This window comes from Rhipicephalus sanguineus, chromosome 3 (genome assembly GCF_013339695.2).
Source record: "Rhipicephalus sanguineus isolate Rsan-2018 chromosome 3, BIME_Rsan_1.4, whole genome shotgun sequence".
Classification (NCBI taxonomy): domain Eukaryota; kingdom Metazoa; phylum Arthropoda; class Arachnida; order Ixodida; family Ixodidae; genus Rhipicephalus; species Rhipicephalus sanguineus.
Window position 1 is genome coordinate 85,492,499 of NC_051178.1, and position 72,089 is coordinate 85,564,587.

Below are 72,089 nucleotides of genomic sequence, written 5' to 3' on the forward strand. Positions count from 1 at the left end.
ACCGTTTTTGCAGATAGCGAAGGCTTTAGTTATCTCCCTTATGCGAGAATCCGTGTGTCTAAGAATGGTGGTCGTGCTGCAGAATTCTGGGGTGCGGCAAATTCTGGGTGCCAGATGCGGCTATTCAACATAGAGGAGGACGACTTATGTAGTACGGCCGGGAGAAGACTATTGTCTTTCGACGACATTTGCAGCGACACACGCAATACGCGGCCATTTTTTTCTTTATTACTTTACTCTTTTTCTTCCTTTCTTATCTTTCTATCCCTCTTATCCTTTCCCCAGTGCAGGGTAGGAAACCGAAAAACTTTCTTCTGGTTAACCTCCCTGCCTTTCACTTAACCTTTCTCTCCCTTTCTGTTTTTAGACGTTCGAACTTTAAATGGCGGAAAAGGCTATTGTGCAACAAAATTACGCTTTGCTTACCCACAAATGGCGTGATTATGACTCCTCCTAGAAATAAAATAGAATGAGTCGACGACATCGATTTATCCTGCCGAAAGTATACAGATCAGAAGGTAATGTTACTGAGGGAGAGAGAGAGAATTTTTTTAGAGAAAGGCAGAGAGGTCGGCCTGAGCTACAGTTTGCTCTAGCCTGCTACTCTACACTGGGGGATGCACGTCTTTAGATTTGCCCCAGCGTAACGGAACCATATTCTCATCTCCCTACCTTACCACCGTCATTCATCACTCTTTCGCTCCCCTGTCCCTAATGTTACAACAATTCCCACTTTGCTATGCTGAGCTACGGATATCTACTTTTAAACTTTTATTTGGGGCACCGAAACTAGTGTGGAGCCGCAGGGATATTTATTGTCCAGGATTATATTTGGGAATTTAAAAATTTGATGCCCAATGATTGCCGCGCTAAGCTCTACATATTATCTCTTCCGAATATACTCCACGAAAACTTAGTTTTCAAGGTTCGAGTAGTACGTTATATGATGTATATTTGTTTGCTAACGTTGTCTCACTTAATGCTTTTTTTTTTTCACTACAGTATTAGCAGCTTTTTTTCCTGTCTTTACTTCTTTATTTCTCGTATTTCTCTTGCGCTAACTGCGGCCACATGATTCTTATTGTTCGATGATTATACCAGTTGTTCTTTTTATCACACGCACCCACTATGGTATGTGGCCTACGAGCCGGGAGGTAGTATACTGAATTACTAATCCCAGTACTAAATATCTAATGCAAATATATGAGTAATACATAAAATATAATTACAAAGACGTCTAATACTATACTATCTCATAGCAACTGTTCAGCCTTCCATAGACATGAGGAACAGTCAAGAAAAACAACTAACACAAAGGGCGACGTGTTCAATACCTTAAAACGCATATTATTATTTTAATGTATACTTCTGGAGGACGGAGGGAAAGTACCCCTTTTATAGCCAATCCACGCACGTACCGACAAAAACAAGGGTTCGGAAACACAGCGCTGAACACATATTTCAGTTTTTTTTTATTGTGCTAAAGAGCAGACTATATCCCTTGCATGCGCAAAGAGGAGGGAGAACTGACGAAAACAAAACCAATAAGACCAGGATGCATGGAAGAACGAAAACGCTGCTGTTATACCACACGTACATTTTGTAACTCACAAACGAAAGGAGACACTCGGGAAAGAAGAAATCGCCGTTGTATGCTATGAGCCAAAAAAGGCATATTCACTGTGTGCGCAGGTCAACAGCAGAATTACGTGAAGTGGCTCTGTGCAACAAAAAAAAAATTACGGTTGGTGCATGAGATGACTAATCTATAATATACCACGTGGGATTAGCCGGGTGGCGCCTGCACTGGACTCTAATGAAGTTGTATGCACTCACTCACTCATCACGTGACCAAGGATACTTAAGACAAACAGGTGTGTGAATGGCTGGATAAGAGAGCACGTAGCATCTCGGAATGGAACCCCTCTGGACATTTGGCTTTTCATCATCGCCATTGTCATTGAACCATAGATCGTTATGATAGAAATGTTGAGAAAAAACAAAGACAATATAACGCGCGAAATTTTAGAAGCCATGGCGATTGACCGGATAGCGGGCAATCATCCATCTTTCAACCGTCAGTATCAGTAACAGAAACAGAAGAATGAACATGCGCAGTAACAATCGACGAAGAAAAAAAAATGTTAATGAGCGAGCATTGAATTGGCTGTCCACTGCTATAAAACCTCAGAAACTATCAATAGACTTCCTAGTCCAGCGGTGTGTCGTCTTTCTTCCTGTGTCCTCATCAGTGCTCATGGCTGGAAACCCTCAATGCATCTAAGTGTTTTGCTAAACGTGGTTAAGCTCTTCTGTGAAATCATATTTCCTGTTCTCTTGAGATGACAGCAGGGGCGCCCCCATTTGGTTTCACTAATATAGCGACTGTCTCAAGTTCGCACTCACGTCCTCCCGTCTCGTGTCTCAAGTTAACGGAATTTAACGTTTCAACCCCCCCCACCCTCCGTCAATTACCGGATGCACCCGCGCACATGTCGCCGATGACCCAATTATAGCAGTTATGCCAGTTTCGACTTAAGCTGTTCTTGCTGGGTTCACAAATTTTTATTTACCTCAAGATTTCACAAACACAAGAATACGAGCTTTCATGTGCATTTCGCATGAATTAATTAATGGTTGCCCGCATGTAAATTGGAAATATGCTTTAGGAATTTACTGCCACATACCAGAGTGAAATTTTTTATAAAGAGGTCTGGCTTTGGGCCATAACTGAAGGAAACCTGAAAACATTCGTCGTTTTAAACAACCCATGTCCACAAATTTGGAAATTACGGTAAATGTTCATAACATGTACTTCGAGCCTCCTTTATTTCACTTTAGTAGCAGGAACGTCCGCGTGGCAATTTGCGATTATCGGTGTGATACAACGATTGTATCTTGTTCATTATTCAAACTCAACAATTCCATAAACCACCAAATTACTTAATCAAGGTCATTTTCCTAATGGCAGACATTCCTAACGTGAGCATAATTAGTCAGGTATTATTCAGCCTTCAAAATTGCTGTATATCTAAATAATGCAAACAATTGGTTTTCGTTTCAACCTGCCGTATTTTTTGTTTGGTAGTTTTAATGTAACTGCGAGCTTCCTAGCCAGTCCCTCGTAGTGGGTAGGCGCCATTTACCGAGGAGGAAGCAAGCAATCGAGTGAGGATTCGCGGTGGTCACTACAGTAAAACCTCGTTGATACGAATCTCGCGGGGTTACCAAAAATATTCGTATCATCCGAAATTCGTATCACCAGAAAACATGGAAAATTAGCATGCGACAATAGAAAGTTGGCATACGTTTTGATTTAGTCCAAGATCAAGAAGGGAGCCGACGGATGGATACACGTTATAGATTTCAAAACAGGAGAAAGTGCCTCAGATCAGGCTGGCCGACGTTTCGATAGGGGACCTATCTTTGTCAAAGGCGCCTTGTCATCCCTGGCGTGTTAGTTTTAAGGGGTTAGTGATGACGTCATGTCCAGCGGCGGCGCGTCTGTTGCTGTTGGTAATTTCTGCCTGGAAAGAGAGAAACTCGAAAGCAGAGGAGTAAAGCCCTTGCCACATTTCAAGAGAGTTTGCAAACACGTTCGGGTCTGCCATGTCAGAGTTAAAGGTAGTTGCAAAGAAAGAAAAAAAAAGAAAAAAAAAAGGGGGGGCGGGTACAACCAAGCGAGAGGGCGAGTGCAGCCATCACAAAGAGCTGCAGAAGGTGGTGAGGAAGGAAACTACAGGCGGGGAGAAAAACCGGGCGGCTTACGTTTAAATGTCCGCCAAGGAGCTGCAGAAGGTGGTGGGGAAGGCAGCTACAGACGCCAAAAAAGAAAAAGAAAAAGGTACTCGGGCGGCGTACGTTTAAAATGCCGCCTGCCTACTTTAAGTGATATTGAAAGGGTTGCCTGAAAAGCAAGCTCCTGCTTAATGGGTGAAGTAATTGGCTGGCATATGCATCCAGTGTCGTCGGTGGCTTCCAAAAATTGGGCGCCCGTCAACTAAAAGGGGAAAAAAGAAGAAAAAAAAAGTTGAAAGGAACGAGGGGCGGCCGGGGGGGAACAATCGGAATAAGACTCGTAGAACTTCCTGAGAAAGCGAGGGCTGTGACAATGCTGGCCAGAAGCGGCCTTTGGAGCGCGGAAAGGGGGAAGGAAACCGTGGTTCGGATTCACTAGAAAATGAAAACATCTTAAGAGAATAATATCTACACGTATGTGCACATTTATACATGCAAGGTTAAGAGATATTAAAAAAGAATATTGATAGTGTATTATGGGAGCTGGTCGGGATTTTATTTTGCGAATAGGTTAAGGTTTTTGAAAGCTGAGCGTACTTCATGTCTCTTAATATTATAGGAATCATGCTATGGCTTTTAACGATTCCAAATTACCACGAGCTAGATTTTTTCCTGATGTGTGTAGGGATTGAAATTTGTGTATCAAATACGATTCCATGTATTTCCTCTCACGTGGTGACCGGAAGTTTGTTTGTAGAATGTAAAGTTTGGCTTGATCGAAATTGTGGTCTTGTTAATTGAAGTGGCTGGCTACTGCTTTTGGTAAGTTGTGCTTTGTGTCTGCGCGGTGGCCGTTCAGTCTTACATGAATTGGTTGTCCAGTTTCGCCTATGTACTGTTTTTACAGGTGGCACACTCAATGCAGTAGATCAGGTTGTTTGAGGTGCACGTGGAGTTCGATGTTACCTCGTGAAGGTAATCGGATGCTGTGCTTTTTACGTTGGTGGCTGGCTGTATATGTTTGCACATGGAACATCTGGGACGCCCACAGGGTCCAAATGTTGGTGTAGTTTTTGTTCCGAGTTTTGCATGTACGAGCATATCTTTAAAATTGGCGTTGCGTCTGTAGGCAACCTTAGGCGGTTCGGGGAAGATTTTTTTAAGTTTCTGGTTGGTTGTTAGAATCGGATAGTATTTTGCGAGGATGTTGTTTATGTTCGGAAGTGCGTTGGAAAATTTTGTAGTGAGAAGAGGTGTTGTTGTTGTTGTGGTTTTAGGGCGTGGTTTGAGTGTCTCAGTGCGATCTAGTTTTAGTGCGTCCGTGTAAGCCTTAAGAAGGAACGCGTTTGGATGGCTTCTGTTTGCTAGTGTTTCTTTTAGGGTAGTAAGTCTGTTTACGTAATCCTGATCCTCTACACATATGCGACGTAACCTTGTTGCTTGGCTCCTGAAAATGCCCTGTTTACAATGTTTTGGGTGATGGCTAGTATAATCTAGGTATTGTTGTTTGTCAAATGGTTTCTTATACAGCGTAGTCTTTAATATACCATTCTCAAGATATATGGTTGTGTCAAGAAAGTTGATGCTCTCAGCTGAGGTCTCGGACGTGAACTTTATCGTTGGATGAAAGGAGTTTAGGAATGATGTAAATTTAGCTAGATTGTCCCTGCCGTGACCCCATATTATAAGTATGTCATCAATGTACCGAAGGTATGTGTGGGGTTTCTCTGCGCAGCGAGCCAGGAAGTCTGTTTCCAGAATTCCCATGAATATGTTTGCATAAGTGGGTGCGAATGGGGTGCCCATGCTTGTTCCTTGTATTTGAAGGTAGTAATTTTCTTCAAATTCAAAATAATTGTGTGATAGTACTAGTTCGAGTAATGAGAAATATACTTCAGTAGAATGCTGTACATTATGTTGATTTAAAGTTTGCTTTATTGAGGTTAGGCCCTCTGGGATCGGGATATTCGTGTATAAAGCGGTAACGTCTAGTGTGACGAGGATGGCGTTTTGTGGTAGTGTGCCTTTGCTATTAATCTCTTCTATTATTCGCAGTAGGTGTGGGGTGTCCTGTACAAATGACGGGAATGTCTTCGGAATGTCCCCGAGAAAGTGGTTAAGGAATTCGGAGAGGCTCTCGGTTGGGGTGTTGTTATTTGATACTATTGGGCGCCCTGGAATATTGGCAGTGTATAATTCAGTGGATGGTACTTTGTGAATTTTGGGGAGGAGGTAAAACCGCCCTGCTGCTTTGTTGTTTGGTTTCAGAAACTTGAATTCTGATGGAGTTATTAATTCATCAGCAAGGAGGGATCTAAGTGTGTTAGTGACTGTGAGTGTGTATTGTTCTGTTGGATCGCTGTCTAGTTTGCGGTAGTGTTCTGTGTTATTGAGTTGTCTGTAAGCCTCGTGCTTGTACTTCTGTGTTGGCCAAATGACTATGCTTCCTCCCTTATCGGCTTCCTTGATGATAATGTCTTCGCGCGACTTGAGGTTAGAGATGATGCGACTCTCCGAATAAGTCATGTTCCTAGGCTTTTTAGATGATTTCGACTGATTAATGATTTCTGTAGTGATAGCTTTAAGATATAAGTCGAGTTCAATTGCCTGTTCTGGTTCGGGAGTCCAAGTAGACTGAGCCCTGAGCGTTGTAGTATCTGTTTCTGCTCCATCGTTATCTGCAAAAAAGTGTCTAATGCGCATTCTTCGTGAAAATTCTGTGAGGTCTCTGTGGAGCTCGAATTCATCTGTTGTGTTGTTGGTTGGACAAAAGTTTAGGCCCTTGCTAAGGACCCTTGTTTCCTCTAGGCTTAATGTACTTGAAATGTCTACAACCTTGGACTGCTCTATTTGTGTGATGTTAGCTGTACTTTGTATTTCTCTGTTTGTACTGTCAGTTGTTAGCGGGACTAGGGTGGTTGTTCGGGAGGGTGTTCCTTGATTGGAAATCATTTTCTTATTCTGCTTTTGCCTCAATTTTTTATTCTCTTTTTTTTATATTGTTCTAGGTCCCTTTTTTCTTCGGTTGTTAGAATTATGTTCTCGAGGTTTTGGGAAAATTCTTCAATTTGCTCTATGCAGTGGCTCTTGAGTATATTTAAGAGAGAAAATGAAGCGTTGTCTAGTGCTGTTTGCCAGTTATCTTGATATTGGGTGGAGAGAGTACCTAACGCGGGTGTCGCTTTCAGTTTTAGTCCTTTGGGAATTGTGTTATTCTTTATGCAGTGCTTGTACGTGTTGAGGTGGCAGGTGTAGTTGGTGAGTTTTTGGGTTAGTTTTCTAGCTTGTAAAAATTCAATGCGGCGTGTCTGGGGAGTAGTGATTTCAAGGGTTTGTCACTTGTTTGTCTTAGTGCGGGTGGATCGGCGTGTGTCCGCGCGTTCCGGTTTCGGAGCTGTTTGAACTTCTGGTTCGTTAGATTCGACGACTGTTGCGGCCTGGGTGTCCGTGTGTGGAGGTATGAGAGTGGGCGTCTGCGTGACAACTTCGGTTGCGGATTTTGTTTCGTCGGTCTCGGTTGTGTCGGGTTCCTGGTGGTAGTGTGGAGGTGGGCATGTAGTTTGTGTGGAAGGTTCGGCTGTGGGCCTCATGTTGGATGTTGTTTGTGTGTAGGCTTCGGCTGTGGACCTTGCGTTGGGTGTAGTTTGTGTGTAGGCTTCGGCTGTGGTGTATGTTGCCTCCGTTTGGCTCACAGACGAGTGTGTTTTCGGTGGTGAGTTCGTCTTTTGTTCTGTTGTTTGCGTGTGGGATGTTTCTGAGTGGGCTAGTGTGGCTCTAGTGCGTGGCGCTGTAACGGAGACAGGGATGGTGGAAGGGCCTTGTGTGGGCTGGTAAGTGACGTTATGTTGTCCTTTAATTAGATGTTTAATGCGCTGAGCGACTGCTGCAACGCCTCGGTGGTTTAGATGGAGGCCATCCCAGGCCAAGTGTTCGTGTGGTGAATTGTGTATTTCTGTGTGGTGGATGGCGTCTACGTTCTTGTGAAAATGTGGCAAGTTAAGTATCAGTGTGTTTAGTTTGTTTCTTTCCTCAGTGTGCCTCATCAGTGCGGTTGTTTGGTGAATCAGTGGGCGGTGTTTGTTTTGTAGTCGAGGAGCCACAGTTGTCACAGTTATGTGTGTGTTCGGGCGAGCTGTCTGGATTGAAAGTATTACGTCGTTTAGTGATTCGATTGTTTCTGCTGCATTTTGACTGTGGAGGTTGTTAGTTCCAACATTGATAATGAAGTGTGTGGTATCTGTTGGGGCGTCACATACCAGTGTTAAGATGTCGTTTGTCTGTGCGCCGCTCAAATGTCTAATGTATGGTGCTTGTGGGCCTGACGGGAAGTGTTCGTGTAGGTATTTGAATTGGCTGTCGCCTAGAATAGCTACATGCGCCAAGGACAACAAGGGGCACTTACCCTGTTCCGTCATCGTTAGCAGGCATGGAGTCCAAGATCAAGAAGGGAGCCGACGGATGGATACACGTTATAGATTTCAAAGTTTCCTTCCTCACCACCTTCTGCAGCTCTTTGTGATGGCTGCACTCGCCCTCTCGCTTGGTTGTACCCACCCCCTTTTTTTTCTTTTTTTTTCTTTCTTTGCAACTACCTTTAACTCTGACAGGGCAGACCCGAACGTGTTTGCAAACTCTCTTGAAATGTGGCAAGGGATTTACTCCTCTGCTTTCGAGTTTCTCTCTTTCCAGGCAGAAATTACCAACAGCAACAGACGCGCCGCCGCTGGACATGACGTCATCACTAACCCCATAAAACTAACACGCCAGGGATGACAAGGCGCCTTTGACAAAGATAGGTCCCCTATTGAAACGTCGGCCAGCCTGATCTGAGGCACTTTCTCCTGTTTTGAAATCTATAACGTTTTGATTTAGTGTTTCTCAGGGCCGCAGCGACGTCATCAACAGCTCTGAATGATTGCCAGTAAAGTTTGTAGACGTCAGCGATCATACTTGTACCCGTAAATATACGGTGCGTGCGCGCGTGTGTAATGAATGAACCGGATGTGTTGTGACGCTTGACCGCTAGTCACCCCTTCCTAATCGTACTACGCTTTTCTGCATGACACCAGAGTACTGCGGCGAAAGTGACTTAAGAAGCGCTTTGCACACGATAGATAGAGGCCCAGCTCCTTCGCCAAGACCGTCCGCTTCGCCTCTGGGGGTCTCCGTCCACCTTTAATGGGACTTCATGACGGACCCGCAGCTCAAAGTTCAGTCTTGCTTCCTAGAACGTCTGATTGCGCGAACATGGCTTGCATCGACGTAACAGGCACGTGTTAACACAGTACAAAGACGCTGCTGCCTCGAGCACAGGAGCACGCGTCAACGCGTCGGGGGGAAAAAAAAGCGCGACGTCAACGTCATCTGTAATATAAACGCGAAGGCGCCTAAAGGCCTCCAAGATTCGCGCGCACTATCTCGGAGGCAACGATGCACCGTTGATGGTCGCACAGCGGGCATGCCCGCGCGTGACTGCCTTGTCTTCCGGGACAGCGCGTGCACCACATGTTCGTACTTGTGCGCTAGCGTACGTTCGTATCAAACGTCGCGGGGTGCACATCGGTTCGGAACAACCGTACTCCAATACATTGCAGGTTAATGGGCCTTGGCCGGGACTACAGAAAATTTCGTATCACCCCGAAATTCGTACGAGCCGTGATCGTATCACCGAGGTTTTAGTGTAGATAGTCCTGTAATGACCATTGTGCCTTATACAGCTTTTACTACTAAATCCAGACTCCGCAAATATTCCTTAGTTCAAGGTTCCATGAAAACTAAATTACCAGTTCAAGAATATGTTCATCTTTCTTTTGCTTCGGATAAATAATGGTGTCGCACGCGCAATTTGAAGTATATTTTTCAAAATTTCGATACCGTATTCATCCTCCTAATTTTTAAATGCGAGGCATTTCTTAGCGGACCATTGGCACTTTGACCGTTTCTATCTATCTATCTATCTATCTATCTATCTATCTATCTATCTATCTATCTATCTATCTATCTATCTATCTATCTATCTATCTATCTATCTATCTATCTATCTATCTATCTATCTATCTATCTATCTATCTATCTATCTATCTATCTATCTAGCCGCCTACGTCTGGCTGCTCTCGTGATCGCCTCCTTAACTTGGTGTAGACCAAAATTAGCGTGGAAGGGTAAGAGGACATGACGAATATGTCTGTCTGGTCATGACGTGAATAACGTGAAAATCCTGTCGCGTACGTTGTCAATCCCTTTCCTCCAGACACGTGTGGTCTGGTCTGGTCCCATCTCCTCTATGCTTTTACTGTCAAGAACCTGAAAACATCGATAACTACTTTCTTACTTGCCGTCGTTTGACCAGACTTGGGAAAAAACATATCGAAATGCTATTCAGAAACTTAAGACTTACTCTTAACTCTGAAAATATTCTTTCCCTTCGGGCATCTTCTCTGTGCCACAGCAAACAGGAACGTTTGCTTAGCCGCACGCGAATTTCTTAGGAGCACAAAAAGATTTCCTTGTTAATTATTCCCAATCAAAATTTGGTACATCCGACTTCCTCGCGCTAATTCATTGTACTTCATAGGATTGGTCTATTCCTATTTTTATTGGTATATAAACTTATAATTCTTCAATTTTTCTATATACGCTAGACGGCCGATTAGTTTCTTTTTCTTCGTATAAATTCTAAATTTTCCCACTTATATTAACCGCCGGTTTCATAGCCAATCCCCCGTAGTGGGTAAGAGCCAAGAATTAAGGCTCGAGCAAGAAAGTAAGCAATGCCCCGACTGCCGCCCCCAGCGGGTTCAACGTCTGCAGCGCAACTGCAACGCCCTGCCGGTGCCGGAAATGCTCCACCTCGACAGGACCTCAAACAGGCGCAGTCAAAGGCAGCTCTTGCCGTCTCTTCATCCGTTCCTCAGCAAAGCGCGGTCATGGTGTACCCCTCCGCAGCCGGTCGCATCCCTTCGGATGCAACGGCAGCTGAGGCCGCGGTGGCCACTGTTCACGGTGGCACGGCAATCCCAGGTGGCGCACTCTCGCCCCATAAAGGACATAAGCATCCACACGGTGTTATGAGGCCTTCGGAGTTGCCCATGCTCCGTCTTCGCAAGGTAAGAGGTTTGGAAAACAAGTGCATGTGATAACAAAGTAGTGTGACAGGAGGACCCTTCCATTTGTCCCGTAGTGGCGTGCAGCAACAGGACGCGCAATTTCTACGTTGCCTGTATGAATACAACAGTAGGCAGCGGGGCTCTAGTTATACTTTCATATGCCGTCATTGCTAGTAGAGATGCGTTTTAGGGTGCCGAAGGAAAAGGTAGCGCCCTTCAGGTTCGCAGGAATGAACAAGTTTTCGTGGCCTCCAGTGTCGTCTTAGTGTTCGCAGCATATAAAACGCCACAAGGTCCTTTTGTGCATTCTCCTAAGACGACTTGAATTCGACAGTCTTCATTTCTTTTTCTTCGTAGTCGAAAGCCATAGGTTACGGCGAGCCTTTTTAGGCATTTTTGGGACTTGTAGAAGAATTACCATATATGCGAACTTCTAAGTGGAACACACTTTAAGTTAAAGAAACATGTTCAAGGTGGTCGATTTAAAGGGGCCCTGCAACAATTTTCCAAGTAATCACCGAATGACTTCATGAAAAGAGCTTGTTGCCTCACGAATCGACTGCCGCAAAACTTTTGAGAATCCATCAAGTATGGGAGTTGCAAGGATTTGTCTTACGCTTCAAGCGCTTTCTCTCTCCTTTCGTGCTAGCAAGCGCGCTGAAAGCTACGCAGGGTTTGGCGGATGACAAGGGGGCAAAAAGATGCGTCCGTTCGTCAGCGTGCGTCATGAGCTCGAGCACTTGCCCTTCTTTTTCTTTTTCTTTGCACGCGCGGCTTACTTTCAGTGTGATCGCGAGCGCGCGAGCGGGTACGTGGCGGCATCCTGCGGCGGCCGCGGTAGCTATGGCGCTCACGACGCTCGAATAAGCCAATTGCCGTGTACTTTCGTTTTATGGCATATTTGTTGAGAGAAGAGGGAACGATTTTTAGCTGACTTTGAGAAATAATTATAAATTCCGGGTGGTGTGCTGCTCTGTGTTTGGCTCGCCTGTTCTCAGGAACCTCGACTACCGATCGGCTGCGTTTTGTGACCATGCTGAAAAAGTGTTGCAGGGCCCCTTTAAGTTGGACCTATTTGGTTAGACCACCACGAGAGCGCAATTCTGCTCTTATTCACAGTGTACGTTCACGTGTGGTTGAATAAAATTAGCCTGTCGTTCGTTTAGTTCATTGCCATTTATTGATCTGCAGTTTGTGCTCCGATGGGCTCCTATGAGGATCATCGGACTTCTGCGACCACAGCCCACACGACCGCGCCACGCTCCGACACTGCGTGAGCTGCTGCTTGAAGTGCAGAAACATGAACAAGAAGATTTGGTAAGTTACAGTGCTTTAGGCGCTGCAGTAATTTACTATTGCGATAGCAATTATGTGGACACTCCATGCGCGCTTTTACCGTCGAGGTCAAAAAGAATAAACATTTACGCGGTTGGTTGTGTTCGGCTGATTTCTCAATTACCTGGTCGATGACATGAGTGTGATACGACGTGGAATATCCTGTCCTGAAACCGGTTCGCTCGCTAGTTTGGTAAAAGTCAAATGTTTTTCTTATCCTCTTCGCAATCACCTTCCTAAAGTTTTCTGAAAATAAGCTGATGTGTTTTTAATTCTCCAAGACCTCAACCTCTCCCTACTTCTCTACGAATGTAATATTGGCATTTTTATAGCTGACACATTTGAAGTTTTGAGACAGTGAATGTATATTGTCTGAAGTTTCTTAAATAAGGAATCGTCCAATTTTTCATAAAAGAGCTCCTATGCCATCCTGCCTAGCTGATTTTTTGTCAGGCATATCTCGTATGGACTATTTAAACCCATCGGTAGTTAAATGTCAAACTTCAATATTTTGACCAGCATTGCTCTCAATTTGAGGATGGATGACTTATCTATGAACTGTGTAGGTAAAAGTAGAATTCTTTTACCACTTTCGCTGTCTCCTTGGTAACATTCTGCTGTTCAAGCTTTAAAGCACGGATTTTTGCTCTTCCTAAACAAAGTTTCCTTAGTGCTGTTCTGATGCTGCCGCGTTGCTGCCTCTTTCTCTCTGATTTTGTTCGTAGTTATGCCATTGACTTTCTTGTTTATCAGCTTTGTCAACCTAGGGTACTCTAAATATTGAGTTATTCGCATTCATGTGCTCCTGTCAAGTTTTCGTGGTTTGGTAGAGTTTGCCTCGGTGTTTTACCTCCAACTTTTTTTTCTGCTTCAGAGATCAGTCTAGTCACTGCTTCGTTCCTTATCAAACTGTCAGCGTTTCCTGTTTGTTCGAAACCATCGTATTTTTCTCAAACGCAATCCGAAATTCCGCTATCTTTTGTCAGGACATCTAGGTGTGCCTGTTGTTAGTGGCTAACTTCAGTATAGTTCTCAAACCTTCACCCCAATCATGCTATATGTACTGCACTTTACCTCGCTTATTACATCTACGTCCTCCACTACGCCTCCGTTACCCCACTGTGTAAAATCTATCTAGTTCTTTGTCCATTAGAGCTTTTCCATGTCTACTTTCTAATTCTATGCTTTCAGATGAAGGCGTTCGTTATAAGGAGTCTATTTCGTGCTGCGAAATCCACTAACATCTCTCCTCTACTTCTAGGCTCAATGCCATACTTGCGACTTTTTCCCCCACAGTCTTTTCTTCTGACTTTCGCATTGATGTCTCCCATGTTTGTTGTGTACTGACTACGATATTTCTCCATTGCTAATTCAATACCCTCGTAGAGCTGTTCCTCTTCGTCATGACTGGATGCTGAAGCGTAAGCCTTTACCACCTTGAGTATATATCTCTCGTTTAGCTTTATCAGGACGCTCGCTACTCATTCACTGATATTGTGCAATTCTGCAGTGTTGTCTGCAATATGCGAATCAGAAGCTTTACTCCATACGCCGGAGTGTACTACGCTAGAACGAATTGGCACTCGCGAAAGTATACAAAAATGTTTACCAGGTAGGAAGAGGATCGAGTTATGATTCTAAATTTTCGCAACATGGAACTAGCTTGCCAGTCCTTTGTAGACTTTTGGTTATCTGTGTTACGGTGAATGTGAAACGCCTTTTTCCTCTGCATCAAACCTATGCCTGTCTGCGTGCAGAACCGTTACACCAAGGAGCGTCAGCGGCAGCTCGTCGTGCTGCTGGTGATCGCCGTGCTCTTGCTCTACTTCGCGGGAGTCGTCGGCGCTTACGTCTACTACGACAACGCGGAGCAGACGCCAGCTGTGCCAGGACGTCGACGAGTGCCCCTTAAAATGTTGCGAAGCACGATCAATGGATCTGCAACAACGGTGGCCCAACATTCTCTGCTGCGCTCATGGAAGCGCGCCGCCCTGGAGGCCTTCCGAAATCGGCGCCTTTAGGAAGCGGTCGTGAAAACGTGCGAGCTTGCAGGCGATTTGCCCGACGTTTCTCTGTGCCTACTGCAGGCGTTTGTCAATGATACACGTTTTGCATTCTCTCGATGCCCCTTGTCTGTGCTACCACGTACACCAGCATTATTCTCACGAATGCCTTCTTGCTCCCAATATTATAAAGTGTGCACTTCTCGCATCGTTTTAGGCGAGAAATTATCAGCTTTGTAATTGAAACATTCTTTCAGACAATTGCGATGATTCAGTCAATAGCCTAATCAAGGTCGTATATTATCGCTTTGCATGGAAGCCTCGCAGCAGTGAAGCGATTTTTCCATAGTCTTAATCGTGAGGCCGGTCCAACCTTTGACAGATAATATAAAGTCTTTTAGGAAAAGCAAATGGTTAACAGCACTCAGTTTTCCAGGAGTGCCAATCTAACCAGGCTGGCCTCACACCCCGAAAGACAACCGAAAAAATCCATGTAGAAATGATTTCAATCGTAAATATCTGTTATCTATTCGTTCACAGTCGCTCCATTTAAAATTTTCATGATTAGCGCCATATTTTAAGCACTCAAATTTCTGAGCTCTATGGAACGCATGCTCGTAAATTTATTAACACTTGAGATTGAGATAAAATAAACGATTATGTTACTGTTCAGCCACACCTCTTCCAGATCCTCTGCGTGAAGGCGTAATGATCTTTCACGTATAGCTCTGCTCAGTGGCGTTGGTCAACAGGACAATGTAAGCGATGCAGGTAGCTACCTTACAATGCAAGCAGAGTTGTCGTTGACGAAAATAGCGCAGTATGAACAGGGACACGAGAAGAGGACATACAACACAGGCGGTGGTGCCTGTGATCTCTTCTCATGTCCCTGTTGATCCTGCGCTATTTTCGTCGATGATATTGTACCAACAAGCCCAAATGGAAACTCTGCTCAAAAGCAGAGCTGGACGTAGTATTTGCGATGTTCTCTGAAGAACTGTCCATTAAATCTGTTCCATTTATGCAAATCTCACAGAAAGTGAATGTGATACTGCAGCCATTTCTATCCGTTATTTTTCATGAACCAGGAGGTGAATAAAGGTCCCGACAGGCACGCCATCGCTCCTGATAGTCTATGTCGGGGATCTCGATCTCGCCTCACCCCTGACTGCCCCGGCCCTTTAGTCCTGCAAGTGCCGGGACAGTAAAAGTGTTGGAGCAGACAGGCAGTGGTCGCGGAGGGGGGGGGGGGGATAGGAGCAAAATATCTGCTAACGTTGCTATTTGAAAGAAGGCGTTTTCCACATCTAAAATATTGCTCATTTCTGAACAGGATTTGGCCAAGCAGAGTTTTCGTCTAACGCTCGCACCTGCTGTGCTAGGTAGTGGGGCTGCCCAGTTACTGTGGCGCATACCCACGGGTGGTTTTCAGCGGACACCAAATTTTTTACGGCCGGCTTAAACAGCGCTGCTCGTAAACCTTCTAATCGGCGCCGGTAATTTCTCAAGACTGACAAAAAGCCTCGATCGCACGGAACGCACGTGTATTTTTCTGAAAGCGTGAAAATTACGGAAGATTGTACGGCGTAAAAAAACCAATTAAAAAAAATCGGCAGATCTCACGTACCGTGGGAATCGATGTTATGCGAAGCATGCGCAGGAAGATGACTGCGTCGCAATTTTTCACATTGAGCGAAACGGTACGGAATGACGCTAGAGAAATGTGCAAATGATATATGCACACACATATTTTGAAGAGTAGCACACGTATTATATAACCCAATTTGCAGTTGTTTAACAATGCAAACAGCAACATAGGCGTTTCCAACACCAAATGCAGTAAGCTGATATGTAGTGCTTCTATTTTCAATACTGGATAGCGCGAGTTCGAATAGGACATTGACGGAACACAGAAGCACAGGACAGGCGCTACTTGAAACTAAGCTTAATTCAGTAGTTTCCCTAGATATATACACAGCCGAGCGGCACCCGCAGGCGCACCGCACGTACGTTACAGTCACAGTTGCAGTTGTTAGAGTTGCGTTACAGTTGTTATGCTTATACTTATCCGTTATGACGCAGAACGCACGCACGTTTCAAGAACCCGTGCGCATATGTGGGAGGGGTTCTTGGCAGTTCTTGAACAAGGTCATCACCACCGTGATCAGTCAACACCAGCAGCTGGACATAACTTGTTATCGGATCCGTTCGTGTTCGCGGTTACGAACGATGTAAGTGTAGTGCTGGTGCAGAGCTGCTGGAAACCGCGGATGGCTTTTACGAAGAAATGATCTATTATGCCTTCTGTCCTGGACGTGGCACCGACATCTTGTGATGCCCTGTCCCCATCCAAGCCGTCTTTCATGCCATCTAAGAACCAGGCGTTGTTGGGTTTTGACAAATCAATGCTGAAGTCACCGGTAATCATGAGGGACATGGCCCTCTCGGCAGAGTTATTATAGGAAGCATTGACCCCGGATTTTGCGTATTTCGCGTGGTCGACGTTGTGCACCGCGTGGACAAGTGGATGGTAGCTCAGCGATTTCCAGGGGTGCTCTGTCTTCAGCTCCCTAACTTTCTTTGCGTCGGCCGCTGTGGGATAGTGGTTACGGTGCTCGGCTGCTGACCCGAACGTCGCTGGTTCGATCCCGGTCGTGGTGGTCGCATTTAGATGGAGGCGAAATGCTAGCGGCCAGTGTACTGTGCGATGTCAAGGCAGGTTAAGGAATACCAGATGGTTAAAACTTCCGGAGGCCTTCACTATGGCGTCTCTGATAATCATATCGTGGTTTTATGACGTAAAACCCCAACAGTTACTGTTATTAATCACTTTCCTTCCGTGTCAATGTCTATGTTCGTGGTTACTGCGTTGATTGAGACTCTGTTATCACCTGTGGCACATACCCGCATAACATGAACTCTGGTATGCGGGTATATGCCCCACGTGACCAAGAGAAAGGGTTTCATGACGTACGCGACAGGTATTTTGCGTTATTCATGTCATCACCAGTGAATCGTGTTCGTCATATACACTCATCCTATGTTACGCAAATTTTGGTATATTACAACCTATGGAGACGACCGGGAAAGCGCCCAGACGAAGGCGGCTAGACAAACAGATAGATAGATAGATACGTAGATAGAAACGCCCAAAGTGCCTGAGGTTCGCTAAGAAATGTTTCGCGTTTAATAATTGAGTGTTTTGGTATTGTGGGTAGCATTGGACTTGTGGGACTAGTTATTTCATGATCGCCATGCCTGCAACTCAATTTCAGTGTTGCGCAGTCATCAATTGTTAAGTTGATGCGCAGCGTAAGAATAACCGGAATGTCTGCTAAATAAAGGGAACAAAACATTTTTTGGCAATTAACTTGTGAATACAATTACGCTACGATAGAAACTGAATACCTTTCCAAGCTTGCAGTGTACATTAAGTAAGCGCAGCGCGACGGTGCGCTTGAAAGCAGCAGAGAAAAATGAAGAAGAAATCTCGAGCGCCTTTTCTGCGATGCTTAACCGCTGATTATGAGCAAGAGCGAACAGAAACGGTGTCAGACACGCAGTAATTGAAGCCGCTGTGCCTGCTGTTCACGCGACGCAGTGGACTCAGTTTTCTTAGGGAAGCACAGTGCAGACACACCGTGGCCCTCTGAATATTTCTACACGGAATATTACGGTCCTTTAAAAAGCGTCGATGGACTTTGCTTCTGCAATGGTGCTTCTGCAATGGGCCTGCCTTACTATTGATTTATTCTATCACTGACGTGCATGCAGCGTGGAAACGACTCTCGCTCTCTCTCTCTTTCTCTCTCTCTCTCTCTCTCTCTCTCTCTCTATATATATATATATATATATATATATATATATATATATATATATAATATATATATATGTATATATATATATATATATATATATATCAAAATAAAGTTCTGAAGGTCCGGTGCGCATGTAGTTGAAAGAAATGAAGGTGCACACTTACGAAAATCGCATATTTTTACTATATATATATATATATATATATATATATATATATATATACATATATATATATATATATATATATATATATATATATATATATATATATATATATATATATATATATACGTAGTCTTGTGAACTCTGCAGATAAAACCCTAGCTACCGATCTACCGAAGAAATTTCCATTCCCTCCCGCAGCTTCCCATACTATTCAATATTGTCCTCAACCTGCATTGGCGACACTAAGTTGGCTTTGAAACATGAGTAAAAAAAGAAGACTGATCTGTTTCTGATTTAGACACATATGGGTATTTCTTGAGAAATGAACACCAACGCTATCGCGTTAAAACAGCGCTCTTACGAACCCGATGGCGCTATTGGCAGTGGTAGTTGCTTTCGTCACTTCATGGTTTAATATGCGACAGATGTCACGGATGATCTCTCAATCTTCTTGCCGCCATTCCCCCTCCCGTTAGCGTTTAAATAAGCTTTATTCTCCCCTCCCCTCTTCTTGGCCTACTCGTACAATCAGTGCATCTCATGTCCGCTGGTTTGCATATTGGCAGTGGGCCTAAGCTCCGCGTGACCATGGCTCGCATCGCCCGGGCACGATGCGCAACGGCGCAATGGTGGGCTTCATGTCAGGGCTCACCTCGGGCCGTTCTCGTGAACTTTTTCCCACGACAGGCATGTTTTAGCAGTAAATTCAATACCTGGTAACTTTTGGGTATCGCTACGTTGCGATTGGGCCATTCGAAGGAACTAAAAAAGATCTCTCTTTTTTGTGAACTTCCGATTCCGCGGAGTAATTCGAACGTGTTCGTCACTTCGTTCACTCGAGTTTCAACTGTAAACACAGTTGTGCAATGTCGTGCTTCCTAATAAAGAAAAATTTATTATTATTGCAATAATAAGAAACAGGGGCAGAATTCACAAAACTTCTCTTCCGTAAGTGCGTCTTCTCAGTGTCGAGCCGCATTCTCTAATTATATGTCCCGTGTCCTGATTGGCTGAAATATTCTCCTAATATTTTTAGCGTAAAGCGTTTTCGTCAGTACAGACCCAGATGAACATGTCCGTGCCATATCGAAAAGTTATTCGTTTCATACGGGAGTAATGTGGCAATGGCGCATTAGTTACTGTATAGTTCTTAGACCCAATCTGCACCCAGCGAAATAGAGCAATAAAACAGTTTAAAAAAACACAAGGAATAAACGACACGTCCGAAGTCAAGTTGCAATCGCAAATCCGCGCGAGAAGTCCGATTTTAGCGGCAGTTAATATTCAGTGTTATGGAAAGTCTCTCTGGTGAACGGTACTCGACGCGAAGCGGTTTCACAAAACTCGGAGATGTAAAAATACAGTTTGATTGCTCGCGACGTACGTTCCATTACGGCGACGAGGACAAATAAGCGCCGAGACCGTTTCGCCACCTCACGCGAAGCGCCAGCAACTCGAGCGCCGTTGAACGAGAGAGATGCCAACGCCTCCGAGATAGGATCGACGAGTCTCTGTTCTCAGACCCTTTGAGGATGCAGTCGTCAAACTATTGCTCGGGAGGTGGCGCAACCTAACTGATGTTGCACACCAAAGCGATCAACGCTGAAAACAGCTAATTGCATAAATCACAATCATCCCTGCCGTCCCGTAAGCAACGCTTATGCTTGCGTCTGCACCAGTCACTCACTTGAAAAAAAATATTTAATGATATAGTTTTGAACTATGCAGAATATCGAGGGGAGAAGTGGAAAACTCAAGCAATTTTTTCAGGAGTGGGGCTTAAGGCAACTCAGAGTAAGTTAAATAAATCTATTAATATAAGAGCCCAGTTTTCTGAAACAGTCAGAGAGCGCCACAGTCCAAAAGGAACGAAAGATGGTTGCCCGACACTCACGCCGTTGCAAGCTCCTCGTACCACCAGACAACAATAACATTATAAGCGGAAAACTATTTTTTTTCTGTGACGGTGGCATACCGTTTGCACACTTGTAACGTTCCACCAACCCTTTTTCGCTTAGGGTCTGTTTTATCTTAAGAGCCGTTCTGCAACAAGGCGTGAGAAATAGTTTGCCACCTCGAGAATATAGGCGTGCGCAGGGTTTTCCTTCAGGGGGGCGAAGGTTGATTGCGGCGCCCCCCCCCCCCCCCGCTCTCTATTAAATCAATGTATGGGGCAGACTTTGCGGGGCCGCCTCTTCTTAGGTGCCTAGAGGGGGCGGCCGCCCCCCTGACCCCCCTCGGAGCACGCCTATGCTCAAGATGAGCAAGAAGTATAGTGGTGTGAGCATGTGAAAGCGGTAGGCGTGTGTGAATATTCGAAAATCTCGAATAAATGAATCGAATAGTGTCCTATTCGTTTTTGGCAGTCGAATCGAATAGTACATATTCGAAATACTGAGTATTTTTCGAATACCTTCCGAATAATCAGCACTGACAGAAAAGCCCCAAAAGAACAACACATCAGGGGCGTAGCCAAGGGGGGGGGGTGGTTGGGAGGGGTTCAAACGCCCCCCCGAAATTTTCCAATTTTGCTTGCCTATATATACACGCACACGTACAAACGCACGCACGAACATACATAAAGTATGGTTGAACCCCCCCACCCCGAAAAAAATTTCTGGCTACGCCCCTGCAACACATTGAATAATCGAGTGACCACTTTTCTTGTTTTAAATATTGGTTTACCAAGATACATACAGCCCAACCATTCACGGGACTATCGATGCTAACTACAATCACGTATGAAAATAATCAACGCTGACAATAATCACAGATGATGGTGCTTTCATTCAAAACTCTAGTGTCGCCGAAGCGAAAATGTCCTCAATCTGCTGTGCTTGTCCTCAGAATTATGACATGGGTTCATCAAAAACTGCTTATTTTTATGCTTCAGTCTTAATTAAAAGATGGTGACAAACTGCAGCTTTGAATTCTGAAGTAATCGCTGTATTTCAACGTACCTTTGCAAAATATCTCGTAGGCTGTCGCTGGTTATACGAGCTTGTCTCACTTTATGTAACTGCGTCATTTTTCGTCGGTTAAGGTTAATCGTAATGTTCCTTTGGCAATGCTTGTGGCTCTTTGCTCCAAAAAAAATATTGTAGAATTCTAGAACTGTTTTGAAAATAGCTGCCTTAGTATCCGAAAACTATTCGAATAGTATCCTATTTGTATTCGTATTCGATTAGTTTTCACGACTATTCGATTCCTATGCGATCCGGTTCTGAAATTTACTATTCGCACACCCCTAGAAAGCGGCTAATGTTGGCATCCCGTATAAGGAAGCACTCAAAGTTATTTCTTTTGCGTGTGCGTGCAGGCAGGGGGGGGGGTGTCGTCGGATGAGGGGACACAGGGCAGGGGAGTGAAAGATAGCAAAGACTTAGTCCGCGGGCCATCCAGCGCGTGAATGTAGCCTAACAGTAGAGCTGTCTGTGCGCGATGATCCCCTTGCCGCATTCCTTGAAGTGGCCCTTGCTGGCCCCTGTAGTGGCGGGCAACCTTTCGTTGCCGCGTTGATCGGCTTCGCGAGTCCTCAGTTCGGAGTGGTCCGCTCTCGGCTTTCGAAATGCCGCGGCTTCGCATACTCGCAATGCTCCGTGATCGGCACGGCGACGTCTATGCGCGAGTGTAAATACTAATGGTAGGCCGTTCTTGCGGGCTCGTTAGTTCATACATTTCAGTTAGGTTAAGAAGGCGCAAAAAAAAAAGAAAACGAGGACGGCCGGAAGGAATGAGCAACTATTCTTTCAGCAAGTTAATTTTTTGTTTAATTAAGACACCGGCCGATTCAGAGCTGATCCCCCGGGATGGGTAGCACCAAGTGTTTGAGGAACAACTGCGCCCGTGGTGTCTTGCTCGTTCCTTTCGCTTGTCCTCGTTTCTTTTCTTGTTTTGTTTTTTTTTCGCGTAGCGTTAGCCTTACTCAGAAATATACGATTGTCTTCGAGCTGACGTGCGGTTAGGAAGGCGCGCGACTCTATATGATTGGCTAGCGAGATCACGTGATGTCGTGAATGTGACGCTAGATTCCAAATGCGGGCGCGCTTACTCCTTATTGGTCAAAGCTAGACCACGCGACCTAGCGGCCCAGCCAACGAGTTTTCTGCGGACGGCTACTACTGCTTCTACTACCAGTGCCACTAGTAGTACTACTAAGACTAGAAGTGCTATTACTGCGTCACATTGTAGCCAAAGACCGCATCGCTGTAGAAGGTAGGGTTACCGTTAAGGATTCGTACCATACTCCAGCGAGCGTCGGGTCAGGGTACCTGCTATTAGAAAAGCCAGTGGATGCCAGGTGTAACTGGGAGTCGAACCCACTACCTTGAACTTTGGAGATGAACATTATACAGTGAAACCTCGGTGATACGATCACAGCTCATACGAATTTCGGGTTGATACGAATTTTTCGTTGGTCCCGGCCACGGCCCATTGGCCTGCAGTGTGATGGATTACGGTTGTTGCGAACCGATTTTCCCCCATCGACGTTTGATACGAACGTATGCTACCGCCCAAGTACGAAGAGATGCTGTCCGCGCTGTCGCGGAAGACACGCCAAGCACGTGCGAGCGCGGGAACGCAAGCGTGGGCATGCGCGCCGCACCGTGAAATCTTCAGAATCACAGTGTAAGAAAAACACTCTTTTTGCGGTCAGAATAAACCGTCAGGGACACGTCATGGCCTCCGAGATTGTGTGCGCGAATCTTTGAGGCTCTTATGTGCCGCCGTGTGCCTTCGCGTTTAGACTACAGAGGACGTTAGCGCCATGCTTTTTTTTTTCTAACGTGTCGACGCGGGCTGCTGTCGTTGTACCGTGTTTACACGTGCCTTCCTCGTGCATCAGACATCCTATGAAAGGTGGACGAGTACCGAAGGAAGGCGAGGACGATCTTGGCGAAGGAATCAGGCCTCACAATGTCAACATGCGTGACCGTTGAGGTCGCACTTGTGCGGGCACGGCCGTAAATCTCCCAAAAAACATCCCCAACACCTCCGCGATAACAAAATCATAACACAGAACCGTGGTTGTGTAATTTTGTGGCGTTGATCCATCGCGTCAAAGCGCTTCTTTCGTGACTTTCGCTGCAGTACTCCAGTGTCATGCAAAAAAGCATACTAAAATGTGGAAGGGGCTACTGCTGTCATTCCTTCACTCTCGTCAACAGGTGAGATATGGAAAGCATGTTAGAGTAGCGAATGCCATTCGCTTTGCAAAGAATGGAAAGGGACCCTCCTGTAGGCAAACGCTCTGTTTCGTTGAGCGTTTTATTAACGTTACGGATTCATACATGCTTACAGCGGCGGTAACGATGATTTGGCATAAGACTGGAAGAAAATACTAATCGAACAACTTAGAGCACCTCTGACACCGCTTCCGCCGGTAACAGAATCCTCCTACTACTGTTACAACTACCTAATTGTGGAATAATATTGTTACGCGAAGAGCCGCAGAAGAGAGGCTGCAGACAAGTGTATTTACAGGAAAGTACTCGGGCACTTCGCCCCAAGTTGGTTGGTTGGTTGTTCCTAGAGGAATGGCACAACCCACCACTGGTGGATAGCCACGACTCGTGCGGCAGTAGGATTTCTGAATGACAAAAAAAAGGATCATTCTAAATAGATAATTTGTTAATTTGTAGGTAAGCGAAAATATTATTTGTGTTTACGGTTTCCGATTTGAATGCTAAAGAGATAGAAGAAAAAAATATAATCAAAGGGAGAGAAAGAGTGAGTTAAGTAAATGAATTAAATAAATAATTACCGATAAATGAAATAAGTATGAACTAGAAAAATTTGCATGGCAGTCTTTTTGACTCTTTTATATAGTTAAGTACCGCCTCACATATGTCCCTGTTGCAGTGACCCAGTGCCGACGCCCCCAGGGAGAGTAATGCTGTTACGGAAAGCTCAATCCCAAGTTTTCGTAAAGGAGGTTCGAGAAATCTCTGCCTTAGATGTTGATATCTGCGACATTCTGTGAAAAAATGCTCTATGGTTTCTGCCTGCGAACAATAACAATATTGAGGGGAAGGAACAAAACCAGGCCCGTGTAAATAAAAATTTACAGAGGGAATTCTGCATCGCAATTTAGTTAATGTAACTTCTAGTTGTCTTGTGCCGCACCATGAGCTATTCCATGGAAACCTAAGGTGCTGAAAATGTACCCCGTTTAGAACAGGAGATTTCGTGTGTTCTTCTCGAGTACAAAAATATAGAAATCGTGCGATAGTAGTTTGGGAGGAGGGCCTTAGAATCTTCAGGACCGGGCCCTGAATTGATGCTGTCGCCAATGTGTCCGCTGCTTGATTTAGAGTTATTCCAGTATGACCTGGCACCCAAACCAAACGGACAATACGAACATGATTGGACGTGTATGTATATAATTCTGATAGGCAGCTGTAACGGAGGCATATGTGGCTATGAATGAACTTATCCGTAGACTCTCAAGGTGGTCGTTCAACAACCCGTTTAAATATCTAATGGGCTATAGTTTAGCATTTTTTTAAATATATCATCAAATTCTCTAATTGTTTTATAATTTAGTACACTTGGGAAACTTATTTCACGAATTGTTACTTGTAACGGCTCCAATAGCTTTTGTATGAAAATTATTTGAGGGCGATGTAACCGAGACCACTCACAATCAAAACATCTGGACGGCTCGCTGAGAAATATATATTGCGGGTGTCTCTGTGGGGAGGCAAAGATGTTTAGAAATATCTGGACTGTTAGAATACGAAACCTAGTTTGCAGAGATGGCAGGTATGTTTCATGGTAAAAATATTATTCGCTACAAACTTAGGAAGACCTCAACATATCCGTAATGCCTCACGTTCTAGAGTTAGAAGAGGGCGTAATTTGTAAGTGGGTCCCCCGCAGAATAACACACATCCAAACTCTAATACTGGTCGGACATACATGCTACATATCATTAAGAATGTTTTTCTACGCATTCCAAAACAAACGCCGCTGATTCGCCTTAACAAACCAAGTGCACGTAATACTTTGGATGCAATATACTAATATGTGGGCTTCAATTAAGATTTGTAGTGTATATTATGTCCAAATAGGCAACGGCAGAAAACATTCTCCAAATCATCGTCGTCTTCTTCAGCATATTCGCCTTTTGATGACTGTTCGTAGCATTACCCCCGGCAGTAAAGGGGCCGTCCCGGAGCTTTTCAAAGCAGGGGTCATATACACTGGAGTAGGTTCTGAGTGTACTGATGACATTATAAATTCGACAAATCGCAGCATGACTAAATCCAGGGGGGGGGGGGGCAGCCTGCGGGAACTTTATAACCATGAGCTGTGTTATCACAGAGACCACGTACATCAACATCAGCAGCATAGGGCCGACGCAGAAGCGCTACCCGGCTGCTGGTCTATGATGGAGGTTAGCTGAGGTTAGCTGACTAAACAAACATTTATCTAATGACCGGGTATCCACTCAATTACCTTGCTTGCACGACTGCAGCTACAGGAGCCGCGTATCTCATCGTTCCGAGTATGTCCTGTAAGGCAAAGTGGAGAAGAAGAAGAGGAAGAACGGAGTTCCCGGCGCATTGAGAGGCTTGCTGCTTCTGGGTTGCTATGTGTATCCACGCCACGACAATTTGAACTGGTGAGTTATCGCTACACCCGGAATGTCAACGCTGATATATTCAGCAATCATTTGACAATGGTTACGTAGCGTCTACACGTCAATGACAGTGCGGTTACCGCTGTATAGAATGCTGCAGCATAATATTGTTGACAATGCATGTTTATTGCTTCCAAGTTGCTAGTATTGCATGTTTGGATCCACCGCTTTTGGGGTTTGTGTGTCCTTGCAACCGCTTCGCCGATTCACGATGAATGGAAATTAAGTTCATATTAGGTGTGACATACTCGTGTACATGCAATGTCTGAACGATGTACAGCACCTCAAGTGTTCGGCTCAGCGTGATGCCGTAAGGAAAGGATGTTTTGCGAAAATAACCCGGTAGAGTGTGCGTAAGAGAACCTCCCAAATCTGAGTAGTAAAGTTGATTGTGTGGCATTCCTCTCTCGGTTCTTGGGTGTGGGCGCGAAAAGACAAGAACGAAGGGAAGAAAGACACACACACTGGCACTTGTGCGTGTGTCTTTCTTCCCTTCGTCCTTGCCTTTTCGCGTTCACATCCAAGAACCATGACAGACCAACAAGCCCGCATCGCTAACCCCATCCTCTCTCGGCTTAATACGGCTTTAGTGCTTTACGGAGGGTTACCGTAGTTTGGGTAGAAATACCACAATTGAGAGAGCGAAGTGTACATCCTGTCATTGCACACACACACACACATACGCACGTACGCACACACCCGTACATGCTAGCAAAACATAATAGCTCTCCAAACGTGCATATGGAGCAATGTCATAACGGCACGGGAATTCCCTATGCTGTATTTTATACAGTGTATCTGAAACATGTCGAAAATACGTTCCACATGATCAGTATCAGTGTATGCCTTCTCTGCGTGCTAAGAAGTCGTACGCATGAAAAGTGCAATGCACTAAGGTAACAACAAAACCTAGTTTCTGTTCGAGTTGATCGCGTACAAAAACAATATTTACGTCAACGTTTGCCTATGGCACCTAGCGTACGCATTCACGTTCTTTCTCCGTATTCTGTCAGCACCGCAGGAACACCGGCCCGGTGAAGGCGTGGCCATGTCTGGCAAACCCAGCGCACTGGCGCCGATCCGGGACAAAGCCTTCCTGACGTCGGTGTTCGAGTCGATGGACCGCGACCGCACGGGCTTCATCAATGTGTCCGAGTTGCAACGGGCGCTCGCCAGCGGCACGTGGAAGCCGTTTGGCGAAGAGCTCGTGCTCCTCATGGTCAAGATTTTCGACCGGGACTTCAGCAACAAGATTAACTTCGACCAGTTCTGCACCCTGTGGTCGTACATCACTGAGTGGTTCAATGGCTTCAAGAAGTGAGTGAAGTACGCAGACTCTGCTCGTATGTACGTGTAGTGATTTTTCCAAAGCGGCAAACGGCAGTGGGAAATGTGCGTTGTTCAGTGACGGCTGATGCAAAGGATGACAGTAGATAAGGTTTGATGCTTGTTGTATAAAGAACGCCTACAGGAGAAACATGTTATCTCAAAGCTTTTATATCAAGAGCCACGTAATGGTCATATAGAGGCAATATGCAGTAAAATGAGCAGCCTTGGTATACCTAGTTTGTAGACCTATCGGAAAGGCTTATTTATAAAAGAATAGCGGCCGCATTTTTGATGCAGACGAAAAAGCTTGAAGCCCATGTAATTAAATTTAGTTGCAAGTTATAGAACCACAGGTGGTCGAAATTTCCGGAGCCCTCCACTGTGGCGACCATCATAATCATATCGCGGTTTTGAAACGTTAAACCGCAACAATTATTATTATTATTTACTGAAAAAAATAAGATTTGTCGCATGTTTTTTAGTGCGAAGGAGTATATGGCTAGGTCTTGGCGAATCGCGTCCGTATACGAAAGACGTCATCTGAAACTGCGAAACAGGACGAGTCATTGCGCGCTGGGCAAGTGCTACCGAAGCGAAGCCACGTCATTAACATCCAGCTTAGACTTATAGGCGATAGCAGTGCTACAGCCGGTCCCGTGCAGCTATTGCTCTCGCGCCCAGTATAAGCAGCGAGCTTCGCAACATGCGCCGGTTAGCAGCGCGGAAGGGTCTGACCAATAACGGCCGTATACGAAACGCAGGGTCGATCGCACCAACTGCGGCCGCCTGGACAAGACGGAACTGCAGACGGTCTTTAGCAACCTGGGCCATCAGGTGTCGCTCGGCCTGTGCCACATGATGATTCGTCGCTTCGATCAGCAGGGCGATAACAAGATTATGATTGAAGACTTTGTGCGCCTGTGCGTCATCATGCAGGACGCCACGCAGGAGTTTAAGACGCTCGACCCGAACAAGACGGGATCGGCCAAGGTCACCTACGACGACTTTGTTTGTAGCACATTCAAGATGTGCAAGTGACCTCGCCGCTGCTTCTCACCAGCTGGCTGCAATAAAGGAAAATTGCGCGCGGGGCACTTCGTTGTCGAAGAGGAACGCACTATAGTTGAAGGCAGACCGTTTTGCAAAGTACGTTTTTTATTAGAATCGAACAATCTAGTATGATGTGTATATTCACAGTACATAAGAAATTATGCAAATATTAGATTCGCCCGAGTCTCCGTGTCAAGATTCTATTGAAGCGGGTAAATAAATACGGTATTACCGAATTCGATACAAAAAATTGTTGTGAAAGGTTGTTTTCAGTAGAATGAGAGGTTTATTGTGTGCTGCGCAGGTGCTAAGTATATATTGGAACCTGTAAGATTGTTCAACACTATAAGCTATGCCAAAATCGTGACACCAATTCTGGCGTAAGCAGCGTGACACAGCTACAAAGTGATGTCACAAGTACGAAGGTGATTGGTGATTGCCGAAGGAAGTGAGTACAGAAGTGAGCACATATGAGACGATTTAATAATGACCGCCCCCCCCTCCGTGTGTGGTACAAATACATAAGGACTGCTAAATTTAAGAAAAACAATGAGATTGAATACGATATGAGGTACGTACGGGCCAATGTCCTGTGTTCACGTCTAGCGTGGGATTTTCACGGCGAAGCTATATGTAATAATGCCATGCGTAACTCCGTTAGCAGTTACCTACTCAACAGAAAATTATCATGACGAACGGCGCTTACCGTGAAATTTTAAATAAGCGTAAGATGGATAATTGGGCAAGTTGGTATATCTTCATCTTAACACAGCGCACACACACGGACACAGAAGAATAAGGAAACGCAGAATAAGGAAACGCAGAATAAGGAAACGCCTTATTCTTCTGTGTCCGTGTGTGTGCGCTGTGTTAAGATTAAATAAGCGGCCATGGCTACCCAGCATTCGCGTAGGCAGGGAAGGGTAGGGGAGGGGAAGGGAAGGGAGGGGAAGCAGGGTTGCGGAATTCAAACGCCCCCTGTAATTGCTCAATTTTGCATGGGTATATACACACGCACACATTCAAACGCACGCGCTAACGAACCTAACGTATGGCTCAACAGCCCCCCAACCCCCCATCCTCAGGATTTCGAAACATGTACATGTCGCGCCATCTCTCGGCGGCCGCCGGGCGCCCCGCCGTAACTGAATGGGAAGCACACGAAAACAAATCATCTCACGAACGAGACACGATATCGAAAACGACTCACGGTTTTAGATACTAGGGAACCACTACAACAGTTTAGGCGTAATTTTAATAACCTACCCCAAAGCGTCTTCCTTCCCAGGCCATTTGAAGATATTACCACACAGCCTACGAGAGCTGCCTCAATTTAGACCCACATTGGCCTCTTTAAACTTCGATTGCAAAGCTTAGAAAAGAGCTTTCAAAAAAGACGCCAGGCCTGCGCTGACACCGCAGCACAGTCACAGCGAAAGCTGGAAGAGCGGCGTTCCTAGAGCCCGTTGTAAGCTCTCTTGGGGCTACTAATACAAGTACACTAGCAAGGTACCCACTACGCCATAAATCACAATTTTTGTGAAGTTGGGAAGCACCCACTAAGCCAATATTCGTCATTCTGCGGAGAAGCGAGGCACCAGCTACACGTCTGTAAGGCGTTATGTGCACTTTGTCGACGCGACGACTGATGACGTTGAAGAATTATGGCTCAGCCCTTTGTAATGGATTGCGAGCTGTAAGCGGTCCACGAGTTATGCAATTTGCATTGGGTGACTCCCGGTCGCTAATTCCCTCTCCCGCCATGCTGTTTAACATACGTTGACGTGGGAGAGAAGGGGGGGGGGGCCAAGAACTTTACTGAGACCCCGAGGAAATGGACCATGCGCTTATGGGCTTCCTTGGCAACCAATACAAGGGCACTTGCGAGGAACCCACAACGCTATAAATTATTGTAATTTTTTAGCAGTAGGGTAGCAGGCACTATCCCATTTTTCGTCATTCTACGGAGAGCCGTGGTGCCTGCTAAACGCATGTAAGGCATTATGCGCACTTTGTTGATGCTGTGCCTGATGACGATGAATTATGGCGGAGCCCTTTGTAATGGGTTGGAAGCATTCAACAACCTACTCATTGCGCAATTCGCATTGTTTGACGCCTGGTTACAGAATTCGCGTTCTGCGACGCTTGGTGCTTATTTTACACTTCTACCACGCTATATTGCATATGTTAGAGTGGTTCCTTCCTGACATGAAGCCTGTATAGGACCTTTTGGCAAAGCAGTTTCAAGCACCGGCGGGCTCCCACGCAGAGGGCCCAGGTTCGAACCTTGTTCCATCCTGGAATTTTTTTCTTATTTCGTTTTTTTTTTCTTATTTCGAGCGATAGTGGTTACGGACACCGGCGGCGGCGGCGGCGGCGGCGGCGGACAAGTGCGGCGCCAAAAACGGCCGCTGAAATGATCTCAGAACAGCTTTCGCTGTAAAACGACTCCCGGTTTTAGACTGGCCGACAAATGAGGCGTTTTTTTTTTTTCGAAAAGGGTGAAATCCATCCAAAGAGAATTTGAGAAAATGGCAAAAATTTGCTCTGCAAACTAAATACAACGCTGTCAAGGCTATTCTATGATATGTTTTACATGTCGGCTAGGGGAAGTTTCTGGCCACAATCAATTAAAAAATATGCAGCGGATTTCATCATTATTAGCATGATAACTTTGGATTTGACTCATTTCGAATTGAGACATTGAATTCAATGCGGTATTCTTGAAAAAACTTTATTGAAATTCGGGCAGCGGCACATTCTTGCTTCGTCCGCGTCAACATTGCTTCTGTTCACGATGTCGTCGACGTCTCGGGACCGATCCCTCGCCGATCTTTTCACTTCCACCAGAATCCATGATAATCCAGCTCCGAAAGGGCAAAAAAAAAAAAAAACGCCAGGCCTGCGCGGAAAGCGCAGCACAGTCACAGCGAAAGCTAGAAGAGCGGCATTTCTAGAGCCCGTATAAACTATCTTGTGGCTACTAATACAAGTACATTAGCAACGTACCCACTACGCCACAAATAATAATTTTTGGGAAGTTGGGAAGCACCCACCACGACATTATTCGTTATTCTGCGGAGAAGCGAGGTACCATCTGTGAGGCATTATGTGCACTTTGTTATTGCGGTGGTTGATGACGATGAAGAATTATGGCCGATCCCTTTGTAATGGGTTGGAAGCTTTAAACGCCCCACTAGTTACGTAATTCATATTGTGTGACGCCCGGTCGTTATTTAACTGTGCCACCACGCTCTATAGCATACGTTAACCGGAGAAACGGAGAGCGAGAGAGAGAAGGAATTAACTTTATTGAGAGCCCGAGGAAATGGATCATGGGAGCCTTATGGGCTTCCTTGGCAACCAATAGAAGTGAACTTGCCAGGAACCCACTACGCTATAAATCATCATACTTTTTGTGAAGTAGGGAAGCAGCCCATATGCAATTTTTCGTCAATCTGCGGAGAACCGTGGTACTCACTAAACACCTGTAAGGCATTATGTGCACTTTGTTGATGCTGTGGCTGATGACCTTTGTAATGGGTTGGAAGCACTCAACAACCCACTCGTTGCGCAATTTGCATTGTGTGACGCCCGGTTACAGAATTCGCGTTTGTGTGACGCCTGGTTGTTATTTTACTCTTCTACCACGCTACAATACATATGGTAATGTGGTTCCTTCCCGACAAGAAGCCTGTATAGGGTCTTTTTTTTTTGCAACGCAGTTTCAAGCACCGGCATGGCCCCGAGGTAGGACACTGGGCTCCCACGCACAGGGCCCAGGTTCGAACCTCGTTCCATCCTGGAAATTTTTTCTTATTTCCTTTTTTTTTCTTATTTCGTGCGATAGTGGTTTCTTATATCGTGCGATAGTGGCGGCGGACAACTACGGCACCAAAGACGGCCGTTGAAACGAGCTCATAACAGCTTTCGCTGTAAAAAAACTTGCACAAACACCCAGAAAACAGGCAGAGTAGTCAGGCTAGGCGGGAAATCACACGGAGGCTTCCACGTTCGCCGAATCACGTGATCGCCGAAGCGCTCTACCCTCGGCATACTGGATTTGACTCATTTCGATCCACACAGCGCATGGATCTGGCTCAATTTCGTTTTGAAACGGGATCTGTGAGCACACGTAGCTGTTGGTATTTGACTCATTTCGTTCCGACCTCTCTTTTAGAGGAAAGTTGAGAGAATGTACTTGCCAATGGAGCAATAGTTTAGCTAGTTTCGGTTTGTGGATTTAGCCCATTTCGAAAAAAACGCCACAAATGCCCTTTCGAGTGATATGCTAATTTATTGTGTAGCTAAAGCCATGTAGCTTCCTCGGTCGCTTTTGTCGGCCGTATAGACACTTTTCATACTTTTAAAGCTGGCTTTTCTTTCATGCAGTAAGTATAGCAGGAAAGCCAGCTATCCTACTGTAAACAGTGTGTTGCGCTGTTTACCGTGTTCAGAGTGTTTACAGCCGAATTCACTAAGACTTCGCGTCCACTTGAAGGACGACAGGTGCCACCATTATATGGGTGAATAGGCAGTGCAGGGAAGCGCACTTGCGGATTACGGAAGGGGTCAATTAGTTTCGAAAGCCCACATTGTTTCGGGGTGTGTCGGAACTGCTCGTGGCGCTGACAAAGCTTTTGAATGCATGTCCTTTTTTTCGGGTTTACTTTTGAAATATTTTGTTACGTAACACCCAGATTAACAAATCACGAGGTTCAAACTTCGGTTCGTACACCACATAGGGAATTAAAGATTGCTGCAGTGAAAATAGAATGGCTCGTAAGTAAAAACATTCGGCGACGCCGTATTGAGCAAGAATATTTTTTATACATGCCCCAAATTGCTTTCTCTTGGTTGATTTCTCTTTCCTTATCTGTGCTGAACATATATACGACGATAAAAAGATACAGTGCCAAGCCCTCAGTAATTATGGCAATTTGTGCATGTGCGCGCGCGCGTCCGCATGAGTCTTCTCGTGCTTGCCATTGGCATAGCCATGAAGGGGGGGAGGGGAGGACGTAGAGGTTGGCGGTGTTCAAAGCCCCTTTTCCCGGTATTTTAATTATTTTGCGTGTGGATATATCTACGCACGCACGAACATACAAAAATAAAGTATCGTTGGACCCTTCCCCGCCTCCCCTCACCCCCTTTGCAGAAAAAGATTTCTGGCTACGCCACATGAGCACGCGCACAAGCACGTACACTTAATTGTGAGGGCACTCATGCTTAATCATATATTTGACAGGTATACATGATTTCAATTCTATGGAGCGATAGCGAAGGCACGCTGACGCAATTATGTCCACCTTTTCTGCATGCAAAGGCTTCAAAGGTTTCGCACTGGCGTTGTTCTGCGCATGTGCCTATCAGATATCAATTTTTAAAGGAGCAGTGACAAAAAATTTGAAGGCGAGATAGCTTCTGCGCTAGATTTTTACTGATACGCACGCGTCATATACAAAACATCAGCGGCTAATATAGTCTAGATCATATTTAAAATTAATTTTAAGGCGCATGAAACGCATGTGCACGTTAACGCCCCACCTCACGACATCGACACTGACTTCACGTTTGTCATAGCTTCCATGATCCTTGCGTAAGTGGTTGTTTATAGGAAGGAATATTTACAGAACAAAACTGACGCAGCTTCATTGATTAACGTCGCGAAGACTGGTCAAACAATAGAGCTGAGGCATCAGATGTATCGCTACACAAGTCATTAAATTTCCTTCTTTCTTTCGCATTGCGCTACATTCCCACCTAAAGCAAACGTTGAGATTTCTTTATAATATCTCGACCAATCAAAAGAGCCAATGGCGATTACGGAATACAAAAGCGTAGAAAACTAGGTTAGTTGGTGATCTTCATAAAAGCAGCGCAAGGAGACGGCAACACGAGACGAAGAACGACACACGTCGTTCTTCGTCTCGACACAACTGTCGTGTATATTAAAAACAAGTAAATAAGTACTAGTCCCATGCGCGCACATCCTCAACGTTACAGATTTTCGTCATTTTTTTTCGAAGAGGCTGATTTCCCGATCATGGAGATAGATGGATGGGGCGGAAATGCAAAGGTCATTTTTTTTTGCTACTGTGAAAAGCTTCTATGATTTCACGTGCTCTCTGATCCACGTGCCTGATGACGACATGATGACTGTATCGTTCTTCTCGTGTTTCCGTGTATTTGCGCTCCTTTCATCATGAACTGACCTTGCAATAGCGTGCAGGACCGGGCTAGTTGGTGCTTTTCATGATAAAAGCAGCGCAAAAAGACGGCAACACGAGACGAAGAACGACCATAGGTCGGGACGCTTAATCATGAGTCGACTCACTCAGACTAAGATTGAGCCGTGAGTCTGAGTCCGAGTGAGTCCGCTTGAGGAAAACTTTGGTGATCATTCAGAGCCCGAGTGAGTCCGGTTGACGAAAACATTTGTGAGTCTTAGTTCACTGAGTCTGGCCGCTGAAAAATTTCGTGAGTCTTAGTCGGGGTGAGTCCGGTTGAGGAAAAGTTTCGTGAGTCTGAATCCGAGTGAGTCCGCTTGAGCAAAATATTGGTTAGTCTGAGTCCGAGTGAGTCCTTAGCACAAAACATATTTATTGAGTGAGTCTAAGTGAGCTCCATTTATTTTGTGTACCTAAATAATTTATAGCCTCCCACTAGGGCATGCCTTGTAATCATATGGATCTTTCGGCTTGTACAGACCAGAATTTATTGTTGAAGTTATAAAATTGTCGAGTTGCTCCCAGGTGGCGTAATATAGCTTGCCCACCTAAAGTCCCTGAAATATATAAAGTAGCGCCAACTGCGTCCCTTCACCTCGGCCTCCTCTCCTAGCACTGCAGCAACGCCCCTAGGGTGTCCTCCGGGAAGCTACAGATTTTGCCCGCTGTAGTGAAAACCTCTTCTTTCTGATGTTGTACCGGTGGTTGGTGCCACTGGCACAGCAGGTCGGCATCCAGAAGCACCGTACGAACTGACTGAAGCGCGGTCGACCACGCACCGTGCACTTATCAAGTAAACAACCCAGACGAGGACGAACAAGATGGTGCTCGGACAACCTTGTAAAAAGATAGTGCGCCACTCTAGCGATTTCTTAGCGCCGCCGAGTTTGCAGTGGCGCTGCCATCAGGAGCGAGCACTTTTGCGTAATAAAAGATTATGTTCCGTACAATTTTATGCTGTTGGACACCATGAAAAGACGCCACTTGCTTCAGTATACATTACATTGCCGTATTTATCGCTATTAGGAGCTGGCTCGCCAGGTTCTTAAAGCTGGGGCGAACTTCCGCGCCGTAACCTGCACCCATCCATTCAAAGCGTCGTGGAACGCGAAGAGGAACGCTACACGCGTCCTGTCTTCCCTCAAGCCTGGCCGTTAATTCTCACACGGCGAGCGGGGAACGCGGTCGACATCCAGGCGAGCGTCGGACAGCTATTTTTAGGGCCACTTTGTCGTGCGCGTCTCGAGGGCAGTTTTCAAATTGAAAGAACATTAGGAGCGTTGCGTCTGCAAGTGTCGACAATGGAGAATCAGACGCTCTTAGGTATTTTTTGCATATATACTTCATCAATATGTATATAATTGTAAATTGTGTATATAGTTCATCAAAATTGTAAATTAATCAAACCTTGTGTATATACATATTTATATATAACAACGTGTGTCGCGCCTTCATATGATGGTAGAGGACTTGTATGGAAGATTCACGGGTTTTCCTGATCTTCTCCGAGCCAGCTCCTCAATCATCATTCACTTCGTGGATATGGTGTGATCTTTTTTTTTTTCATTCCCTTTACTTGGCGGACTCTTCTAACTGCGTCACTTAGAACTGCAGCGCCCTCGCACGCTCTAGCGGAAGAATTGCACAAGCCTCTCTTTCCAGCCAAAAAGCCATGCATTGCGACCTTCGCAGCTCAATTAACTTCAATTGCAATCTACCAAGCGCACGAGTGAGCAGGTGCCTGCACACTGACACGAATGGCGCTACTTTAGTTATTTTTCAGGGACTTTATGCCCACCTCGTACCTTGAAAGGTGTCGCGGGCGGAATTCCAGGAGGGAGGGGGTAGAGACGCACCATTCCTGCCTTACGCGACGCTTTACGACTCGGAAAAACAAATTCTGCAAGCTGTAATGCGGTCAAAGATTTGTTGCCTCCGGCAATTCGAGGAGCTTTTAAACTTTAACGACCTCATCGAATTCTTGAAACTTTTTAGCAGATATTTCTGCCAATTTCCCAGCACGTCTGCTGTTGAGTCCGTACCGGCCGATACAACATAGCGACACCCGTTCTTGTATTTTTCTTTCTTCTTCTTCAAACACCTTTCCTTGCAATGTCAACTTTGACGCGCCGAAGCACTTTTGGTGTTCCCTCACTCGTCAGTGTGCTCGTCCAGCCCACACCGCTGAAAAGCTGATGGCAACTGCTTTCTCAGGCTCAAGTTTTGCGTACCTAAGCTCTCGCGCCCTTTGCACATCCCGAATAATGCAGGCAGAGTACAAAAAGAAGCAACGAGCTTGACACCCTTGGCTTGGGGCCCGCAAGAAAAATATCTGTATACTTGTCCGAGAAATGCGAGTTCGAACATCTTTACAATGGCAATGGATATGCACGCACGTGGTTGCTTTTCAAGCGAAGCTTGCACTAACTGATTTGTGAAGGTGGTTAGGTTCGCTAATGCCCTCCTCACCATAGGCGTGCGCACAGGGGGGGGGGGGGGGGGGCAGGGGGGGCGGCCGCTCCCCCTAATCACCGAAGAGGTGGGCGCAAAATCTGCCCCGTACATTGACCTTTCTATTCACCTAAGAAATGGGGGGTGGGCGCGAAATCTACCCCATAGATTGACCTAGTAGGGTGGGGGGCGCTGCGATGAACCTTCGCCCCCCCTGATGGGGTACCCTGCGCACGCCTATGCTCCTCACCCACAGCTGGCGAGCACAAACAAAAAAAAAGCTTAGCCAAGGGTCACGAGAAGACACGGAGATAGTACAGCAAGTTAAAAAAAGTGTCCTTTGCCCAACGAAGCGTATCTGATGCCATTGCGGCAACCCTCTCCTTACCACTAACCCACTTCCAGCGTTACATTCCAACCTCCCTCCCACCCGCAGTAGATTTCGAGAGGGAATGCCAGGTGCTTAGCTATAGACAGCCTGTGTTAGCGGACCTCACAGCTCTTAGAGGGGGGGGGGGGAGGTGGCGAGCACGGGCAGGGATTGAACATAGCTGGAAAGGGGGGTGAGGGTATGCGCTGGTGTAAGGATAAAGAGCGGTCTCAAAAAGCAGAGTAGACTCCAACACTACTCTCACCGCTCGCATTTTTCACGAATGCAGTCTTTGAAGCAAGCAAGAAAGAAAAGTGCATATCCTGTATTCAGCTCGTTGCTTTCGTATTCGTTCTAGCACTGCATTTCCGTCGTCATAATAAGGCGCTTAGCGATGTCTCCTCATGTGAAACAAATTAGCGCCTTTCTCTTGTGCTTCATGAATCACTAGCTATCATTATGAACCCCGAACCACTTGCCCACGTGTCGTTATTCTGCAAAGAAAAGCAGTGCGTTACACATGACCGCGCCAAGCTCCGCTTGCCCCCATTTACCCGATCGGGTAAAGGCTGCTGAATTTTTTAGATGTGAAGCATCTTATAGCGGAGTTCAATCCGGTGGTAGTGTGCGGCGTGACCACCCTTACTGCGCATGCGGAAGCCCTCTCCACACACACCTCCTCTCCCTATCGACTCCCCTCTCGCCTCCCCCTCTCCACTTCTCATTCCCCCTCTCATTTCCCCTCTCCCCTCCCCTCACCCTCTCAGCTTTCCCTATCCCTCCCCCTCTCCCTCTGTTCCCTCCCTCTCCCCTTTTCCTCTCTTCCCTACCCTCTCCACTCCCCCTCTGAAACCAACTCCACCTAGATAAACTTCGTCAAGGCCTGGAAGCTGTTCGAGTGACGTGTCGCTAATGGGCTGACGCTCGACCTGCGTGAGCTACGGTATTCGTGCTCTAGCGGCCGTTTAGTTCATTTAATATACGCCGAAATCGGTATGGCGGGACAGGAGTGTATTACAAACAGGACTCATAGGCTGTAACATGTAAATTATGACATGCATGTCATGTAAGGCTTGATTTACATGGCACACTCTTTGAGCGTTCGCTGCCGTTTCAATAAATGTATGTATACCAAAATTGGTATAGCGTGACATGGCTGTATGACGAACATAAATGACTGGTAGTAACGTAAAAATCGGGACAGTCATGCCACGTGCGGCATGACTTGCACGCCACGCTCGTGGTGGGCTCGAAACCGTTTGGCTAGCAAGATGTGTTCCAAAACTGGTATGCCGTGACGTGACTGTATGAGGAGCAGAAGTGACAGGTCCTGGCATGCAAATCATAACATATTTGTCAAGTAAGGCTTGAATAATATGATATTGTCTAAGTACACTTCCGGCTGTTTCGCTAACTGTATATATACCAAAAGCAGCAGGACGTGAAATAAGTGTGTGACGAATATAAATGAGCAACCATGTATTGTATATACCAGAATGTAAGTTCTATAGCAAGGTATTCAACGAAATGTACATGCATGAATGCACGACAGAAATTGAATAGTGAACCCATTGTTATGACATGAAGGCCTTCATTTCCCTCACAGAAAAATAATGCGATATTGCAGCTCCTTGCTGACTGCTACGCATTACATCAACTTCCACAGTGCGTGACATGTGGCGACTTTTATATTGGATTGAAACCCCCGTTATTTACGTGACAAATGTTCTAATAATGAAAAAATTCGGCAGATCCCACGTAAAGTGAGAGTCGATGTTATGCGAAGCATGCGGCGGGAATGTGACTGTGGCGTAAATTTTTTACTGAGAGAAACGTTAAAAAGTGAGGCTAAAGATTCGTATAAATTTTATACGCATACATATACGTTGAAGAGCTACATACGTACTATATAACTAGTTCTTTACAGTTGGGTAAGGCTACCAACGGCAACGTGGGCATTACCAACACCAGAAACGTTAAGCTGACATGTAGTGCTCCTCCTTATGACGTAAAACGTACGCACACTTCACGAACCCATGTGCATGTGTGGAAAGGTTCCTGACAGTTCATGAACAATGTCATCATCACCATGGTCAGTGAGCACCAACAGCTGGTCATGACTTGTTATTGGATCCGGTCGTGATCGCAGTGACGAGGGGTATAGTGCAGCCATTGGAAATCGTGGATGCATTGGTCATTTCGTCGACAAATTGTGTCGATAGAGCCGGCGAGATGTCGGAACCTGAATTCACCGTTCGCGTTGGTGAGGTATAGGCCGTCGAGGCTGGTGGGCCTGGATAGTGCTACGTAGAGCAAGATCAGTGGATGGCGCTTGTATTCCTAGACTACCTGGGCGTATGTGGCCTACGTAGCCTAGTGTACAAAGCGGATGTCAGTCAATCTGGCATCATCCTCGGTCAGCATGAGGCCATCGCCCAGCCTCGTAAGCAATGAAGAGGACACTGCGCCGCTCTGGCGGACTAAGTGCTCTTTACGGTGCGATGGTGTGAATATCATACGTAACTTTCGTTAATGTAATCCTCCGGGGTCGAGCAATGCTTCAATATAGCTTGCTGAATCAAAGTAATAGAAATGTAATGTTTATTTGACTGCTATAGAAGCGGAGCCAACACTGGAACCACATACGTTAATCTGATATGACGCCTGTATCGTAGGAGTATCATGTAGTGTTTACTGCTTTCTTGCAAAATTAGATAGCCAGCACCATAACCACAATTGACGTTGCACCGCCATTACGCCTGCAGAGGCTGTTTTTCCCAACCAGTTTATACACCTGGCGTGGCTCTGTGGTAGAATACCTGATTGCCACGCAGAATACTTGGGTTCGATTCTTGCTGGGATCCTAATTTTCATTCTTTCCATTCGTCGGGTCAACGCTACCGGTGTCGGTTTTTCTTAACGCTCTCCCATCTAAGTTACGAATGTCTGTTCTCGCCGTTCCTGGGTACATATAAACTGTCAATCACCTGTGGCGCATACCCGTACACCGCGGCCAGTGGCAAACGGGTATGTGCCACTTGTGTCTGGAGCAAACGGTTTGACGACGTACACCACAAGATTTTCGCGTTATTCCTGTCTTGACCCGACCGTCATATTCGTTAAATCTTCTTACCCTCCCGTGCCAATTTTGGTCTACACCAAGTTAAGGAGGTGAACATGAGAGCACCCAGACCTAGGCGGTTAGATAGATAGATAGATAGATAGATAGATAGATAGATAGATACGTAAAAAGAAACGCTCAAAGTGCCAAAGGTTCGCTAAGAAATGCTTCGCATTTAAAACAACGCAGGCTTCAACGTATATAAATAAGCATACACATCTTGTTCCTCATTTGTGCCTTGTTTATTTCAAACTTCTCGTAGAATATCTTCCGGACTGAAGTGTTTTTCGCACAACTGCAAGTGACAAGAAAGTGACAACTTTACGACTCGCGTTTCTGCAGTTCACCCTAACATACTGTGAAACCCACGCACGTGACAAAAATGCAACGTAATGCCATCATACTACATGAAACGGAATACACGAAAAACAAAACAGAAGGTGTGTATTTACCTTTGAATTCTCTGTCAGGCTGAAATTATCCCTTGGGATAACACGTACCCATGCCTACCGCGTTTCTTCATCGGTTGGAAATCCAAATACTTGTACCTTGGGCCTCGAGTCATAGTTGCCACAACAATGTGGAACACAACACTTCACTGGCATCACAGCCTAGTCACTGAGCTACCAACACGCGCACAAACACAAGCAGCACACATCACAGCTTCGAAGGAACTGACGGCACTCAGAGAAACGCAGCATTAGTGTTTCTCGCACTGCTTTCAACTTAACTCGGCATCGGATTGCAGCCAGCGCGTGAGAGGTTCGATACACGTCCAGCTTCGAACACTAGTAATGCTGAATTGACCAAAACGCCGATACGAACGCACCGCCCAACGCGGGCGTAGGTGATGATCCGCCACCAAGCACAGCGCACAACGCAACCAGCGTCGCAGCCCTGTAGGGATGCATGGGTGCTAGCGTCCGCCGAGCAAGAGCGGCCCACTGAAAAAAGTCAGCCCACTACCTCTGACGTCGCGTGACAAATGAGAGCTTCCCGGCCTTGACGAAGTTTGTCTAGGTGGCGTTGCTGAAACGCGGGCTCTACATGCCGAAACGCTACTTCGCATCGCCTCATGGTCCTCTTTAGCGGGAGATGGTGTGAGTTTTTTACTTATTTATTAGTACCCTGAAACCCCGAAGGCATTGCAGAGGGCAGTGGTACATTTGAGCATACATAAGCAATTAACAGTTACATCGATGTAAAAAGACAACACAAATAAAAGTGAGGCTCGCCAATGGATACTCTCAGTTTGAACAGCGCTCCTGTTGCAAAGGCGGCCGAAGCAGCGAACGAAACTAGCGTGCTTCAAGTGTCGAGCTGTAACAATTGATAGTTGGCGCTCATTGTCTGTTTGTTCGTTTAGCGGCGTCCCTTGCTCGACTGACTTTCGTACGCTCCGTAACATGAGCGCGGACACCACGGTGAAACCTTGAAACAACCCTCTTCCCCTCATCACCAGAAAACCGCGCGAGCAGACAGCGGAAGGGCAAGGTTCTCCTTGCGCAAATATAAGAAGAAGCGAGCGAGCGAGCCGACGACTTTTAAATGCGCCCGTCGTGCTCCTAGCGCCATCTCGCTGGCAATGAAGAAACGCTTATAAGCGCCGCCGTCTCTGAGTCCGTACAGCGGTAAAGGGTGTGTATATAACGCTCGCCGTTAGCTACGCGGAGGATCTGCGTTTCGTGGCGTAGCGGTTAGCGCCTCTCGCTGCGGAGCAAGAGGTCCCTGGTTCGATTCCGCGCTTCGGAAGCATTTTTCTGAATTATTTTTCTTTGGGGCTTTTATATATATATATATATATATATATATATATATATATATATATATATATATATAAATACTTATACATATACGGTGCATGACGGCGACGGCAAAATTCAGCCAAGACTGTCCATATAATTGCTATCGCAATAATAAATTGTGTAACAATAAGTAATATAATACAACAGCAACGCAGCATTACATGTAAGAGTAGCAAGAAAGTGTTAGCTATGTGTATTTCATTGCCCCTGGTTTGCAGTAAACCTTTCAGTTGCCAACTCAGTGCCTTGTGCTGTGATTTTTGTCTTAAATATAAATATTCCTGTTCTTTCTGGGAACTAGTACGATCAGTCTGAAGACGCACCCCCCTTCTTTCAACACGGCATTCTTGCATTTGGCTTGAATTTGAGCACTTGGGGCTCTTTGAAAGTAGCAAATTGCCGCCTCATTTTAGGCGTTCTGTACCAAGCTTCGACCATACCTTTGGACATACTGGTAGGCTCTTATCAGCGCGGTCTTATGCGGGTTCTTTTTAGGAGCGAAGCTCCTTAAGGCGGCACGCGTTCGTCCCTCGTAGTCGTAGTAGTGCGTAACCAGTCGTAACGCTAGTACCAGATCTTGACCTCCAAGGTGGTGCCGGTGGGAGATTTTTCCTGTGCGTTGTTGAACAACAAAATATTCGCAGCGTGCGCGTTAACTAAAAGCCGAATTCTTCTGTCTCTCATTCCCCATTAGGAGCCATTGGCATGTTCCAGTAGGAAACGTCAGTAGAAGTGGAAGTGTAAGTGTTAGCTAAAAGCCGACTTCTGCTGTCTCTCATGCCCATTAGCAGCCATTGCTTACCTCCAAGGCAGTGCCTGGTGAGATTTCTCCTGTGCGTGATTAAACAATAAAAATTTTGTTCAAAACGCCGTTGATTGATGAAATAAACCAACGAAAGACGCCAGATGTTTTCTAAAAGCAAAACGAAAGAACGCCAGATGTTTCTAAAGCAAAGCGAAAAGACGCCAGCTGCTTAACGAAAGACGCCCGATGTTTTCTAAAGCAATGGTTTTCTAAACAATGAAAATTCACAGCGTACATGTAAAATTAAAGTGAGCTGCTAGTCGTCATAACTCATCGAACCTTTAGTATAAACGCGCCCGATCTCACGTCGGTGATGATGTACTGGGCAGAATTCGCGGAAGATTCACGGTTTACCGATGAACCTCCGCAGCTTCGCCCACTCATCATCATTCACTCCGTGGATATGCTCTGTTTTTTTCGCCTTGTGTTCGTGTTCGACGGCGTACTCATACGACTATCCGTAATTTTCCATGAGATAAAGGGTATACTGACCGCTACGACTGGTTCTTACCCGATTTCGAAGAATATCTTGCTAGAAACAACAGCAATCACAACCTGTGTAGAATTCTGAGTGGTCGAAATTTGCCGGAGCCCTCCACTGCGGCGTCTAAACACCAACTATTAAACACAAACTATTATTATCTGCAATCTCTTCGCAAAAGCGCGACATCGACTAAAAGCAAAGGTAGCATTTATATTATTCGAGTCAATATTATATTAAATCTCAGGGTTTAACGTTCCAAAACCACGATCTGATTATGAGAGACGGCGTAGTGGAGGGCTCCGGAAATCTTTACAGCCTAGAGTTCTTCAACGCGCGCATAAGTCTAAGAACACGGGCCTCAAGCATTTTCGCCTCCATCGAAAATGCGGCCGGGATTCGATTCCGCGGCCCTCGGGTTAGCAGTGGAGTACCATAACCACTAGACCACCGTGGCGGGTATTATACGAAACCTTAGAGAGGAACATGTTTCCACAGTTTTAAAGGGTGGTGACTTCGATTATGCAAAAGGTAGTCACCTCACATTATTTTCGTTTTTGCGTAGTCAATGGGCAGTCAAGCACTGCAGGACTACTTGGGGTCTCATGCGCGTTTTCAGAAAAGCGTCATAACGTAATGTGAACCTTTCTTCACGCGTGATCAGGCCTTCGAACGCCAAAGCGTAGCAAAAGAGTTCATTTAATTTGTTCTGGCAAAAACGCATGCATGCACTCGCCCACTGAAAACAAATGGCGTAAGCACCATTGCGCCTGCACAAGGTAACACGATTGAAAACCTAATTTTCTTGGGAGGTCTGCTGGCCCAATCTGATCATTAAAGGAAAAATTCTCAATACTGCAAAAATCGCGTGTAATGTTACATTTCTCTTTACTATAGACATTGAGATGCGCGGGCAATAACTTTTTGTGTGTTGAAAGCTATCTCATAATTTTCAAACTTGCCTGGAGCTTGTAAACTCTTCACGTGTGTTATTCTAGATAAGCCTTTTACGCCGCTCCTTTGATATTTATAGTATGAGCCCGGCCAAATCAAATATTGCCGATTTTTCGTCTGGTTGACAAAAAGCTAAGTCAGTCTGATTAGTTCACATGAGTCCGCTTCGGGAAGTGTTGGTGAGTCTGAGTCCGAGTGAGTCAGTACATGCAATATACCTGTATGACTGTATATGACTGATAAATGTGTGATTACTACAAAAAAAAACGTCGCAAAACGGCTTTTTAATTATCACTCGTAGATTTGTTGCATTGTTCTATGAAGGTCTGTTATTTAATAAAACGCTTTACACCAAACAGACTGCTAACATCATTCGCAGTAGCTCTTGGGTCTTTTACAAATGTATGGCAGTTTGCACTCATATTATCACTCAGTCTGTCTTATTTTAAAAGAAAAGCGCCTTATTTCATGCTGAAAAGCATGTTCAACATAACTAGAGCTGGCACAGAATTTTATTTATTTATTTATTTCAAAATACTGCACGCCAATTGGCCCAAGCAGGAGGGGCAATACACATAAAAGAAATATACAAGGATGGCATAATACATGTAATGGTACAAACTAAAACTAATACAGAACAATGAAAGCTCGAGAACAAAAGACAAGGGGCATAAACTTAATAACGCTCATATATAGTAATGAAACAAAATCAGCACTTAGAAAACATTTAGTCTAACAAAAGATATGCTCTTCCAGAGCGTGAACGAAGTGTGGTGACATAATGACTGAATCTGGAAGCCTATTCCAGCCCTTTATAGTTTTAGGAAAGAAGCTATTTTTAAATGCCTTAGTTTTAGCGAAAATTGGTTTCTATGTATGAGCTCTGGTGTGTCTTGTTTGTCGAGTTGTAATAGGATGAAGGTAGGGCAAATCATTTACATTGATGTTGCCAGCCAATATGTTATGTAGAAATTTAATGCGATAAAACTTTCTTCTGGAAAGTAAAGAAAATATTTTGTTTTCGGTCATGAGTGCACTAGGGAAATCTGTTCGTTTATATTTATTAACAATAAATCTAATGGCCTGGCGCTGAATCATTTCAAGCTGATTAATGTCTTTTAGCGTATGAGGATCCCAAATTTGTGACGCATATTCTAATTTCGATCGCACGTGAGTGTTCACAGCAAGCAAGCGCACTTGAGGAGAAGCATAACGTAGCCTTCTACGCAAGAAGCACAACTTCTTAAATGCCTTCGTGCATATTTCTGTAATATGTTTATTCCATGTTAATTTGTCGGTAAAAGTTACTCCAAGGTACTTGTAACTGTCAGCTGCTTGAATGGGGACGCTGCTGGAGAGGTACTGAACTATTATTGGGGTCTTTTTTCTTGTGATTCTTAATAAAACGGTGTTCTCGACATTTAACTGCATATCCCAAGAGTGGCACCAAAAACCTATGTTATTATTTGCTTGTAGGAGCAAATCTTGGTCGCTCGTAGAAGTTATTGCTTGAAAGATAATGCAGTCATCTGCGAAATGTCTGACACTGATGAGGGAATACTCTCTGTTAAATCATTAATATAAATAAAGAACGACAAGGGCCCCAATACACTACCCTGCGGTGCACCAGAGCTAACAGGAAGCAGCCGAGAATGGCAACCATTGATATCTACAATTTGTTGCCTGTTGCTCAAGTATGATGCAGTCCACTTATTGAGATAACCTGGAAGACCAATTAGTCCAAGTTTATACAAACGTTTTGAATGCGACACTTTATCGAAGGCCTGACAAAAGTCAAGAAATAGCATATCAACTTGGCCACCTTTATCAAGAACCATAGAGATTTCATGTACCGTTGTTACTAGCTGCGTTACTGTTGACATACCTGACCGGAACCCATGCTGATGAGGTGTCAAAATGTTTTTCTCGCTAAGATATGTTCTAATTTCTCTTGCAACAATATGCTGCAACATTTTACAACAGGATGGAATAATGCTAGCCGATAGATAGAAGAATTCATATGCTAGCCGTAATGCTCTGTGGCGATGAACTTGATTGGGGTCTCTAAGGATTGCTTAATTATAATTTTCAAGTCGGCTGCAATACCACTCGAATATGAGGCGCCAAGGCTTCTAGAGGCGGTCGTATGAAAACAGGCGTCAAGCGTGTAAAGTGGTGGTTTGACATTCAGTGCGGCAGAACCAAATAACTTTTCAGCAGTTTTGCACTTGAACTGTGCCTTAATATTTTGATAAATAGCAGCAGTACATCATAAGAAATGACGACAAATTGTTTTCTTTTTTTCAAAACGACCCGCATCTGCCCTTGTACAAAAATCTTCCCGTTCGGAGGTTACTAAGTTTCATAAGTGTCCCTGAATTACCTTCAATCGCAGTACGAGTGCGCTACGGCATGGTCTGTAAAAATAGGCTCGTGGGGAGCGTGGCTCCCCCCTAACGAATGACGGGAAAAGACGACGCCTTGTTGTTGGTAGTGGTTGCGAAGGAAGAAGAAAACAAATCACAGCATATCCACGGGGTGAATGATGACGAATGGGGCGAAGCTACGGAGGGAATCATCTGTAAACCGTGAAACTCTTCCGTGAAATGCGCCCAGTACATAATATAAAGAGTGTGAAACATCGTGTATATATTAAACATCAAACTTTTATTGTACTGTTGGTTTACGTGGTCCCTTCATTATCACTTGTGATCGGTGAAATGCAAGGAAGAAGTCCGCTCCCGAGCGAAAGAGCGCCAAGAGCGACCGCATTCCCCGCTCGCCCTGTGCGAATTAAAGGCAAGGCTAGAGGGAAGACAGGACGCGCGTTCCACGACGCGAGGTCGGTAGCATGCCCAACGAAAGCCAACGGAACGCGATCGTGTAAGTGCTCCGGCTTCGCATCGCCTCATGGTTCCATTTAGCGTCCCAAAACCAAATATATTGCTCAAGGTGTGCCTTGCGTTTTTCGTAGAAATAATTTCTTTATCATGTACATTAAGACGAAAAGTTGAAAGCTCACTAGAGTGTATCGCCCGCAAAGTATGTCTTTTAGTGTGATTTAACTCTCGTACGGCAGGGTCCTCGCGCCGTTGCCGGTCCACCTCGCCCGTTAACGATCGGGCGAGGTGGCTACATACAACAACTACTACTACACTTTAAGAAAAACATCTGGCGTTCTTTCGTTCTGCTTTTACAAAATATCTGGCGTCTTTCGTTGGTTTATTTCATCAATCAACGGCGTTTTGAACAAAATTTTTATTGTTTAATCACGCACAGGAGAAATCTCACCAGGCACTACCTTGGAGGTAAACAATGGCTGCTAATGGGAATGAGAGACAGAAGAAGTCGGCTTTTAGCTAACACTTACACTTCTACTTCTACTAACGTTTCCTACTGGAAAATGCCAATGGCTGCTAATGGGGAATGAGAGACAGAAGAATTCGGCTTTTAGTTAACGCGCACGCTGCGAATATTTTATTGTTCAACAACGCACAGGAGAAATCTCCCACCGGCACCACCTTGGAGGTCAAAGCGTAAGACTTGTTACGGACTGCTACGATGACGACGACTACGAGGGACGAACGGGTGCCGCCTTAAGGAGCTTCGCCACTAAAAAGGCACTGCAACCCACGACGCCTTCCGTGTCGTGTGTCGAGCAAAGGGGGATACAATGCTGGGGACCATGTGCGAGAGCGGAGGGGGATACAATGATCGGGAGCTTGTGCGGGAGAGCGAGATCGAAGGGGAATACAATGCCTCAGTGAGTCCCCCTTGCCACTGGCGCGGGCAACACATCGCCTGCGCACGTTTACTATTTTAGCTTCTGGGGTGGCATCTGGTGGCAACTTCCTCAACTACGTCAATGTCCCCTATTCCTGGCCATGTTTAAAAAGAAGAGAAAGTCTGGCTACGCCCCTGCCACCCAGACTGAGCTCAAACGGCAGCTGGCGAACTGGGCGATTCGGGTGGCGTGACGGCGACCCCTAGAGTAATAAGAAATATCAGTATATTTCGTAACTACGCGAAGAGTTACCTAGTCAACAATTACCTGCTAAACAGAAAACCCCTAGAATATACCTACTACAGGAATTGCGCAAACCCCATTACTAATCACTGGTACATTGAAAATAAACACAAAAATGATAATAAATAAATGCAGAAACATATATATAACAAAATAATTAATAGTTATTAGTAAGCGAATATGTAAAACAAAGATATATATAAGTAAATAACTACACCAATAAGCTGCGCCCTGCACTTCTGGCCCTTGCAAATCGTGGTGCAAGTGCTTTAACGGAGCATATGATACATTAAAAAATTATACAATAATGAACAATGAAATAAATCCCTCCGCTAGACAGCTTCGCTGGACATACACCTGCACAGAGTAAAGGTATGAATCTGTCATGGGGAACAAATGATCATTGAGGTGGCAAACTGGGCAAATTGGTGAGGCGCTCAGCCTGTTTAGTGCCGTATTGGACTTATTTTACGTTTTAATTGGTACTTTACGTGCAAATCAATAACGGAAATGTGCGTTTCAAAAAGCTTTAAATGAACTCCATGATAACAAATTTAAGTCAATGTATTTCACTGTAACACAGGATGGCGCTGAAGTGAAGCATGAAAGTAGCGAAAATAGCTTTCGTGCCGTGAAGCGTCCTACCCTTGCCTTGTACCAGTGATGTTGAATAAGCAGCATACCAAATTATTTTGTGATCTACTCGAAGTGCGAGACATTACATTTCGATCGCCTTATTGTTTCTGAAATCGTTAGCTTGCTGGGTCCCCGATTATTCGCAACAAACAGCGGGTCAGATAACGGTAAAACCCTTTTCACAAAGTATTACTCACGCAACGTACGTTCTCAAGGGGAAATTATTATTCAAGAACTTTCAAGGGCAATGAAAATATACTTATCAACTTCAAGGTTCCTCGAGAATTTCAGTCGCCTGCACTAGCCCTGAACTGTTTCAAAGAGATAGAAAAACGAGTTTCAAGAACAAGAGCAAACAGCCGCAATGTCAGCAGCTTGAGAAGGCTCCTACCCCATTTTCCTTGGCACGAAAATCCATACAGAGAGAATATGAACTGTTCGTACGCTGTTTGTAGATACGTTTGAACTACATTATTGGAAGCAAAAGGTCCTCCACTTCCAAATCACACGAATTCGAAGTTTAGCACTACGACCGGTTGATGATGGAACTTTCATAAAATAAATTTTTATCGGTTGAGAAAAACGAGCTGTGCTTCATTCGGCTTTACTTGACGTTAATTGCACGTCAAACAACGGCGCGTTCTGAGCGCCGCTGTTTGAAGCAGTTTACGTTGATTTTCCTTTCTTCATTTGCGCATCGCATGGTTATCATTATTCATAATTTAATTAGCGATGTTAGTCATTTCAGCTCCTACTGGCACTCTTTGTTTTTCTCTATCGCTCATCGAAGTTGGCGTACAGGAAACACAGTTCCTTGATTGCGCTGTAACGCTCCAATAAGAGTTTACCTTAATATTGAACGACTTATGAAGTCCACATAGGCAACTCATTAAAAGGAAGTCCCGTGTGCACGCTATGAAGCACTTCAACTCAAATTACAGTCGAATCTTCGTGAAGTATGTAAAAGCAGTCAAGCAGATTTGATTTCGATTTCTTCTTTCAATGAGATGAACTTCTTCGCTGCCATAGATGTGCCGACAGGGTGAACTGTCGTTATATGGGTGATTAACGAGGCCTGAGCGCAAGCGTGATCACCGTCTAGGCGATGGAGCTTCGTCATGGCAACGCAATCAATGCTTTCTACTACACGTTATAAGAGAAGTAAAGCGAGCGGACGGGACAGCTTCGCTCAGCCGGTGAAGGTAAGTGGACGATGCTCTTCGTACCTCACTATGTTGACTTCACGTGCAGGCATCGTTCAAATAGAGCGTATCGAACAAGGATTGACAGCTGTTCACTCTATTTCTTGCGTAGATAAGCTGTTGACTTCGCAGCGTCACGTGGTATAGAGAGAGGAAAATTGTGGTCCTCGCCATATGAAAGCCTTTAGATGACTCATAATCTATGCAGCTGGCACCTGGAAAGATTTATCCGCAGACTCGTCAAACAAAACAATAATGGTACACGAAACACGATCGATCACAAACGCACTGGACAAGCCAGAACAAATGAACGTGGACAAACCAGCAAAAAGCAGAGATAGAAAGCACGTGACATGCGCTGCTCTTATATCGTTTTCTGTTTACCGAAACACCTAAATACGCGACAAAATTATCAAGAAATATATAGTAAGAGCAATCCCCAAATTCGAAGCTTAGTTAAAATGAAGATGACAGAGCTGAAGTGAAGGTTGCCAAACAATGCATTATGGTCTTAGGTGGTACATTTATTGCACTAACTTAATAATTCAGTAAAATGGGCCACTAGAGATTAAACTGTTCGGGCGATGAAAACAAGCTGTTATGCGTGGAGACAAAGCGAACAAACGTGTGATCGCATGTCGTAATGTAATAAATGAAAATTATGATGACAGAGACATAAGGAGTATTTGCTCTGATTCAAGTATTGGCATGAACCGTCAAGCAAAAAAGAATCGCCTTATGGAGGTTTACTTGCTTACGGCAAGCTTTTAAAATATAAAATTTGCAACCGACGTAGTAATTCGAGAATAATTAAGGAAAAAAATTTGTGTCCCTGTCAGCACAATGAGGCTGCTTTCAATGTAAACACCACATTCTATTTAATATAGCAATAAAAGCTTTACGAACGCTATACGCAGGTACAAATTCTATTTTCCTGCAGTGATTTGATGTTGATTTAAATCGCAGAAGCACCGTTGTCGGGTGGCTAAATTATTAGCCGATATAATCTCTATATTGCGCACGCTCTATTATTTGAAATGTTTGCACAAAGTTCGTGTAACTTCGCTAGATGTTGTCGAGTATATAGTCCGATTAAGTTTCAGCCTCGTATGTGACAGAAATTCATGCTCATATTTAATCTTGCCTTTCTTGACAGCAAAGCGGCACCAGAGAGTGTTATACAAATTACTTGGCGGTGCCTCCAGACACGTTCTTAAGGCCATTCAGAGAATACTTGACCTATAAGGAGCAAGTGTCTGTCCCGGTAAGTAGTATATTTGCACTTTCTGTGTTTTGCAGTCTTCCTTCTGCCGGTGTTGTTAACCGTCATGCGCAACTCCCTTTCCTTTACCTCACTTTAGTGCAGCTGGTTGGATGAATGTAATACTTATATTCGCTCGTTCTTCTCATATCAATGTTTTTTTTTTTTTTTCAGAAGTACTGTGAAAGAGGAATAATGCCAATGCGTTCTCAGAGAAGGCGCCACCGTCATCACCTCCCTCCTGTGTCCGGTGGCGGTCACGCTGTGTGGACCACCACTTCGCTCTCGGAAGGGCCTGCCGAAGAGCCCGGCGCATCTGCGGAAGAGGAGGGCAGCGTCGTCGAAGTGGAAGTCGAGGCTGCCAACCTCGTCGACAGAGTCTCGAGGATAGCGTTCCCAACAGCGTTTGTCATCCTTAATATCGTATACTGGTCGTTGCTTTTATTCAACCCGCAAAGCCGCGTAAGCTCAGTAGGCACCGTATAAATAAGCTCGAGCATGCTTATCCCAGCTAAGCTCAGCTAAGGCAAACAGCAACTGAAAACTATCTCCTTCCTACGTTGCGTAATAAGTTACGTATCTCTACATGAAAATATTAAAAAGTTCCAGATCAAATAGTACGTATCCCGATTTCATTTATTTAAACCTTCAGTAGCTAAGAAGGAAGCGACAGTGGAGTGTGGCGCGTTCCCAGCAACGTCGCCTGTAGCAGCTAACAGCAAAATCGCGAGTTTGGCTAGTTGGTTGGTGGATCATCATCGTAAGATATCTTGCGGCGCAACAGGGTTAGACTACCGACAAAATTAAGGAATGCACACAGCGCTGAACTCACAACTAAATTTAATAACAAAAAAAGAAGGAACACATATATGTAACAATGAGTCTTCCAAATCCTGCACATTTCGTAAAACAACATAAATCATGTCTTCTCTAACAGATAACTGTACTATTCATATAGAAGAGTGATTGACGGTTGACTGATACAACTTACGCTGTATGTTATAAAACAGGCTTCCGCTATTTCACGCGTGCGCTCATCAGCATGTCTGTATTTTACAGCGCACGCGTGAAATAGCGGAAGCCTTTTGTATAAGACACAGCGTAAGTTGTATCAGTCATTCAGTCAACCGTCAATCACTCTTCTAGATGAAGAGTACAGTTATCTGTTAGAGAAGACACGATTTATGTTGGTTTACAAAACATGTGCAGGGTTTGAAGAGTCATTGTTACTTTTATATCTTCCTTCTTTTTTCAACAATAAATTTAGTTGCGAGTTCAGTGCTGTGTCCATTCCTTCTTTCTGTCCGTTTTCTGACCCTGTTGCGCCGCTATATATATTACGATGAGCTGGTAATAGCCGGCGTCACAGTGACGAAGGTAACGCGTGGTGGAGGGAACCATCTTGTTTAAAGATGCGAGACTGGTGAAGTTACTGGAGTAGGACATACGTCTCAATGTGTTTTGATTTGTTTATTAACACAAATACCTTGGTGTTCCTATGAATAAAAGAATCCGGAGTATGGTGGCGTCGTGAACACAAAGAGAAGCGAAACTCACATGATCCACTGATAATCTCATGATCACGTCACATAATGGCTTCAGTATTGAGGACATCTGATGGCGTCATCAGATGGCATCGCCGCTTCGTCGCAGGTGAGCCAAACGTGGAGATATTGCAATACTGGGTGCGGTGAACAAATCTGCTGGGGTGGTGGGGGAAAGGGGGGGGGGGGGGGGTCGCTGCCTATCAAACATTTATGTTAATAAATAAATTGCATAGGAGGTCCCATTTCAATTTACACTACGGGACCTCCTTCTGTATATCCTTACCTTGTACATTGTGTTATGAATGAATAAAATTTGATTTGATTTGATTGATTGATTGATTGATTGATTGATTGATTGATTGATTGATTGATTGATTGATTGATTGATTGATTGATTGGAGGGGCGTCGGAAGGAGGGGCAGCTCAACCAAGAATACCAGAGTAACTTTATGAATGTCTCGTGAGAGCGTACGCCTTCGTTGGTGCTCTCGTTCGCATTACCAAAAAGCGCTGCAATTTTTCAACGTCTTTCAGTAGTTTACACTTAATCGTAAGGATGAGCCAAATATGGGCGCTTGGTGAGTGTCACATACACAGTGATCAGAGTGGTCTATTCAATGGAGCAGTGCCATCTCACATAACAAAATTCCTGAAAAGAAGAAAAAACGCTTCATCTCTTCTTTTTTTTTTTGTCGACGGCATAATTTTACGACGCAAATTGGCAAAAAGCATTTTGTTAAATAAACGACGTTTTATTCGGAGCACCACGAAGAAAAATAGCCGGTCAATAATTACTAAACTGGTTTCTCGCTGCTACAAGGCATTGCGTGGAAGTTGAAATCACCCGTTTAAAAGTAACAATATTATATAACAATATAATAGCAGTAAGCTCGATTAAGCTATAATACTAAACAGCATGGTTCGCTCATGATCCATGACATCTATCTACTTAAACTCCTCTTGGTTTTGAACTTTCGCTCACAATTATGTGTTAGTAAAGCCTACGGCCACGTTAATTCGAGAAACGCGTGCACCAGCCAATTACCTTATTGCCTTACTCGGCAAAGTAAACGAACGCGCCCGTTGGTTAATTGTGTAAGTTGTAAATTTCACATTTTTGCTTTTTTTACCCTTATTAGAAAGTTCACCCTTGTTGAAAGACTGCTTACGTGATTTGATATATCACTAATACGTTGGTGTTAATACATGAGTGTAGAACGTTTCATATTAATGTATGTTTAGGTATCGAACATTACTTAATATGTAGTATGTCTCCTTGTACTTTGCCAAGCGCCGCATTAGAAGCTTGCGAAGATGGACTTCACTGCTGGTCGAGCTGTAACAAACGCAAAAAAAATTAAAAGCTTCAGTATATGTATGTTAAAGCACCATCGCTAACGAAGAGGGCAGAGTCGCGGCTGAAGACCTGGTGATCGGAATTTCATTAATCATCTAAATGGTCGTATTAATATCGTAGTAGGTAGCTTCATTCAGGTTTTCATGGTAGTTAGTGATCCTCAGAATTACTTGGCCGCTTTCACTATTAACGTGTCAAGTATACGGGCTGGATGTCAGCTACTAAAATAAATAAAAAAATAAATGAGGAGATTCTACTAGGAATAGATGCCGCCGAAACACCTGTCACAATATCAATAACGAAACTCGTACCACGATCCACGTATGACTTCAACTCCAGCCACACTAAAGTGCACACCAGTTACAGTGCACCAGTATCGGTGAGCGTCAAATATTACTTTCTAGGAAATTATTTCGTGATCGAATCTGTGTTGCATAAGGCCGACGTCGATAAATAATTATTTAAAACCATTACGTGCAGTTGATAAAAATAATATCAGCACGATAGCTTCAAGCGATACCCTTCTCATGAAGTTACGACATCGAGTTGGTAATAGTTGTCTTGCTGCTCCTACGACAGACACCAGCAGAATGCGTAGCTCTAATTTCCAAGGGGGAAAAACATGTTATGCCATTCATTCCTGTTCTTTAGGTTCAGACATTAAAAGCCCTTCTTCTAACACGCAGGGACGGCATAAAAGCATGGAATATTGGCCCCGGCTTTAGAACTTTCCACCGTAAGAATCACTGCAGTTCAGATAACAGAAATATTGTTTGAAGCACCTCGTATTCACCATAGCTTAGCAAAACCAACTATTTTCCTAGGCTTCCTTATGTACTGCAGTTGTTAGGCGTGTTGACATTCTGTATGTGATGACATATTATCGTCAGAGGACTAGGACAGAAGGAACCCACAGTGCGCGTTGTCAGAGTCTTCATAGCGTCTTACTCCACTCGAGATAAACGTGTTATTCATGACAATAATTCTAGCTGAGCGCGTTTTTACGTACTCAGGAGGAAGCAGGAGAGCAAGCCAAAGCACGAACACAGAAAGAGGACGGGATGAGCGCTGCCTGACAACAAGTTTTTGTTTGAGCCTAATCATATTCATATATATCCTTCCTTGTTCATGCGCATCGAAGAACGTCACAGGCTGTAAGCGAACATCCCGTCCTCTCGCCCCTCTCCCCTCCTGAGGATGTTATTCATGTGTTCTTTAAAGCATCTGTTGTCTATGTTTAGCAGCAATTCTATATTTGGAGTATGTTTATTTAGTGCTGTTTTCATAGCCAGGATTAGATGTACGGGAACTAATGCTAATTACATCTGTATCGTTCATTATCTGCATGTTATTTGATTATTTAGGCGGCGCGCAAACTATCGCATTACATGTAACATAACAGGCCAGCAGGCACAAAAATAGTGCTCCACGCTCGCCGTCATAGCTACTAGCGGCGCTGACTAACACTTCTATGTTTAAATGGACATATATACCCCATAAAGTGGACCGGAGGATGACCGCCGCCGTAGGTCAGTGGCAGAGCATAGGACGCGTTATTCGAAGGTCGCAGGTTCGATCACTGCCGGTGGCAAGTCTGTTCGTACATATCATATATGAATATGATTAGCCTCAAACAAAAACTTGTTGTCAGGCAGCGCTCATCCCGTCCTTCACTTTATTCATATTTACGACATCATTACTACGAATAACATCTCCTATACTTTCCTTGACTTTCTTTTCTGTTAGTTCTAACAAATGTTATGTCTAGCAAAGAAAAAAACGCGCCCTTAAAATTCCCCTTCTTTCGTTCATAACATATTTAGAGGTAGCGTTCGCTGGTTGTCAGTCCTATTTTATGAAACTTTGAGATCTCCTTGAGAGATTTCGCCAGAGCGATTTCTTGTCTAGTTCTTCGCAAGATGGAGCAGCAATTTTTTTTCTGTAAATTAGGCAAACAATTTCTTGCATTTCCCTGAAATACATATCAGAGGTTCAACTATAAGCAGCACGCACTCTCCGTGAGCAGAGAACTCCAGCCCATCGTTACGTTCAATTCGATAACAACAATAATGTTATGAACTGTTCTGCGTCGGTGGGCATACTATTAAATATCATCACTTTCCCGATGCGCATTTTGCACCTTAAAATCGGGATGCTAGAAACCTGCGCTTCTCCCAACAGGTTTCTAGGTGTGTTTCCCAGTATCGCGTTTATAACCATTTATATCAGATCACGCAGAGCGTTTCTGCGTATCGTGAAATATTTGCACTACAGGATTTTCAGGAACATGAAATTAAGCTAACTTCTAAAAGAAGGCGCTTATTCGAAAGCAGATATTTCATTTCAAAACACGTTAAATGTTTTTTTTTCGACAATAAAAGCAATGAAAGCTCGAGGTCAGGCCAAAATGAGCTTTTTAGCCGCGTGATTTGCTCTTGCTTGCGCTGTATCGTTATTGTAACAATTATTTTATTCGTTTCTTATATAGCCTCGCTACATAAGGAACACTAGGTCAGGCCAAAAGGAGCTGGTTAGTCTCCTGATTTGGCCTTTTTGGCGCTGAGTTATTATTGTATCGATGAGTTCATCCCTGCCTATCTAGCCCCGGAGCACTTACAATGGCACAAAAATTTTTCAGCATCTCTAAAGTTTAGTTTCGCTTCTTCACGTAGGAGACACAATATTAAGGTCAGACCTCATGCGGCATATAATGCGCACAATTTCCTTGTGGTTGGCACAAAAACTGGCCGATAATTAAGGACCCATATACATACGCAGATTACAAAGCTGTGCATCTAGCTTATTAGCGACCGACAGAATCTGAAACGTTAAGGAATAAATGTTCAAGAACAACATGAATATCATAAAAACGAGGAACAAGACGTAGCCCAGTTCACATGTTTCGCTCGCTTTTACACCGAATCGGTCTATGGCTAGGATCTGTCCGAGAGGTTGACATCTAGGACGGAGATGTTAAATTGTGTCCGACATGCTGACAAAAACACACAATCCGCGCGACGTGGTCACGCCATCTCTCCGAGGCGGCGCGAAATCTGCGCTGCGCAAACCGCGCGCGGATTTCGCGCCGCCTTCGATGGATGGCATGATCACGCCATGCGCCCCTGTTAGATTGTTAAATTTTGAAATATGCTGATTTAGAGGCTATCGATGTATCATGACATTTCGGTTTCTTTTTCTTTTTCAATCACTCTGTTACAATGGCGCTTCGGCCAAAAGTTAAAAACTTGTTACATTTATTTTTACTTTGACGTGCACCGCAAGAATCAATTTTAGCACTATTTGTACAACAGCTCTATAACTTCTTTGCCAGTTTTATGCCGATTCGATGCGGATGATGCTTATAGAAACACCATCAGAGCCCTGAGTGGAGAAGATAAGCCGCTGGAATTTTTAAAATAAAAAAATTTAAAATTATAGGTTTGCTTGGGTTGCTAATTCAAGCAGTTAAGCATAGCTGTGGGACACTTTGGTTAAGTCAGTAATAAATTCTGCCAGTGTCCGATAGCTCAGCTAATATGATGCAGGAGTGATTTACAGGCATATATTTCCAAATTGTCTTTCTTTGTTAGTAATGTTCGCTTTTATGATAAACAAAAATATGTTCGCCTGTAAGAGTTGCAAAACACACCTTCATGCGAGTGAATGCACTTGCGGTATTCTTTTTAAAAACACATCGATTGCGAGGTAAAAGGCGCTTTAACAAGTTTCTTTTGCCGTGGTGTTGAAAGGTCTGCGACAACACCCAACAAAAGGTTTCGTATTGGGAACTCGAGAGCTTTTGTTAAAACAATAGCATCATCCGCGTGATAAAGCGCTTAAAGCTCGTGTTATTTACACAGCACGGCGCTCTGTACTCTGGAATTCTTTCGCTACGCACGTGCATCGGTATCAATAGACAAGCAACTGTGGCAGCTGCACGTAACGAAGTTCGGTATTAAAGAAATAAAGTTTAACTTAGCCTGCGCAGCCTGATCGTAAAGTTGTCTTTTGAATGGCCATTATTAGTTTTCTCAAATAATAGCAGTGCTACAGAAAATGCACGCCATCCTTGCGGAAAAAAAAGTAATCGAGGATAAACAAAAAGTGAAAGATGTATCATACATATGCAAAACGTTTAAGTGCACCACATCTTTACATTTTTTACATATAGCATAGTACAATAAGGATTCAATGGGGGCTAGTCGGCACTGCATCGTTCTTGTTCTGCGCTAAAAAATGTAACAGGGGGACGACACGCGAACACAGACGTGCGAAACTTTCAACTGTTTATTTGCGATCAAAGCTCGTCAATATATACACAGACATGAAAGGGCAAGAAGCAGATACAAACGTGACGTAGAACATGAAAATGCGTGAAAAATGGAAGAGGGTGCAAATCTACAGATTTCATGAAGACGCGTGTGCATTTACGTGATGGTTGTCTATGAAATTAAAAGCGGGGTTTCCCAGAGCCACGGAAGGAGAGCTTACGTATGTTGATTGATCATTTTTTTGCATGAAGTAGGCCTCCATGATATCTCGCCCTTTTTTCGATTTGCTGTGTTCCAAAACCTTGGTGTCGCTGAACATAGGCTTGCACCCGCAACGTGCGTAGTGCGCTGCTAAGTGCCCTGGAGACTGTAGCATTTCAGTCGCGTATCTATGTTCTCTTAATCTGATATTTAAGCATCGTCCCGTCTGTCCAATATATGATCTTTGGCACGTGAGGGGGATCTTATAAACTACGTTGTCCACACAATCCACATACCGGTTAGCATGCCTTATCCTGCAGCTGTTGCTAGATGGTTCTTCTTTTTCGGAATTAACTTTTTTGCAGAGCCCTTTCAATTTCAAAGGCGCTGAAAACACAACTTTTGTGCCGCGCTTTTCAGCTATCTTTTTTAGGCCATGCGAAATTTTATGTATGTAGGGTAACACGGTCGCCTTCTTCCTACCTTCATCTGTGTTTTTGGCTGCAACCTTTCCGCCGCTCAGGCCCTTCAAAATCTTTTCAGCGACGGACGCTATCATATAAGGGGGCTAACCACTGTCTCTGAGTATAGAGACTTGACGCATCATACTGTTCTTGATGGTATGGGGGCATGACTTTCGGATAGACTGGTTGACGTTGGAGCTAGCTATGGCCCGCTTAACTATTTTTAATTTTCATTTCCTCTTCCCTTTTTCACGCCTTTTCATGTCTGTGTAATATTGACGTGCTTTGATCGCAAATAAACAGTTGAAAGTTTGCGCACGTCTGTGTTCCCGTGTCGCCCCCCTGTTACATTTTTTTTAGCGCAGAACAAGAACGACACGCTGTTCACAATACCAGCAATATTCAAGCGAAATATTCAAGTACGTGTATTGCATTACACAGAGCAGTGGGTCGGAGTCCATTTGCTGCGTCTGATGTTTCTAATCCAAAGGCGTCGTTGCTTCTTTTCCTTGGGAAGATTAAAAAGGCGCAAACGCTTCGCGCTGCTGTTTGAGCAGCCAACCGCGCAACAACAGCCCATCGCACGCAACAAATTCACGCATGAATGCGAGGAGCAGTCGCCATGAATACGCGCGCGAGACCATACGCGGCTTCGCACAAGCGCTTCGCAACCAACGCGCGCTCCTTAGCGATCGTGTAAATGCGGCGCGCCGTCGCGGCTCCACCAGACTCCGCGCCGCGCTGCCGCCTGCCGCCTCGACGAGGAGAAAGGGTTTACGTCACGAGAAGAGGGCGGCTCTGGGACGAGGCGCGTACAGCGGCGAGATGAAAGAATCGCCAAACTGTCCCGAAGGGTATATATCGCTCTGTGGTAGAGGAAATTGAGGCACCATCTATGAACGGATATCAGAGTTAAATCTGCGTTTCGTCTATTTCCTCCAACTCTCTTCAACCCCCTTTAGGGCGGGATCAACTCGCTCTCCTCTGGGACGTACGCTTTCCGCCGGCTTGCTGGCGTCGCCGACAGTGAAGTCCGTTGGAAAGTTTCGTGTATGGCGTTGGTAAGGCGTGCGTGAGCCGTCGTCCTTCGTCCATTTCATGGTGCTCGCTCGCTGTGTGCTTGTGCGTCGCGACGTTTTACGACTCGCGCTGTTCGTGCATCTTGCTTTGTTGCCAAAATGCTTCCAGAACAAGTCCCTGAAGATGGTGGCAGCCCTCAGAAGAACGACAGGTGAGCGTGCCCTTTGAGTGGGGATTTTCATTTTTTCAATTTGTATTCACATCGATGCCGAGTAGCTGTTTTCTGCAGTGGAGCTACAGTTATTGTTTCGAAAATTGTCTGATTTGAAAAAGGCATAATGCTGCGCTCAGATCGTTATACAAACAAGCAGCGAACATGAATCGCATGCGACGTAACTATAGTCGCAGGTGTACAACTCTCATCGAACCACGTGCTTGAATGTCTGCTTTGCATTTGTCACCGGCTAATCGCTCGCCATCGATTATAAATGCGTTTTGAGGCTCTAGGTAGGTCTAGGAAACTTGTATTGCTCTGAGACGAAGGAACCTGTTAACTTTTCCCCGAGTCGAGGGCGCTGTTTATCTCATTAGAAGTTGTCACTTTTCAGGATGGAAGCGTTTTCATTGTATTCCAGAAGGCCACACAGATCGGTGCGCCCAAAGCAAAGCTGAAGAATTGCAGAAAAGGAATTATTTCAAGATCAGCTGGCATGAATCCTCCAATATTATCTGTCAATTTTCCTCATGCTATGGCTAGTTCAAAACCGACCTTTTTGGAAATGTGATGAAAAAGGTACGGTCAATATTAGTTGTGTTATATGTAGAGTTCATGTTGAAATCATTAAAATGATTTTTACATTACTTTTTTATTTTTAGGTATTTAAGCTGCTTCCATTGTTTGTGCGATGCAGCGCAATATATTCACTTTTGTTAGTTATCATAACGATGTAATACGAGTCCAAGTTTGTCCAATGTCGTGTGCATATATCAAAAGTTTTTCTGTACTTGTGTCAGTATAATAAGTGCGTTTTTTATTGTGTGCTTGTGCCCTAGTGTTATGTTGTGTTTTTTTATTCCACTGTTCTTTAAGTTCTTAACTTTGACGGCAACTTTCGTGTTGTTTAGTGATCACGAAAACGTCTTCATTATACTGCTCTTAATCTGTTAATCATTTCTGCTAATCTCCTGAGCTTGTATCGTTTCACATTTCATGAAAACGTTCATTTTCGGAAACAAAGACAGTAAAGCGAGACCAAAGGTGTTTTGTGTTGCGAGTGCAATTCATTCTTTTGTTTTCTGGCACAGGCTGCAGGAATGCGGTGTTTGCAGAATGCATGACTGGAAATTGCGTACATTCAAACGCGCAAAGAACTCGCAGAGCAGCACGCACGAACGGGTTCATGAAAAAGAGCGCACCGCGCACGCAACAACAACAAAAAAAGAAGAAAACGGCGCGCGCGAGAGCTAGGGGAGGAGGTGCGGCATATGTTAGTGTTGCCATGACGGCGCATACCGTGTGCACCGCCACTTCTACAGTTTGAATCTCTGAATCCGAATCGCCAGAGTCGTAATTGAAGGGACGCTTGGCGCTGCGAGCGCTGACGTCATGAATTAAGGCATCGTATCGGAGGTACACGGAGTAACAGCGCCGTGATAAGGTCAAAAGTGCATCTGTCTTTTAGGGAATGCAAGAGGTTTTAAGGCGCGCATGCCCGGATTTAGGCAATATTGTTACGAAGGAATGGGTTTATTTCGGGTGAGATCAAAAGGCATGGACGCAGGAGCACTGAAGTTGCGGCTCAAGACCCGCTCGATTTCCCCTACCACGCAACCACACAGTTCAAGCGCCCGCTCCACTACTCTTCCTATTCTTAGGCGCCTCGCACAGCTAATCATTCCCGTAAATTTTTCCCGGGGGCATATGAAGCTCGCCGAGAGAGCTAAAGCTGCCTATGATGGTAGTTCTTGAGGTGAAACCACATGAAAAACTTTGTAACGCGCTGTGCCACTGTTGGCTGTCACATGGACGACAACGTAGATTGCGCGACTTAGAGGAAAAACCATCACGAATCGCCCAGAATAGCGGGCACAAAACTTCCGCTAAAGTCTTTTTTAACGAACAGGAGTCCATAGCCAAAAGTAGTGACCAGTAGAAAGACTAACGGAAAAAAAATTCGGCCGATCCCACGCCCTGTGCGAATCGATTTCGTGCGAAAGTCGCCGAGCAGTTCTATGTTGCACTATGTTGGCGCTGACCAAAGCGTTACGAGGTGGATCGACGTGTTCTAGTAAGTGCAGTAGTTGTGTACGCTTCGTGGGCTTAACAGGCACGTCGACAACGCTGTAGTTCAAAGAGTAACTTATGGTCTGAAGTTACGTCAACACCCACGTTATAGCACATACGTGAGCATTATCGCAGCGAAGCGCACATTACGGTGCGATGATGTGAATATCAACGTAACTTTCGTTGGGGTATTCCTGCGGGGTCGAGCAAAGCTTGACAATGGCTTGCTGTATCATATACGAATACAAAATGTTATGTTGTTTACTGCTATAAAATCACAGCCAACACTGGAACCACGGACGTTAATCTGACATGAGGCTCGTATCATAGGGGTACATATGTAGTGTTTATTGCTTTTTTATAAAATTAGATAGGCAGCACCGCAAGCCCAATTGGAGTTGCACTGGAAGATCTTAGGACCCTGGTCGCGCAGCACATCAGCACAGAAGGCCACACGAGCCCTCCTGCAGACTTGAAAGCTACTCCAGTGAGCGTCCGCCTGTGGAACTCGGCACTGTGTGTGTAATGTGAAATGTGTATATCCTTCTTCCTTTCCCCAATGTTACCCCTTTCCCAAATAAGCAGGCAGGCGTTGTGCCCCTTTAGGAGGCAGTTGTCAGCCTGTTCCCTCCCTATTTCCTCTATGTCTTCGTGTTTTCTATGTATTCAAACCAAATAATAATAATAATAATAATAATAATAATAATAATAATAATAATAATAATAATAATAATAATAATAATAATAATAATAATAATCCTTCTATATCTCTCTTTTTCTCCCTTATTCCCCCTCCCCATGTGTAGGGTAGCAAACTGGACGCTTAGCCTAGTTAACCTCCCTACCTTTCCTACATTCCTTCGCTTTCTCTCTTCGCACCGACTTTGCGCCTGCATATGGTGTTTTCCCAAAACAGTTTCTCGACCTGTTATGGCTCTGCTGTAGGATACGTGCCTGGCATGCTCAATGCTTGGGTTTAATTCCTGCTGAGACTGTTATTTTTGTTCTCTGCATTCGGGGGTCCGGTCAACTCTGTCAGTGTCGGTTTTTCCTAACGCTCTCGCATCTATATTACCAATGTCTGTTCTGGCCATTCGTGGGTAGATATAAACTGTCAATAACCTGTGGCGTATACCCGTACAGCGCGGCCCGTGGTAAACGGGTATGTGCCACACGGGTCTGGAGGAAAGGGTTTGACGACGTACGTGACAAGATTTTCACGTGAATGATGCCATGACCAGACAGTCATCTTTGTGAAATCCTCTTACCCTCCCATTGCAATTTTGGTCTACACTAAACTAACCCATATGTGCCCAGTGTCCATCATATAGGACGCTTCTTTGATGCACTCTAACATCGCTATTTATTTGGCTGCTGATTAGCGCCAGGTACAGCACGTCAAGCAGGCCTCATTTTCAACGTGTGCAAGCCTACACATTGCTTTCTTTCCATGCTGCCACTTGCCGACCGCTTTCTCCGGGCAAATGCGTGCTCTGTATGAAAGATGTCATGGAGAGGAAGAAGTGCAATGTCGGTGTGCTGTTGAACTGTCTCAAGGCTTACCACACCCGCACAAAGCACCCCCAATACCCAGTGTCCTATATGTACAGGACGGCTTGAAGAACAGTGTTGCGTTTTCCTGGCAGTTAATAAAGAACTTGTGGTTTCTTTTCAGGCTACAAGTACACTTTTTGTGAAACAAAATATTTGTTGTGTCATGTTTTTTGAGTTTGGACATATATGGATTCAGCAGGCGATCATTACAGACCAAGACGTAGGCGGCTAGATAGATAGATAGATAGATAGATAGATAGATAGATAGATAGATAGATAGATAGATAGATAGATAGATAGATAGATAGATAGATAGATAGATAGATAGATAGATAGATAGATAGATAGATAGATAGATAGATAGAAACGCTCAAAGCGCCTTGTGGTCGCTCAGAAACGCTTCGCATTTTATATGCCTGTCATCATAGCGAATCTTGCTTTGTTCTTGCGACGACAATCTCCTAAGGCGTGAGAGTCGATGTGGTTCTTCGGCACGACATGAAGTCTGAGTGATTGAAAGGTCTTCCTGACGTGAGAAAAATAGTGCAGTTCCAGAAAGCAGTCAAGGTTTCAAGGTTTCTGCGTAAGACAAAAATAAAGGCGCGTACCCAATAAGTTCATGCTTAGAAGTATTGTATGCGTAAGTTACGAAAGGTAAGACGGTGTCCAATTTCCTGTAATCAGGATCAACATACACCGATATCATATTCGTCAGTGTGCGATTCGTACTCTCGGTGGGACTTAGTTTGCGGATCGTAAGGAGTGGATTCTGTTATCGCAATAAGAAGAACCACTTAAGCGCAATACTTCTTCAGACGCGTCGGAAATAAATCACAAAATATCGCTGATGTCGACGCATGCAGTGCTGTGACGCAATATGAGTCGTTATAGCGGAAAGGAAGGGACAGCGGCTGTTGATGCAGATGTAAGTGCCTTGTTTTCGTGTACTGATTTAAATTATCCATGCAAACCATAACATGTCAATGGCCGGATATGGTTTTAGGAAGTGGTTCGAGTAAGTCGATGCCGACTTTTTTAAAAGGAGATGTCGGTGGTGAAGTGGGCTGCAAATAACCTGCTGAAGCATTCGTGGTTTGCTTGTAGCGCTGACTCGCGACGTAGAATTGCGTCCACTTCCATATTTTCGGGCAGTAAAATCTCTGATGAAGTTGATATATTGTACGTGTGAAGCCAAGGTGACAAGACGTTATGTCATCGCGCAAAGAACGAATAAACACTGGGCGCAAGCTTTTCGGCACTACTAAAATGAACGGAAGACCGTCGGCCGAGTTGTTCTCGTTCAGCAAGCCATTAGAAGTAATAGTATTATGTATTCCTCTAAAATCGCGTGCAGGGTCGCGTTGTTGCTCGCTCTTGAAGTCACTCATATCCGGAAAGTCGGAGGAGTCAGAAACTAAATGGACACCAAAGTCATCATGTGCGCTGAAGGAAGGTTAGTTATGGAATGAGCATCCGTTTGGCGTCGTCCGCTCTTGGAGATCCCAGAAAAAATGCACTCTTGTAGGCGGAACGCGTAATGAGCCGAGCCGCCTGGCGGGTCACAAAGTTTGACGAACCAGCAGAGTGAGAGATGATTAGTTACTACTGGAAACTCGAGGCCCTGGGGATACTGCCTGAATTTTCGAATTGCAGGGACGATTGCTAAGCATTCAAGCTTGGTGACGGTGCAGATATTTCCTTTAGTAAGTGTCCGACCGGCGTAAGTCACGACATGCTGGCGGCTGCTGCAAATTTGTACGATCACAGCACATATGCCAAGTCCACATGCGTTACCATACAGTTAAGTGAAAGCTTTGGGAAAAAAACGCTTGAGGGTAGGTCCTGAAGTCACCAAAAAATTCAGCTGTTGATATGCAGCCTCACATTTATCGCTCCACAAATACGATGTGTCTTTATGGAGAAGGGACATCAAACGAGACGTCATTTGACTTCTACGTATGCAGTGGTGTATGGAAGAGGGGTAGCAGGCTCACTGCGAGGCAGCGGCGCGCGGAAGGTGAAGCCGCTGATGTTACCCGTGGTCAAAGGTGCTACATTGATCTCGACGGTCGCGACCCCTGGCACGCAGCAGTGCGCACAGACGCGACGTGACGTGTGCTTTGCCCAGTGCTTTTCCTCCTTTTTAATAACGATATTCTGCTGTTGATCGATGTCGTCTTGAAATTAAATTATTGGCTAACGAATGTGTTTTGTTTAAACAAATTACTTGCTCTAACGAACACAATAACCTCCACAACAGAAGAATGATACAAACTATGGCGAAAGGTACTAAGCACGAGCAAATGCGTCTGTCTTGCATTTACTCTCAAGAAATGGCTGTTTTCATACAGCTACCTTCTGGGGTCCTTACCATTATAACAGGGGAATTATTACAAATATATCGGCCTCAAACTGGCAACTAATACGTCCTAAAACTTTCATATTTTAACCTTTTCTGATCTGCCTTCCGCAAGTTCTGTTTACTGAAGCAGAAGCTAAAAGCTGCTTTGGCAATTAATACACTCCTAGGCTAGACGGCACTTGTTAGGACAAAACAAAAAAATATGCCTGTATTGTTTGGGAAACCTTATGCTAAATGTAGCATTCCTGGTGTTGAACGTATTTAAGGGCTGTTAGACTTAAATTTCCGCCTTAAACTCACGTTCCAATGTACTGGAACCTAACCAAATACAGCCGTTACAGACCGAAACGCAAAATGTAGCCTTGATTTTTTCCCTTCTGTTCGAAATAAGGAATTCGCTCCAGCTTTATCTCCATTTTGTACCGCATTAACTAGCAGCCCTGTGCGAGATCCACAACACAAACACGTCCGCCACATTTCGCACGTATGTATTGACCTCGACAAGCATTCTTTTAGGAGCTTGCCCCTTTTTCTGGGGTGTTGTCAGTTGTCCCGCCTGCCGTGTACACTAGTCCTTATTGCCGAGAGTGGATCACGCGCTCAATTGCACGAATCAAGGGCGCGTGCTCAGCTGTGGGCGCAGCACGCCGAGGAGAAGGAGAAGAAGAGAAGCCGAAGAAGCCAAGGAAGCAGCGCGGGCCAGGTAAACTCAGCTGTGTGGTCGGCTCAAACTATCAGACTTCCGTTATTGTACACTCTAAAAAAAAAGGGAGCGAGAATGGAGCAACGGGCTCCGTTCCTCCTTCGGAGCCGCGACTTTCTCCTTTGCGGACGATTTACTCGTCGCGCCCTCTTGCGGCAAGCGCCAAGGCAGAAACTTTTCTCCTCAACCACGTGACTTGCGCGCGCGCGCATGCGCACGCCGAGTTCAATCGTGATTCTGTTGATTCTGTCGATTCCGTGCTGCGGAAAGCGGCTGCCCTTTCGCGGTCACTCGGCAGCCTTAGACCGGACTATCCAGTGCTACCGATCTCGGCCAGTCGCGTGCAATTACTTGTACCTAGGATTGATGCGAGCAACACACGAGTGACGTTCATTGTTTTTGTTCTATGTGGTGAGTAACGTGTGTGGAGTTCTTTTTTCTTTTTTTATAGGCTCGGCGTGTGCGCGATGCGCCGCATACTTCCGTGTGTCTCGTGTTGTTTGTACACGCTTGCGCACGATCTGCTTGTCATAAATACAGTAAGTCCCGCTTCATAAAACAGTCTTGTTTTAATGAACACCTTCGACGGTACGCCAATAATTCAACTTTTTTCGGCGTTAACATACTTGGCTAGAGCACGCGTTTTTAGTTTTACACAGCACTTGTAGCACTTATCAATGCAACAAGCAATATAAAGAAGCATGAAGGTTAATTTTTACAACATTTTAGCAAACGTGATACCACTGGACAGTGCATGCGTGAAAGTACGATAACATATAATTGCTGGAGTTTGACGTGTCGAAACCACCGTATGATTATGAGGCACGCCGTAGTGTGGGACTACGGATTAATTTCGATCATCTGGGGTTCTATAACGTGCACCCGAACATAAGCACATGGGTGTTCTTTGCCTTTCGCCCCCATTGAAATGTGGCCGCCGTGGCTGCATTTTAACGTTAACATGCATCATAATTGCACATATCTGAAAAATAAGTCAATGACTTCTGCCAATTAAGCCAAAATTCTCAATCACATGCGTTTTGGAATACGCATGCCATCACTGAGAATTAGGACCGACTTATGCACGCGTGCAGTATGTATCTTTCGTTCTCAGGATTTTGCTTTGGCGTGCGAAACTCAACACAGAATGCGCTTCTAATGACAGCTGTACACAGTGGGTAATCACTAACACTCTCACTCACCTTTGTGAAAAGAGTATTCCAAATCTAACGCAAGACAAACTACCGCCCCAACGACAACTACAGAGTTGTCGCATAATGGCCACAATTTCACACGCCAGGCGAATACCGTGACGTAACAGTAGCAGAGCAGCATGTAGGTACAGCGTACTGAAATATTACAGAACACGTAGTGTGGGTAGCGTTCTTTTCCATAATTCGCGCGGTGTAGCGCCAGTTTCTCTACTCAAGTAATCGAGCTGCCGCGACGCCAAGAGCCACTGACATCGCTCTCGAAAGACCACCGTCCGGTGCGAGGCCATCTTGTCTTGTTTCTTCGCACGACCCGCGTTGTAACGTACGCATACACAAATGAGACGGCCGTACCGCATCAGAAGCATTGTCACTGAAGGGCTAGCAGTTGAAAGAATCCATGGCCCATCGTCATACTTGTGGTCAACGCATGAACAGAATGTGAACAGATGTTAACGCCAAACCACTCAACGAAGTCGACGCGACGAAGGCGACGGAATCTGAACTATGTTGCCGATGTTGCGCCCTCACACAGTAACTATTGAAAATAAAGAAATAAGAAGAGAAATTTCATCTGTGGCCGCTGTCGGAAGATGGCGCTACTTCAAAATGTCGCCGGAATGGTATGAACGGTTCCCAATATGGTCGTTTTCGCACTATCTTATGGCGTATTCGGTTGGTCGCTCCGATCCTCTGGCTCGGAGTCGGCAGATGCGGAGGCAGCCCGCAATCGGAGCGCGAGAGGTAGCGTACCAACCGAATGGATCGACGATCTCGGAGCGGCGCGCCTGTAGCGCCACCGTGCAACCAGCGCGGGAAGCCGCCGGGTAAACATCGACAAATGCGGTCAACCATCCGAGCTGGCGTCATCGTCCGAGCTGCTGGCTTAAGGACGAGACAGATGGTATGTTTTTGTCTCCGATCCGGCGTGCGGCGTCGGATGTCCGGCGTGCGGCGTACGGCGATTCAGCACACACGGGGCGAACGAGCAATCAGCGGCTCCGCCCACATAGGGCGCCTCGGCATGCACACTTGGAGGACTTCGTATCTTCGTAATAAAGCACAAAACAAAAACTTTGCACAGCCACGCTTCGTTATATAAGAAAATAATCACTACAACTACGCCTTCGCAAGCGACAAGCACATCGCAAGAGCTCGCCGTCACTCCCGATTCCGAGAGGTAGGCCTAGCATGGCGGACGCCGGCCGTCTCCTACGCCGTTCACGATCACACGCGAGCTCGGCATAGAGCGCTTGTTTTTGCCAACACGATTAAGCTTTGTAGTCGCATGTAATGCGTTACCATATGCTATTAAGTTGCTCGGCGTCATCGATGTGAAGGCATTCGTCTGCGAGCTGCTGTAACACCATTTACGTTTCGTCCGCCTTCAGTAGCCGCCTCCGTTTCGACATGGTGCAGTTATGGCTTGGTACATGTGAACTCACCATACAAACGCTCAAAAACGCCACGAACACAATACAACACATGTGTACGAAGTATTACGCGTCCGATGCTCTCCCCTTCTGAAATGCGCGCTCATGCTGTCACCCTGTCACCTGCCGGTAAACGCGGCGTCTAGTGCCCCTCCCGGCCAGATCGCACCACGCTCTCACTTCGAAGTCAGAGCGGTCGGGAGCGCTCCGAGTCGGAGGCTGACGCTCCGAAAGAACCACCCGAAGGTAGTTCGAGCGCTCGGATTTTGCCAACCGAACGCGCGACCACTTTTCAGAGCGCTCTAGAGCGCTCAAAATCGCCCACCCGAATACGCCATTAATCAACTCTCTGTAATTATATTGTTCATTATCATGCGGCTTTAGATTAACTGGTGCGCTTGGCTAAGCCATAGCTAACATTTAATAATGTCGGCGTATATTGTGACGCAGCCATGAAATCGTAAAGAGTTGAAGAAAAATGACGCATCTTTGTGCCACCATGGTCCACTGTAATTCAGTGACTATATAAGGGCCAGCGCTTCTTAGAGGGGTGTGTGTAAACGTCTATACGTATGCGTCTGTAGTGAATTGTTCGTGTTGTAGGTTTTATACATGCGAATGAATTGTGTATGTACTGAATTGAATGTGCGTACTATGTGTCTGCCTAGTGAACATGTGCGTATCAACTTTCCGGTGTCCTTGAATAATCCATGAATGGGCCCACCTCCCCGAAATGCCGTGTGCAGTATCGACGTACGCCGCCTCAGTCAGAAACAACTTTTTTTTTAGTATTGTTTAATCCCTCTAGATGGCGCCAGCTACCACCTACTTCGCGGCCGCGGCGCTCTCATAGCTCCACTTACTTATATGAAGTTGAACATCTATCTATCGAAACTATGCTCTGCTGCGTCGGGATTGTTTTGATGCGACAGAATGTACATTTTGGAGGCACAAACGCGTGGATAACGTCGCTACACCGTGTGACGCTTCGACAAATATAGACAGCAAGCGTAACGTACAGTCTCCGGGTGAGAGCCCCTTTGCAGTATCCGTCTCTTTTGAAGTGAACGCCGTCTCGCTGGCCGAGCGAAACGTACGAGTTCCGTCGTTCCGTTTCGCGAGGTTTTCATCACTACAGGTTTGTCTGCTTGATTTTATTGTCATAGCGTTCGATATTAAGCTCAGCGGGACCGTTTTTTGTGACTGCCAGTGCCGCATACTCTTTATCAGTCGAGAATCGATGCGCTCGCTAGGCCTAAATCTATTGCTCGCTTCACTGGCTTGGCGTCAGCCATCTTGATTTTGACGGTTTCTCCATTGAAAAGGGAGGAACGGTTTCTCCATTTGAAGACGAACATTGGGGACATCGCCGTTTCTCCCTTAAAGGAGAGAGGGTCACTCCATTTTTTTTAAGAGTGTATTAGCTCTTATTTCCTCCCCTATTTAAAAATTTCATTCAATTCTTTTCTCACTTGATTGCTCTTTATCTACATAATTTTTTTCCTACTTTAGTTAGAGAGAAATAGACATTATTGTAGTTATCATCCATAGGCTACAATACTTCTTCTTGGCCAATCCCCCTGTGTGGTTATGTGCCAAACTTTGTAGGCTACAAACAAACAAGCCGCGCGGAGGACTCGGAATGCAGCAGCCACGCGAGCTCGCCGCTACACCTTGCGGTGAGATCTCGCGAGGCCGAAGAGAGAGACGAAAGCCGAGCGCTGACAGCAAGCACAAGCCTTTACCCGCACCGAGGCAGCGGCTGCAGCAAAGACTTGCGATGTCAAAGCTAAACAGGCTCGTCGACAAGCGTACGAAGAGGCGGCACGGGCCCGCGAGGCCGCAACGAAGCGGGCGCAAACACAAGCGGACCCGGAGCTGAGCGCCCGCGAAGCAGAAGAATCCATGATACTAAAAGGAAAACGTTCCTTCGAGCTTATCTGTCTGTAAATAAGGTCTTGAACAAAATGTATATACTGCACCAATATGTAAATTTATGTATATGGTGCATCGATATGTAAATTATAAACAATGTGGATATAACATTGTGTTATAACATTGCGCTATAAACATTGTGTGCATACAATCACATCACAGCTCTCCTCTCACTTCTTTTATAGTGATGTTGGTAATGTATTATACGTAGCTA

The 72,089-nt window shown here is 45.0% G+C and overlaps 2 protein-coding genes across 2 annotated transcripts; both read left to right on the forward strand.

Annotated features, from left to right (window-relative positions):
- Positions 1 to 12,039: 12,039 nt before the first annotated feature.
- LOC119384996 (uncharacterized) lies at positions 12,040 to 14,236 on the forward strand. The gene is made up of 2 exons (XM_037652581.2): positions 12,040 to 12,161; positions 13,937 to 14,236. Exons 1-2 carry the CDS (start codon positions 12,057 to 12,059, stop codon positions 14,198 to 14,200), a joined length of 369 nt encoding a protein of 122 aa, XP_037508509.2. The 5' UTR covers positions 12,040 to 12,056; the 3' UTR covers positions 14,201 to 14,236.
- Positions 14,237 to 25,685: 11,449 nt separating this feature from the next.
- On the forward strand, positions 25,686 to 28,254 carry LOC119385624 (programmed cell death protein 6). The gene is made up of 3 exons (XM_049413249.1): positions 25,686 to 25,793; positions 26,825 to 27,128; positions 27,902 to 28,254. The coding sequence occupies exons 2-3, from the start codon at positions 26,860 to 26,862 to the stop codon at positions 28,176 to 28,178; spliced, it is 546 nt and encodes a 181-aa protein (XP_049269206.1). The 5' UTR covers positions 25,686 to 25,793; positions 26,825 to 26,859; the 3' UTR covers positions 28,179 to 28,254.
- The last annotated feature ends 43,835 nt before the right edge of the window (positions 28,255 to 72,089 follow it).

What these genes read in the sequence shown, in the direction of transcription:
- LOC119384996 (XM_037652581.2), top strand. Translation starts at nt 12,057, where the DNA reads ATGAGGATCATCGGACTTCTGCGACCACAGCCCACACGACCGCGCCAC. An exon ending in AACATGAACAAGAAGATTTG is followed by an intron (nt 12,162 to 13,936) that starts GTAAGTTACAGT and finishes GTCTGCGTGCAG; the next exon opens with AACCGTTACACCAAGGAGCG.
- LOC119385624 (XM_049413249.1), top strand. Translation starts at nt 26,860, where the DNA reads ATGTCTGGCAAACCCAGCGCACTGGCGCCGATCCGGGACAAAGCCTTC. An exon ending in TGGTTCAATGGCTTCAAGAA is followed by an intron (nt 27,129 to 27,901) that starts GTGAGTGAAGTA and finishes TACGAAACGCAG; the next exon opens with GGTCGATCGCACCAACTGCG.